Consider the following 72,089-nt stretch of genomic DNA (forward strand, 5'->3'; position numbering starts at 1 on the left):
ACAAGTCCTTTCCAAATTGTCCTAGTAAAGCTGTAACTTGATATGTCCTCCGGAGCCATTTCTACCTGCAACACATGCACAAATGAGTTAGTTGAAAAAATACCTTGTTTATCATGTTTCCACACAACTCTATCCTCTCTCCCATGTGCGAGTTTGACTACTCTCAAAGTATTGTGGAGCTGGTTCACTAAATCCAACTCCCATTGGAATAGTTCTCGCCTCCATTGGAAGTTCCATATCCAAGTCAACCTGTCCCAAAACCCACAATCCCCTATCAGTGATCCTCTTTGGCTTGAAACAGAGAAGAGCCTTGGGAATCGATCTTTCAAAGACCCTCCACTAATCCAGATATCCTCCCAAAATCGAGTGCGTCCCCCATCACCCACCTCCAAAGCCAATCCAGTAATCATCTTATGTCTAACTTCTTGATTCTTAAACTGTAGTTGACAAATGTCCTTCCACGGACCCCCCCGATCAGGTAGCCTCTAAGAGGAAAGGAGCTCATTTGGGTTCAAGTTATTACAAGAGCAGACCACCTTCTTCCACAACAGACATTCTTCCTTGGAGAACCGCCACCACCACTTAAACAGAAGGGCAGTATTGCGTATCACAGCATCTCCAACTCCCAACCCGCCTAACCTCTTAGGAGCCTGCACCACTTCCCACTTCACCAAGGCCATACCAGTCCTCCCACCCTCCTTACTCCATAAAAATCTTCTTTGTAAGGAAATCGGTTTCTCTGCAACATCCTTCGGCATCTTGTATAGGCTCAAATAATAAACCGGTAGACTATTCAACACAGATTTGATAAGTACAAGCTTTCCAGCTTTATTGAGCGCCTTGGCTTTCCATAGGCTAAGCTTCTCCTCCACTTTATCTAGAATTGGCTTTCAAGTCTTGACCAACCTTGGGTTCGCGCCTAATGAGATACCCAGATATTTAACTGGAAGGGAGTCTTGCTTGCATCCTAACACACTACACATGCGTCGTACCCACTGCTCATCACAGTTGATAGGAATTAAACTCGACTTCTCGAAATTAATACTTAATCCTGACATCACCTCAAAGCACCGAAGCAACCTCTTGTAGTTCTTAATGGTCTCATCCTCGGGAGGGTAGAACAAAATAGTATCATCAGCGAACTGTAGATGCGACAACTCAATATGATCTCTTCCAACCAGCAATGGTGATAAGCGACCGTTTCTCACTGCTTCTTCAAGCATTCTATGTAAGACATCCACAACAAGTACAAAAAGGAACAGAGACAGAGGATCACCTTGTCGCAGGCCCCTTTTCATCTTGAACAGCTTAGAAGGCGAGCCGTTTATCAACACTGACATAGAGCACGAAGTCACACACTCCATAATCTACGCCCTCCATCTCTGTCCAAACTCAATCTTCTGCAGCACGAGGTCAACAAACTTCCACTTTACTCTGTCATATGCTTTTTGGAAATCTAACTTTATTATTGCCACTTCCAACTTCCTCAGTTCGATCCACGGAACCATTTCACATGCAATAAGCGCCCCATCATGAATCTTGCGACCCTTCACAAAAGCGCTCTGCGTCTCACCCACTAGTCCAGGCATAATAGCTCTCATCCTCCTTACTAACAACTTCGAGATAACCTTGTACACACACCCCACCATGCTGATTGGGCGCAAATCTTTGATTTCCTTAGCACCAGTATACTTCGGGGCCAGTGCCACCCATGTTACGTTAGCAACTGATGGCAGTCTTGACGATTGGAAGAAGCCCAGTACAGCTGTCGTGAATTCAGAGCCGATTTTTCCCCAACACTTCTTTATAAAATTCATGTTGTAGCCGTCACTTTCCGGAGCCTTGAATGATTCACAATCCCATACTGCCTCTCTAATCTCCTCACTAGTTGGTAATATCTCTAGTACCATAGCATCCTCCTCATTGATCCTCTCCACTAGTCCGTCTCTGAACCCCACCATCGGAGACTCCTCTTGACGATATAACTCCTTGTAGAAATCCCTTATGGCAATCTTAATCCTAGCTTGGTTCCTTATCAATCTCCCATTTATGACCAGAGCATCAATTCTATTATTCCTCCTTCTTGCTGAAGCTAAGTTATGGAAGTATCTCGTGTTCTTGTCCATTTGCCTCGCATACCTAGAACTCGACATCTGCTTTCAGTGTATTTCTTTTCGTACATACCACTTCTCACAGCAAGTAACTAAGGCCCTCCTTCTAGCTTCCACTGTTCCATCATAAGACCCATTTCCAACCATGTCATCAATTTTCTTTATTTCTTCCTCAAATTTCGTAATTCTCTTGTCCATGTCACCAAACTTGTCTCTGTGCCATCTTCTCAACGGACCCGTCAAAGCCTTCAATTTGTCAGTGAATTGCATAGCTCTCAACCCTCTCTATTCCTCCTTGACCATCCTTAGAAATCCTTCATGAGTAAACTACGAATCAAGGCTACAGAACGGTCTCGGACCATCCCTAATTCTCTGATCTTCCACTATAATAGGACAATGGTCTGACAAACCCCGTGGGCCACCCCCCAATTGGGTTCCTGGAAACACCTCAAGCCATTCCAGGTTAACCAGGGCTCTGTCAATGCGGCTACATGAACCTCCTCGAAACCAAGTAAACTTCCGATCAGTAATCGGCAAGTCCACCAGTCCCATATCATTTATCCAACCCTTAAACTCTTGCGCTGACAAAGACAAGCTATCAGTGCCACGCCTTTTCTCCACCTGTGTAATTTCATTAAAATCTCCCAAAAAACAAAAGGCCCCTGACATAACCCTGCCACATAGCATAACTCCTCCCACACAACCAGTTTCTCATCTCTAGCATGTGCACCATATACCAAGAAGAAAGCACAGTTAATAGAATTGTCTGACAGAACGCCTTCAACACACAGCCATCTCTCTCCTTTATAGCTATTTGTTATTTCAAAAAAACCCTCATCCCACATTAACAACAGCCCCCCAGAAGCACCATCTGATCCTATATACTCCCACCCCGCACAATCCTTACCCCAAATTTTCATAACATCAAATCTCGTCACTACCTGTCTTTTGGTTTCTATCAGTCCTAACATATTCAATCTATATTTGTTCTTAATATCTTTCATCATTCTCAACTTTCCGTCTCCTCTTAGCCCTCTAACATTCCAAGAACAGACAATCATTTTAAATTAACATTACACACCTTATTATGGTATTTAGGTCTGCTCCGCCTTGCTTTAGCTTTTTGTTTTGCCAGCTTTCTTTTCCGAGCAATTTCTTCATTATGTTCTTGGAGGATAGGCATTATGTCGTCCTCTTCGTTGCATAGCATTGCTTCTGACTCCTTTGCTAACTCCCAAGTCTTTTGGTTTTCCACCATTTGCTCATCCAAGCTTGCACACTCATTTCCCTCGCCCTCATCATCATTGTCCTGCCCTTCGTTTTTCATATGGTCTTCTGTGTCACCATAACCCTCTCCCTTATTCTGCCCCGTCAAGTTATTATCATCAAGCAAAGAAAGTCCTGGGCCTTCGTTGGCTTCCACCACGGTAGTAATTACCTCCTCTGGTAAAAGCCTTCTATTTGCAGCTTCCCCTGGTCGATCCCCTTCAAAAACCGTCCCTGCCTCTTCATCCTTCTTATCATTATTAGCACTACGAATCTCTTCAGAATTTTTCTTCGCTTGAGTTCCAATGAGTCCTTCAACTCCTTTTTCAATTTCACTAGCTTTCAACATGGTACACCTAGCTCCTCCTTGCTTTGTCCTCAATGCATGTATAGCCTCTTCTTCCAACCAGTAATCCCCGCCCATCACCCCATTAGCCCCTCTGACCGTCTTCATCGCACAACCGACAACGTTCATCTCCCGTCCACCACCAGCAATCCTACGGGAGGCTTCAACTTGGAGCAGCAGCCCCTTCAAATTTCCTCCGTCGCATACTCCATCTCGCACCCTAGCCTCTTGACTAGCACAGCCGCATTGCACCGTACCAATCCCCTCCTCTCGGCACAACCGACGCCGCAGACTCCCGTGTTCAAAGGGTTCATCGCCGTTGCCTTCATGGTTTCTGGCGTGCCCCCCGTATCCACTACCTCGCGCTATGTTCGCTGGAGCAGCGCTAGACCCAGAGCTAGTCACCGGACTAGTTACAGCCCGCCCCATGTGTCCTTGACCCAGCCCAGCTAAGTCCTTCTCTTCACAGCCCAAACCATGCGAAAATGATATAGGTTCCACTTGGCCCATGACTCTCTTGCTGAGATGATGATTATTGCTGGCCCAATAGTTGTCCCTCATGCCATTATGATTTTTTAAACCCCTTTCAAGCCCATTAAGCTCACCGTTATACATCCACGAAATAGTGAGCTCTGAGTCTGCTTCGTAGCTCTCCTCATATCCCCCATGTTCAGCCAGGCGTTCAGTATCCCCATTAATGGGTTGATACGTTATTAAATTAGATTGATTGGGTCTTAAATTGTCATAACTCTATTCGTTCAAAATTGATTCAGAAATTACCATTCTGCCCTCATCTTCAACCCCCATCGTTCGCATCTCCGTTGCCACTATCGCTGCTTGGTCTCCAGGATCTACCAGCTCAGATGATCTAGACAACCTCATAGCCACATCATCCGACGTCTTTGTTATTTCGTTATTTTGGAGACCGCTACCGTTACCTGCTTGCATCTTAATTTCCGGAGTACATTGCAAACTGTATACTTCTTGTCCCACCTCCTTTACCAGAACGTCAAAACCACTGGTACCTAATGTGATATGGATCCATTCGTTGATCACATCCATAACACAAGTATCAATTAGTACACGTCCAACACTAAAGGAGGACCAGGATTCCGTCACTTTATCGCATCTAACCACCTTTCCCCATTGACCTCCTATCATCTTCAACGTGTCCACAGACCAAGCATGCAATGGAACTCCGAAGTACTCTAGCCAAACTCTTCGAGATTCACTTCTCTCCGATTCGTCCCACCTCCAAACAGTATGGAAGATCTGAAGTAGGCTATTCATTTTGAATGTGTACGTCTCTTCAGCATTCAACAAGCTATCAAAAGTCAATAAAGCTTTATATGCTCCCATTTCGCAGACTTTGACAACTTGTGGGAAGTTCTTCGCCACCATATCCTTCAATGAGTCAAAGTCAATAGCCTTCGTCGTTCCACCTATCAGACTTTTCTGCAACCAGTCCAAGTTTTCTTTCGCTACAGCAACTTCCAACTTTTTCGTCCACCCATTCTCCTGTGAATCTTGGATCTCTTTATCCCTTCTATCATCCTTGGATCCACTAGCAGTGGGTAAAAGTGCATTTTGACATTCTCGAATCAGCTGGCGAACAATTCTGTTTTGCATGTCACCTTCAACCTGTACCCTTCGTGAGTCCTTTGCATCCGGTGCTCTTCTGTATTTTGCTTCACCAACAAACACGACCTTGCCTTTCAATCTCATGCGATTCATTTCAGTTATAGCCTTCAATGCCCCTCCCTTAGTAGTGTACCGTATGAACGCAAATATATATATTCTATCGCTCTTTTGCTTCCGTGATAGATAGATGTCATTTATGCGCCCAGTCCACTGAAAAAGTTGAAATAGTTCTCTCTTCGAAATGTCCTCCGGAAGATTATCTAAGAAGATCGAAAACGACTCATTCTCCAATCGGCGATACTCTTCTCGGTTCCAAACTTTGGGATCCTTGACTTGATTCCTAAAACTACCCCTCTCAGTATTTCCTACCCTCTCTCTCACCTCTCTCTCATAGTGGATTACTTTAGAAATATCTAAGTGTAACGCGTTCCTTGTCTTTAATTAATTCTTTGTATATCCACACACATTATCATAAAGTATATATTTTAATATAGAGTATATACTTAAATAGTTCTTTAACAAATTTTGTATAGTACATTTTTGTTTTTAAAAAAATTTATTATATTGAGATTTTTAAATTTTTACAAAAATAAGATATATAAGTTTTTACCTTAGTTAGATTTATTGTTTTCATTTGAACAAATAGATCTTCAAAAGTGACGTAAAGACCTATATATCTTATTTTTAAAAAATTTAAAAATATCGACGTAATAAAATTTTTTTAGAGACGAAAATATCCGATACAAAATTTTTCAGGAACCTATTTAAATGTATACTCTTTAATATATTTGAGGTGACTCCAACTTAATTTGTCCCCTCACAAACCAATTATATGTCACGTTTTCACTATGCATGTGCTTTTTCACTAATGAACCTTATCTTTCTTAAACCAATGGCCATTTTCTCTTCTCTTCCAACAATGGATTCTCCACTCCCTGCTATTAGCTTTACATCAATGATTATCTCCCTTCTCCTTTTCATGATCATGGCATACAAAATAATGATGAAAAACCCTAACAATAAATCTCTCAAGTTACCACCAGGGCCAAACAAGCTACCAATAATTGGGAACATACACAACCTTTTTGGCTCACCACTTCCCCACCATACATTGAGAGATTTATCCACAAAATATGGACCCTTGATGCATCTTAAGCTAGGTGAAGTTTCAACTATAGTGGTGTCTTCACCTGAATATGCCAAGGAGTTCTTGAAAACCCATGATCTAAATTTTTCATCAAGAACTCCTATTCTAGCTTCAAAGATAATGTCCTATGGTTCTAAGGGTTTATCTTTTTCACCATATGGTGATTATTATAGACACTTAAGAAAGATTTGTGTGTTGGAGCTTTTAAGCTCTAAACGTGTCCAATCTTTCCAACCAATCAGAGTTGAAGAGCTCAACAATCTCATCAAATTGATTGCTTCAAAAGAAGGGTCGCCTATCAATCTTTCCAAAGAAGTGTTCTCAACAATATCTACTATTGCTTCAAGGTCTGCTTATGGCACCAAGTGCAGGTACTGTTGAAATTTCAAGTGTGAGTTGTAAGTTATATATCCGTTAAATTTAGATTAATAAAGAATATATATTTGAGAAAATTCATAAAGATTTTGGGTTAAACAATAATGTCAAATTTGCTGTATTGTTTTTCATTTAACAGATTTAATTTAAAAAGATTTTTTTGTTTTTAATTCAAAAAATAAAAAGTAAATATCTAAATTGATTCCAAATAAATTTCAAATCAGACACTTAGTTTTTTTAAAAATTTGTTTTTTTAGAAATTCCTAAGAATTATTTTTGATAATAACTAGTCCTTTTGTGACTAATTTAATTTGTCTTATATTTAAGATCTAATTATCTTAAACTTAAATTTGTTAAAAACTTGTTTATCCAGTATATATATTAAGAATTTGATTGAAAGGGACGAAAAAATCAATCTATTTATAGCAGGAGTATAATTGAATTTTAGAATAATAAAAATTTATTAAAAATTGAAGTGTTTTTGTGGCGGACAGGTACCACAAGGAATTCATATCAGTTGTTAGAGAAGCTACATTGATTTCAGGAGGTTTTGAGATTGGAGATTTGTACCCTTCTATTACATGGCTTCAATATGTCTCTGGGTTGAAGCCCAAGCTTGAGAAATTGCACCGAGAAGCTGATCACATAATGCAAAACATTTTCAGTGACCATAGAGAGATGAAAGCATCAAGGAACACACAAGAACAGAGTGATGATGTAGAAGCAAATGAGTACCTCTTGGATGTGCTCTTCAAATTCCAGGATAGTAGTAATCAGCAAGAGTTTCAATTAACAGATGATAGTATCAAGGCTGTGATACTGGTAAGCAAGTCTATCCCACTTCAGCAATTAAAGTTTTCATCTTCTCCTTTATAAATTAGACTTACTTTGGGGTTTCTGTTTATGTTTTCGACTAGAAAAGATATAATCTATAAAATCAATAATGAAACTTTTGACAGACACAAGATGATATATTGTGATAGATAAACTTTAAAAGAATTGATTCTGAAAAGTTATGGCCAATGATTGCGACACATCAGCAATAGGGTTAACTAACTCCTAATTCCTCATCAGCTCACAACTTGCACTAATGACCCCTCTGATAACAGATTCTATATATGAATTGGATTTCTGTCGTATTTTGACATGTATGTTGAGTTGTGCCTGGGCCTTGATTGAGGATGTTTTATTTTCTAAAACATACAAAGGATACTAAGTCAAACAGATATCATTGATTTTAATATCTATAGTGTACTTGGTACGTACATAAAACATTTCAATGTAGTATTTATATCTTAGTATGTATGTAACTTGTGTGCCAAAGAATATAAATAGTTCACAAAGTTATGTTTATGCACAAGTTACATACATACAAAGAATATAAATAGTAAATCATTGTCAAAGAATATTAAATTCTAATAATTCTATAGGATTGCTTTGTTATTGTCTTTTGTGTCAGGTGCTTTGATATTTTATTTCTCCTTATGAATGAGGACCACAGTAGTGCCTAGTCCCAACTACTAAATTTTGTGATAAATTTGGACCACTGCCCCCAAAATGATGGAAGGGACCTCAACACAGCATTGAATATTTGATTCCAATTATAAGATAGATCGATCTAATATCTTTGCTTGTTTCTTTCAGCCAGGCTATGTCATTTTTATTTGGTGCTATGCAACATCAACTATATATTAAAATATAAATTAAATTTTTAATTATTTTTATTTTTTTAATTATATAAAATATTTAAAATATTTTTATTTTAATAAATATATATTATTTCTAAATTTATTTTAAGAATACATATTAAAAATAAAATTAAATACATGTCCAAACGTGTTTAAAAAAATTAATTTTTTATTAAGACATGCATGTCAAACGGATATCGTGTTTAAAATGTCTCATACATAAACATGACACTTCAGTAAAGTATTCATGAGATAAAAATAACAATGTAATAAATAGTTATAAATTAATTATGAGAAAGTATGGGGAGCCAATAGAATATTTGTACAATGCATACAATAAAGGTTTAGGGAGTATTAGAGATATAACCATTAGTGTTACCTTTTTCTATCAGCTTGACATAGTATTAGAGTTCTAGATTCGAAAGGTGGGGGTAAACCTCAAAATCAGCTTAAACTTTTGAGATAAGTAGTTTTATGATATAAGATGTTAATTATCCCTAGTACTCGGATGGTTATTCTGAATATTATGGGTGATATTTATTTTGTAACTCATATAATCCATTATACACATTGTATAAATAAGCCATTAGCTCCTCATTGAATATTTAGAAGTGACACACTAGTTTAGATAAAAATATTCTCTCTCTCAATTATAATAACATGAACCGAAAATTGTGTAACTCATTAAGAAATACAAGTTGTTAACCAGTGTTTAAAATTAAATTTGCTCTGTTATGAAAGTAGCAATGCTCCCTTGGAATTTTAAGTCAGTTGTAAGCGGTAAATTAGTCAATAATATATTAATATATATCGAGGACTGATTTGATAATTTAAATTTATTGAGGTCTAAAATGTCCGATTAAATTTCTTAGAAACTTAATTAGAATATTACTAATTAGTTTAACTTGATCTATGGTTGTAGGACATTTTTGCAGCCGGAACAGAGACATCAGCTACAACCGTATTGTGGGCAATGGCAGAGATGATTAAGAATCCATTGATAATGAAGAAGGCACAAGCTGAAGTAAGACAAGTACTTGACAAAGAAGGAATAAATGGCATTGAAAAACTAAAATACTTGAAATCAGTTGTGAAAGAGACACTGAGATTGCACCCTCCTGGTGCATTTTTACTTCCCAGAGAATGTGGACAAGATTGCGAGATCAATGGATATCACATACCTTCCAAAAGCAAAGTAATAATCAATGCTTGGGCGATTGGGAGAGACCCAAATCATTGGGTTGAGCCTGAAAGGTTCAACCCTGAAAGGTTCATGAATAGCACTATTGATTACATAGGAAACAACTTGGAATTCATTCCTTTTGGTGCCGGAAGAAGAATGTGCCCAGGAATCACGTTTGGGGTGGCGAGCACTGAGTCTACACTTGCAATGTTGTTGTATCATTTTGATTGGAAGCTTCCCGATGGAATGAAGATTCAGGACTTGGATATGTCGGAAATTTTTGGAGTGGCAGTAATGAGAAAAGAAAATCTATGCCTTGTTCCCATTACTTCTCGTCCTATATGCAACTGAAGGTTTATGACAACAAAAACTATGGCAAAGATAAAATCAAGTTGTTAATTGTAAGATCAAATAAGTGTGCGTTTGTTTGGTTGGTAGAGATGTATGTTCATCTTATTTCCATAACTGGTCTTGTATGTTGAATACATTATTTCTTATCCTATTTTCATTATTTATTTTTATTGAGAACTTTCAAGCAAAGTAAAGTAGTAAGACCATCTCCAGTAGGAACTCATCCTAATTCTTATTTATGTCATAAAAAGTAACTCCACATCAGCTTTTGCATCATAAACAGTAAATAGGAACTCAAAGCATCTCTCTTCTCCATTAGGAGGAACTAACTTTAGTCCCTGTTGTGATCCCACTTAATTAATTAATTAAAATACTTAAAATTAATGTAATTAATTTTTTTGAATAATGTAATTTAAATTTATAAATTTAAAAATAATTCACTATTAAAAGATATTAATATTAAATAAATTCATATGTAACAATAATACACAATATATAATTCGGGATTACACTAACTTGTAAAATTACTTAATACAAAGAAAAACATAATTAAGCTCTATAGTTGACGACAAACATTGTGAAATTGCCATATGTGTTCAATCAAGTCCTCTTTCAATTGTCTATGCTGCTGCCTATTTCGAAGTTGGGCATTTCTTTGGAGAAATTGATGGTATGATGCAAAATCTTCTTCTCCCAGCTGAGGTTGTGATAAGCCATTTTCGACATCATCATACTCTAAGCAAAATTTCCTGCATAAATGTCTCTTTCATCCTCAACAATCATATTATGCAATATAATACAAGCTTTCACTATGTTGGCAAGCTTCTTCTTTTTCCAAAAACGAGCTGGACCACGTATAATTGTAAAGCGTGCTTGCAACACTCCGAATGCTCGCTCCACATCTTTTCTTTGCCCTTTTTGGTATTGTGCAAATAACTTGCGTTTCTCCCCTTGTGGCTTTGAGATTGATTTGACAAATGTGGCCCATTCAGGATAAATACCATCTGCTAAATAGTATCCCATAGTATAATTATTACCATTAATAGTATAATTTACCTCCGGAGCACGGTCATTTAGAATATCATCGAACATTGGAGAACGATCTAACACATTGATATCGTTATTTGAACCAGAAACTCCAAAGAACGCATGCCATATCCAAAGGTCTGAAGATGCTACAGCCTCAAGTACTATGGTTGCAACCCCACGATAACCATTCATGTACATACCTTTCCACGCCTTTGGACAAATTTTCCATTGCCAATGCATGCAGTCAATGCTACCCAACATGCCAGGAAAGCCACGACCCTCCACCATTTGTAGCAGGCGTCGTACGTCATTTGGATTGGGTTTTCGCAAGTATTCATCCTCGAACACTGAAATGACACCTTCAACAAATTTTTCCTAACATTCAATTGTAGTGCTCTCGCCTATGCGCACATAATCATCAACAGCATCAGCTGCTACGCCATATGCTAACATTCGTATCGCAGCGGTACATTTTCGGAGTTGCGACAAGCCTCTTCTTCCAATTGCATCAACCCTCTGTTGGAAATACGGATAGACGTTTGAGAGAGCGTCTACTATCCGAAAGAACACATGTCTTTTCATTCGAAATCTCCGTCGAAAAATGTCAGCATTATACACCGGTTCATCTGTAAAGTAATTTTGGAAAAGGCGATCATGTCCTGCTTCTCGATCTCTGTTGATCCATCTACGAGTAGTTGGGATAGAGCTTCTATCGATATCTTCTTCTTCTGAATCTTCGAGTAAACACTCATCGATCCAATTATCTATGAGTGTGTTATCTTGCCGTCTTCTTTTGCCATACAAAACCTCATTAAAAATATCACCAAAATTTCTAGCCATATCTAGAAATGTAATTTTTAGTTCTCTTTCGAGGTGAGAAACAAGAGTTGAAGTGGAGTTGCGGAGTCATTGATAGTTGATATTTATAAGTGTGTCTGCAATAAGTACCTTAACGGCTAGTTTTGCAACGGCTACTTAACGATTAGTTTTGCAACGGTCACTTTCATGAACAATAAGGACACAATAATATTGACTAATTTAAAAAATTACATCAGAAATAAATAAAACAAACTACATCACATAACAGTAATACGCAATAAAAATAAAAAAAGACAAAAAGAAGAAGATTTAGTTACGATTAAAAAAAAACTTTCTATAGTTTTTCCCATGGATCCTTTATCCAATACTAAAAAAAAAAATTGGACTTTTGATCCAATTTAAAAAACATACTACATAACTCTACGAATACAAGGAACCATTAAGTAAACCACTTGGCGATTATTTTCTCACATGTAATCTCATGAAGAGCTCATCGTTTTTCACTCATTGTAGACGTGTCAGCATTAAGTATTTGCATATCCATTTACTTTTTCCTTTCCTTGGCCATCCTTTCCATTTTCCTTTCTTTTACTTTTATCTCCATTTCTTTAATATACCTCTGAGTTTGTAATTTTTGTTCTTTCATTGCTGCTTGAGCTTGTAATTCTTGTTCTTTCATTGCCGCTTGAATTTGTAGCTCCTTCTCTTTGATTGCCATAATCTTTGCTCTATGTTCCTTCTCCTCTTCTCTTTCCTTTTCCCTATCCATTAGTTCCTTTTCTCTGACATTCTTAATATCTTCCATGAGAGATAACTTTTTAACAACCGATGATTTTTTTTCACTAAAATCTTTAGACATCTATGCTTTTCCCTTACCTTTTCGCTTGCTCTTCTTTGATCCTTGTGGGCGAACGGGAGAGTCCACATCGGGTTCGTCAGCCAACGGTGTTTGTGTTTCTGGGTTTGATGAGGATGAGTATGCTCCAGTTGCACTAACCTTGGTTCTCTTTGAGCCGCCACTCTGTGTAGGTAGTTGGCTTCTCCATTTTTGCTCCAACCGAATCATGTTCTAATGCCTCTCAAAAGTGAATTTTTTACCATAATTTGTGGAATAAAGTTTATAAGCCAACTCCTTTATATCATCAGCGTTCGAACCACTCCTTATGTTTTGACTAGCTTGATCGTAGCAACCAGCAAATTGTGCAACAGCCTTGTTGATCTTATACCATCGTTTCTTACATGCAACTACCCCCTTGTCACGTCGGAGCAAAATTCTACACAGTAGCTATGAATTTGACTCCAAAATGTTTTTCCCTTTTGATCGGTACCAACTACAAGATCAGTTGAAACATTTAACTATGCACTGATTAGCATCTCATCCTCTTTCCAATGTCAGTGTTGAATACTATATTGCCTCCGATCTTCAATATCATCATCATTGAGGTCGATAGCATCTAATCCATGAGGGTTGGTAAAATCTGAATATTGCGAATTTGGACTAGATTGTATAGGAGTCTGAGAGGATGGGTTAGAAGAGCCACCAACACCAGATGAGTTATGTCTTGATGCACTGAATTGAGTTGGAAACGGTAAGGAAGTTGGAGAAACATTTCCGATAGAGAGGTTAAATATGGATGAAAATAGAAAATGTGGTGTTTGTGAATTTTAATTTTGCGGTTGGAATATAGGAAATTGATTATTATAAGGAGCTTGAAAATTGAAATTAGAAATATTTTGTGGATTTGGATTTTGAAATGTATTCAGTAGTGTGAAGTTTTGATTTGGAACTTGAGAGTTTGAGGTTTGAGATTGTTGGGTATTTGGAATTTGAGGAAAGTTTTGTAAGTAATTGAAGAAAGAGTTGAGTTGGTTTGGATCCATTCTTTCGAACAAAAAAATAATATTAGCAGAACTTTGATTTTGTAAACTTGGAAGAAGATGAAAAAGAGTAGTAGAAAGTGTGAGAATAGAAGTGTATCTAAGTGATTATATAGAGTAACAAAATATTAATTTGTTAATAATAACGGTAACATAGTAACGGCTAGTTTCTAACGGCTAATTTTGCAACGGCTAGTTTTACAACAGCTAATTTAATATAATAATATAATTAATATACAATATTAATTTAATTACTTATATTAATTATTATAATTATTAATAATCAAATATAATTTAATTATTTAATATAATTTTTCAAATAACTAAATTAAATACTTAAATCATATTTAATTTATAAATAATCGTAATATTTAATTATATACGTAAAGTTAAATAAGTTGGTATATAATAAGATGAAGACCAACCCTTTATTGATAACATATTATGTAACGTTATTAGTTATTATATTAATACCATATTATTTAATTTTTTTTAATTTAAGTGCCAGATGTTAAAATTTTATTGATTATAATGAAAACAAAGCAAGTCCCTCTGAGTAGGGCCTTCCTTGATTTGAAATATGTGTTGGGAATCATATTTATGTTGCTCCAATAGTTGGTTCAGTAGTTGGCTTAATTGTATAGGCATCTAATTAAAACAAAAGAAATTGGTACAGGGACCCAATGAGAAGGAAAACAAAGTATAGGGACCCAAATTAAAAATTAAATTGGTGCAAGGACTCAATTAAAAGGAAAAAAAAAGTATAGAGACCTAATTCAAAATTTTACGAAACGATAGAAACCAACAAAGTAATTAAACATCTTTTTAAGTATATATAAGTCGGTTTAGGTAAATACTGAATCAAGACCGGAAAGATTTTGCAACTGATAAAATAACACCAGACTGTTTTAATTGACAAAGTAGTCCTTACATGACTTTAAAACTTGAAAAACATATGCCTAGACTTGCCGGAGCATGTTTTCGATGAGAAGAATGCTGAAATGTCCACCCAAAAATGTTAGATGAAATTTGTAATTAATTCATTATCCAGAATATAAGCCCCAAATCCGACGAATCCTACTCCGTTCCCCCTTTAAACGCTAACCCCCTTCCTCAATGCACTCTGTCACCATCTGAACGCACTCTCCCCAAAAGAACAGTAGAGCTAAAGCTTCTCAGTCTGACACGGCTGATGCCACCGATACCGCATGGTCGCCATGTTGTATTAAGTTTGGTTGCGTCTACCAAATACTCTATCATTTTTCTTACAATTTAAATGAAATATTTTCTATAGAACTAAGGAAAATGATAAATAAATGTATTGATGCATCCACGGTTAATTTTGTGCCTCTGGAGCTTATATTTTTTTTTCCAGATTATCGATCTTGTTGTTATGTAGGGTATTTTGTTAATTATTTAACTTTGACCTCACAGCGGGACTACATTGAAGCTAAATGAAACATTTTTGGATTCAAATAGGACACTTTAAACTTTAAGGTTCAAAACAGAATTACACCCAAACGTAGGGGACTAATTTAGTACTTTACCCTACGAATTTTCCATCCCTAATGTCTCCCTGCAGGGAAGGTAGATTCCCCTTGTAACGAAAAACAAAAAATAAAGGGAAAGTATGGAGAGCCAATAGAATATTTGTACGATGCTTACAATGGAGGTTTAGGAAGTATTAGAGATATAACCATTAGTGTTACCTTTTTCCATCAGCGTAAGCTTCTGGGATGAGTGGTATCATGACATGGTATTAGAGTTCTAGATCCAAAAGGTCAAGAATTTGATCCTTGGTGAACCCCAAAATCAGCTTAAGCTTTTAGGATGAGTGGTTTTATGACATGAGATGTTTATTATCCCTAATACCCGGATGGTTATTATGGGTGATATTCATTTTGTAACTCATATAGTCCATTGTACAAATAAGCCATTGGCTCCCTAGCAGGACTCAAAAATAAATCCTTACTTTCCCAACATTAATATATTTTTTGGTTTGGGAAAAAATAAAATAATAAAAAATATTTTCTTTTGCTTAAATATTAAAGGTGAGTTCTATGGTGTCTAAATTGTCTAACTTTCCTTTTAAAGTAAAAAATAAAATATTTAAAATAAAAAGTAAATCATGTAAAATTTATTAAATATTATTTATTTACCTTTTTTAGTAACTTAGGTACAAAGTGATAGGCACCATGACATTTACCAATATTATAACAGAAAAATGAATTTTTTTTAGTCTCACCAAAAAAATGTTGTCTTTTATATAAAATATCACTCTTAGTTATATTATATTGTTATTATTAATTATAATAAAGTATTATTTTAATCTTTAATATTTGAATCAAGTCTTAATTCTTTTAAACATTCTATTTTAATCATAAAAAATTTTAAACGTTTTATTTTAACCGAAAATTTTTTTAAATGAGTTCAATGTTGTCCCACTGTTAAATTTGACACAAATAATTAGCATATTTAAAAATAATAACGTTTGATTTCAGTACATAAATAACATAAAATTTTAAGTGTTGATACTTGATTGATAGAATTTAGGAATTTTTTTTACAAGAAGATTGAGAAGACAAAGTGTTACGAGAAGGTTTTAATTATATTCTTCTAATACAATGAAAAAGATATGACCTACTTTTTTTTGGTGACTAAACAAGGAAAGAAACAAAGCAAAAACTATTCTAAATCCGAGCGGATGATTCGTTGGAGATCAACACTAGGCTCAGACCAAATAACATGATTAGAGTTACTCTTGGCACCATATTTAGCCATCCAATCCACAGCTCTATTTGCTTCTCGGGACACCCATTCAACGTAAACAAGCCAAGGACGAGATAAAAGCTCCTGAATCTTGTGAACCAAGTCTGTTACTTCAGAAGATATGACCTACTAATAATATTGTTAACGTCCACATTATTTATTCTGTTAACTATTCATATAAATTTAACAGTAAGACAACATTAAACCTATTTAAAACTTTTGAAACAGAAATAAAATGTTTAAAACGTTAATGGCTAAATTATAATTTAATCCAAAAGTTATGACTAAAATAATACTCTACTCTACTAATTATTAATATAAACTTGGTTTTAATAGTTCTAATATATTATTGTAATATAGATTCATATTTAAACATTATTTATTAGATAAATAATTTAAACCAAATATATAAAATTATAATTTTTGTAATATTTATAAAATACAATAAAAAAATAAATAAATAACAATATTTATATTTTATTTTATAACAAAAATAAATTTATTATTTTATACATTAATTTTTTTTCCATCCAAACAATAAAAAAAATTTTCCATTTATTTTCAATTTTTTTCATTTTCTTTCTTTCTATTTTCTTTACTCTTGTTTCCTCTTATTATCCAAACAAAACTAAATGTCCACATATACTTCAGTACCATAATCTGACATATCTAACCAAAAGCTATTCTTCCTTTCCAATCATGGAGTTTGTTCTCCACTATCTTTCTTCAAATTCCACCTTGTCCTTCTTTCTTTTCTTGTTCACGGTGGTGTTTATCATATTTTCAAGATCAAAACCGAAGCCACAAAACTCAAAATTGCCACCAGGACCATCTAAACTACCCTTCATAGGAAACATACACCAACTTAGTTCTATGCCTCACCGTGGCCTAACAAAATTAGCACAAGAATATGGCCCTCTTATGCACATAAAACTAGGCTCACTCTCAACCATAGTTGTTTCTTCACCTGAAATGGCCAAAGAAGTTATGAGAACACATGACATAATATTTGCAAATAGGCCTCACAATCTAGCTATTGATGTTATAACATATGGTTCTAAGGGAATGAGTTTTTCACCTTATGGAAGCTATTGGAGGCAGATGAGGAAGATTTGTACTTTTGAGCTATTAACACCGAAGCGAGTTGAATCGTTTCGATCAATCAGGGAACAAGAAGCATCGAATCTTGTTAAGGATTTAAGTTCCAATCATGGGTCTATCATTAATTTCAGCAACGTTATATATTCTGTGTCATATGGATTAACATCAAGAGTGGCCTTTGGGGAAAAGTCAACGGATCAAGAAGCGTTCATACAAGTTATGAAGGATGTGTTGAAAGTTGTTTCTGGTTTCTCTTTGGCTGATTTGTATCCTTCAATTGGAATGCTTAGTGTTGTGACAGGGTTAAGATCAAAAGCAGAGAGGATTCATCAAGAAGTGGATAGGATCCTTGAGAAGATTGTGAGAAATCACAAGGAAAGAAAGGAAATGAATGAAAAGTCAACGGAGGATATTGTTGATGTCTTATTAAAGCTTCAGAAGCATAGCAACCTTGAGCACCCTCTATCTGACAATGTTATCAAAGCAACAATTTTGGTTAGTATTTTGAGATAAGAATTTACATTATATTTATGTTTTAATTTTTTTTTATTAAAGATATTAATTTTTAAGAGTTAAAAAGAGTTGACACATCTGGTAAAGACTCGAAAATATCCTAAAAAGATCTAGATTTTAGTTAATTTTGGTCCTATAAAAGCTTCTCTTGATGTTTTAAATCTAAAGATAAAACTTTAGTGGATTGACTAACGTTAAATCCATCTAAAATTTTAAAATTAAGAATGGTTCTTACTTGCTAGAGAGTATTTATTAGAGGAATATTTGTGGAACTTCAGTGATCATGTTAGTTGAGTTAGTTAGAAAAGTTGTGCAATGAAAAAGTTGAATTTCTTTTTTTTTTTTTTTTTCTTTTTCCAGGACATCTTTGCTGCCGGAAGCGGCACCTCAGCGAAAACATTAGAGTGGTCGATGTCAGAACTTATCAAGAACCCAAGCGTGATGGAAAGAGCACAAGCTGAGGTAAGAAGAGTCTTTGATTCAAGAGGGTGTGTCGACGAAGCCAACCTCCATGAACTCCACTACTTAAAATCAGTAATCAAAGAAACACTACGCCTCCATGCTCCTGTTCCTTTATTACTGCCAAGAGAATGCAGCGAGAGATGCGAAATCAATGGTTATGAAATCCCGGCTAAGAGCAGGGTCGTTGTTAATGCTTGGGGAATTGGGAGGGACCCAAGATACTGGAAGGAAGCTGAGAAGTTTGATCCAGAAAGGTTCATTGATGGTTCTGTTGATTTCAAAGGTGCAGATTTTGAGTTCATTCCATTTGGTGCTGGGAGAAGGATTTGTCCTGGAATCACATTTGGGGTTGCTAGTGTTGAACTCATACTTGCAAATTTGCTTTTTCATTTTGATTGGAAGCTTCCAAATGGCGAGAAGCATGAAGATCTTGACATGTCTGAATCATTTGGATTGTCCATCAGAAGAAAACATGATTTGTACCTGATTCCTTCTGTGTATCATTACTCTTCTGCTAATTAGGATCACAATGCAATGAAATCATATTCTTATGATTTATGTTAGTCACATCTTATAACATGGCTGGTCATATATGTACAGAGGCTTAGTATGTGTCTAATTTTATTTAAAAAGAATATATGAAAATTTTTAGTTCCTCACGTTCACTTTGATAGTCTTGCAAAACACAGAAATAGTCATTATATTGGATTGGATTGGATGAAATTTAACTTAAGTTTAGTCTTTGATAAAATTTAGATCTTCTAAAACGAAGAAGTTGGTAAAGTGGTAAAATAAGAGATTAATCACCATTAATTTTATAATTTTTATAAAATATGTGCTCTATTATTTTAATTTAAGAGTGATTAATTCATTATTTTATTATTTTACTAATTTTTTCATTTTAGAAATCTTGATCTACTATGATAAATAATATTAAAAATAAAGAGATGGAAAAATATTAAATATAAATACTAGTAAATATATTTGAAAATCAATTATAGCATCAAATTAAGGTAAGTGATATTGAAAATAACGAAATAGAAAAATGTTAAATAGGATTACTCGGAAAGATACTTAAAAATTAATTTATATTTGATTTTACTTGCATAAAAATTTTGTTTATTAAGAGTTGTTTATTAATACATTTCTTTATATTTTTCTTAATTTTAAGTTCCTTCATAGTTTATGTTCAACAAATTGAAAGATATAAGTAGATAGTGTATATCATTATATCAATTATAATTTTAATTTATAAAAGAATAAAAATGTATTCTATTTTTTTTTATTCATTAACTATACGTTGTTTAATATACTGACTCTTCGGAATAAGGCTAAAAAGTTTAGATATGGAAGTAGGATGAGTCATATACTTTAATATTGTAGTTTTTTATATTTTTTAAAATTATGGGAGATACATAAATCGGACCTCCGATTTGTGTTTAAAAAATTAAAAAAATTTAGGGTACACAAATCGGACCCTCCAATTTGTGTTTAAAAAATAAAAAAAAATTGGAGTACACAAATCGGATTGTCCGATTTGTGTACTCCAAATTTTTTTAAGTTAGTGTGCAGAGAGGAGCCCTAGACTGAGTGTGAGAGAGGCACTAAGGCAGAGGCACGTTCTGGATCTGGATTCGATTCTAGAGTCTGGACGATGGAGTTTGGGTAGGGCTAGTTAGTGTGTAGCATAATGAAACGACAGCGTTTTGTTCCTTATAAAAAAATCAGCCGGTTCACGGTTCGATTCGACCGACCAGTTTCCGGCCAATTCGACGGTTCAATTGCGGTTTTTAAAATTGGTGGTGTTTTTTGCAGCGGTTTACGGTTTAACCGGTTCGATCGGCCGGTCCGAACCAGTTTTCAGAACGTTGATTAAAATAACTCTTTGTTTTTTTGAAGGAATAATAATTTTTTGCCTAACAAGATGCCCCCAAGATTTCTCACTTGAAGATATGCAATGATTGAAAGTGAGAAAACTTAGTTGTTTAGTGACATTTATCTTATTTTTGACACCGAGAATCAATTGACACTTTAGACACATATCTGCTTGACAAATTGAATGTCCATTAGTAATAAACTTAACAGAATTTTTAAGCCTATAAAGCTTTTACATTAATAATTAAACTGTCAATAGAGTTTATTCTTCTGTATAAAGTTTTTAAGTGTGTCAAATGGTATCTGTTCTAATTTCAGCATATTAAATGCGTGTCAATTGACCTTTGTCTTAACCTTTGACATTTTACTTGAGAGCTTTTGACACATACTCTTTCATTATTCCAATTGACATTATTAATTGACACAATTTTTCTAACTTCAGAAGTAACAGAATCTTAACTCCATGAAGTCATTTCTTTAATATGTTAAGTTCTAGGTGTCAATTAAATTTGATAAAATTTCTAATCCTATAAAATCTTTTCACTGACATTCTAATAGTTTTGACTCTAAGCGCTAATAAACTCAATAGAATTTCTATCAATTAGGCTTTGTACTTATTATATACCCAAATGTCAATGAGAGATTTTTTTTGTTCCATACTTTTAAACTTGATTTTTTTTTAATAAAACCATAACAAGATAAATAAAATAGTTAGAGCTAAAAGACAAGAAAGACATAGGAATTTAAAAGATAAGAAAAATGAGAAAGAAAAGACACAGAAGATTAGGATGAATAAGAAAGAGAAAAAATATAGAGAAACAGAGAAGGAAGAGAAAAAAGAGAAAAGAAAAAATAAAGATAAGAATGAGAAAAAAATGAAAGATGATAGAAAAACAAAGAAGATGAGATCATTCTTGTCATATATTTTTTTTTTTTTATCAAAATTACCTCTTATTTGCAGAGAAGTCATATATCTTATACTTTAGAAATTTCGTTTCGATCATCCTCTATATGGCTTATTTAATGAGAGTTCTTTTATCATCTCTTTATACTTTGTTTCTTTCTCAACTTTTAACTGTTCAATTTGTCTAACATTTTCAGTAAGTTGAGTTAAGTCATGATAGTGTTGATTTATAAACTTTTTTCTAATTCCAAATTCTAATCCATTTATGGCCATTTTGATAACTTCAGAGTCTGGAACTGGAGTAAAACATCTATTTCTCATGTTTTTGAATCTAGCCAAATATTTATCAATTGATTCTCTTACATTGCGTTTGATGGAGAATAAATCACTTAAACTAATTCTTAATTCACTACGAAAAAATTATTTATGAAACTCTTTTTCTAATTGCATCCAAGAGTGAATTAAATTTGGCTTTAGGTTAGAAAATCATATAAATGTATTTTTTGCTAAAGAAGAAGAAAAATATCTCATCTTGAGATATTCATTAGAAACTGCTTCCCTAATTTTAACAGTATATCGAGCAATATGCTCTACTATTTCTTCTCCAGAAAATTTTATAAGGGATTTTAGAATTTTCCAACCCCTTGAAAGCTCTGCTTGTTGGACACATTCAGGAAAAGTGGACACGAAATATGGCCTATTTAAATAACCAACATTAAATTCCAAACGGTTTAAAACTTGTTCAACGTTCCTAGCTAGATGAAAATGCCTCCTAAGTTGTTTTGTCTAAGTCTTTCTAACATATCATCAGCATTTTGACCATGTCTAGGCATATGAACGTCGTAATTAAGAATTGCTCCACCATTTTGGTTGACATTATCAAGTCTTAAACCATGGTTATCATTTTCTTCTAAATTTACTACAGTAGCAATTCTATTAACTTGCCTATTTAATTGTTCAATTCTAGTGTTTGTATTTTTTAAAAGAGAATTTAAAATGGTCACCATTATTTGATGAATTAACATGTTTACTAAATCATGGTGGCTTTCATCCATCTGTTGCCTAATATATACTAAAAATTCAACGGTTTGACTAGGTTGATTAACAGGCATTGCTCTTGACATGTCAGGAAACACAGACCTAAAATTTTCTATCCTAGTAACAGTGGGTGTAGTAGAATTAGATGCACTGTTATTTTCTGTGTTAACAGCGTGTGAAAAATTTTGTTGTGATATATGTGAACCTGACACCTCATAAATAGGTACATTTGACATGTCATATGGATTCTGATAAAGAGGATTTTGAAAAGTTGAGTAGAGAGGCACATGCAATCCTTGTGTCACCATGGGGGGACATACCCCAGTGGCAAGCCTTAAGGCGGCCACCCCATGTTATTTATGTGAGTTGCATTTAACTTTGGATGGGCATGGCCAACGCCATCATGTCTCACTGACAGCAAGGTAGGCTCTACGTTTGAAATCACGGGAGAATTCTCGGACTCATTTCCTCTAGTCTCATCGCTAGAAGTAGAAGAAGATATTACAGATGTATTTGACATGTCAACTGACGCTGATTTCTTAGTATCTGGAAACACAATCTTCTCATTACGTAACCACATGCAAATTCAAAACTCCTGATTTTTTCTTTTGACAAATTACAATCTATTGACAATGTCCCACCGAGCGTTCCAATTTATTTTACTCAAATTTTGTTAATGTTTAAAATAAAACGTGGGTATCTCAGTGTCGCAATTGTATCGTGAATAAGAATAAAAAAGGATTAAAAGTAACAAATAAACGAAAAAAATGTGAGATGCCGGAGGCAAAGTAAATTACAAAAATTAAAACAAACAAAAAATTAAAGAGAAGATGAAGAGAGAAACATAAACGTAAAAGAGAGGAAGAAGTAAAAATATAGAAATTTTATTAATAAAAACTGGAAAGAAACAAATTACAAGTGTTTGAGTTCAGAAGAATTACTTAAGATTCCCAATTTTACTCTATGATGCCAAGGGGTTGAGAACGTTTTGAGTTTTCTAAATATTTTCTAAAAGAACTGAACTCCCTACAATGTTTGCTCAAAACTCTATTTATAGACAAATCTAATGTCAACTGACAGTTATTCCTATAATGATCTGCGTCAGTTTTTAAATTTGAATAATCATCCGCACTTGTTTCCTTGACGACCGTTTTGCACCCTACTTTGACGCTTTTTGTTGATAACTGTTTCTGCACATAGCACATCCTATAATTCAGGCTTAATTCAAATTTTAAATAAAAACTACTCCTTTGCTAGTGAATTAGAAGCCTCCCCTAATATACCAAATTTGGCTTAATAATAATATTATATTATATTTATTTATTTAAAATAGTTCTCTTTTTTTAAGGGATAATAATTTTTTAAGAGAAGAAGGTGACAGACGGCAATGAGAGAGGAGGAAGGTGACAGACGACAATGAAAAAGGAAGAAGGTGATAGACGGTAGTGAGAGAAAAGGTTGAGACATATTTTTCAGTTTAGTAAAAAATTAGGAATTTTTCATTTTTAAATTAATTATAAAGGACAATTTAATAATTACCTAAAGAGATATGTCATATCAATAAAATTTGATGGTCCTTCTCGTGAAGATATGCTTCAGTGAATTTGAGGGCGCGTTTGTTAAACTTTAAAATTATTCAAGAACTATTTTATTAATAACAAAAATTAAGTATTATTTTATCAGTGTCAGATTCTTTTCCACACTGAATTTATATTTACCTCTTATTAATTTATTTGAATATTTTTTAAAAAGTGAAGGAGAAGGTTTAATTTATTTTAAAATCATTCTTAATTTTAAGTTTTTTTAATAGTCGTTAATTACTGTGAAATAAATGGTTAATCAGCCGTTGTAAATTGGACTCAAAGCACAATATCCCTCCATCAAGAAAAGTTTCTACTCTGGTATAAGTATTATATTTTAAAAAATTATAATTGAATTTTTATAAGAGATTAAAATTTTTAATTAAATATTTTTAATTATTTTTTTAAAAATATAAATTTTTAAAAAATATTCGTTTATATATTTAATATAAGATAAATTATAAAATATTTTTAAAGTAAATAGTTTAAAATTAATGTATTTTATAAAAAAACTAATAACAATTTAATTATAAAATACATAATTGTTAGGTACCAGACAAATGACACAGCAAAATATAGAGATAAAAAATTAGAAATTTGTATAAAATATGAAAACAATTGAATAACTTTCTTTGAGAATTATAACTTCTTTCTATCACAAGGAGATTACAATAACACTGTCTCTTGATAAAAGAAGAACACACTTCTCTCTATATATAGGAGAAAACTACTCAAAGAAATATTATGTTATTCTATTTAAATGACTTGATTGAAATGAATTAAAGAAAAACTCAATTTATAGGTGAGTCTCTTCAACATGAACCATCTGTCAATTAGAGGTATATAATTCTTCTCTTTTTCAACCATTAAAATTCTAAGGTTATAAACTAAGATTGTTTATTATCTTTCATTTTATTTAGCTATTATTTATTTATTTATTTATTTTCTAAAATTAGCTTTACTAATTTTCACAATCTCCCACTTAAAGCTAATTTTAATAAATTTTCAAAATTCATGTTGCTCATGTATTCTATAGGCTGTTTGAGGATCTACACCATTCAAACTTTTCTGTGTTGATTGGTTTTGTCATGGCATCTGCTAGGTTATCTTTAGTGTGAATCTTCTGCATATCAACACTTCCTTCTTCTACTACTTTCCGAACAAAGTGATATTGTACTCCAATGTGTTTCGTTCTTGAATGAAAGGCAAGATTCTTTGCAATGTGCAAAGCACTCTGACTGTCACAATACACAGAAATCTTCCGTTGTTTGTGCCCGAGTTCTTCTATCAACCTTTGGATCCAAATAGCTTCCTTACATGCTTGTGTAGCTGCCATATATTCAGCTTTTGTAGTAGATAAAGCTACAATAGTCTGTGATTTAGATAGCCAGCTCACAGCTCCTCCTGCAAGTGTAAACACATAGCCTGTAGTAGATTTTCGTTTATCAAGATCACCTGCAAAGTTTGAGTCGACATATCCATTGACAATGAATTCCGATCCTCCAAAACATAATGCAACATTCGAGGTCCCTTTGATGTATCTCAAGATCCTCTTAATAACATTCCAATGCTCTTTACCTGGATCTGCTATAAATCGACTTACCACCGCAACAGATCATGGCATACATAAGGTTTCCCACTGCTGATGCATATGGCACTCGAGACATTTCCATCCTCTCTGCTTCACTACTAGGGCACATACTTGAGGATAATTTAAAATTCATAGGAAGTGGGGTTGAAATTGGCTTACATTCTTGCATGTTGAAGCGTTGCAAGATCTTCTTCAAATAATTCTTTTGCGATAGCCAAATCTTTCTATCCTTTTTGTCTCGGTAAATTTGCATCCCTAAAATCTTGTTTGCTGGTCCCAAGTCTTTCATATCAAACTGCCTAGCCAACCGTGCCTTCAATTCTTGGATTTGATCTTTGTTGGGACCTACCACCAACATGTCATCCACATACAACAGCAGAATGATGAAATCATTATCACCAGACCTCTTGTAATAGGTACAATGATATGAACTAAGTCTGTTATATCCAAGGTTAATAATGAAAGAATCAAATCTCTTGTACTAACACCTTGGCTCCTGCTTTAGACCGTACAGAGATTTAGTTAACCTGCAAACTAAGTTTTCTTTTCCTTGTTCTTCAAAACCTTCTGGTTGGAGCATATATATCTCTTCTTCAAGTTCTCCATGAAGAAAAGCAGTCTTTATATCTAATTTCTCTAGATGTAAATCAAATACAGCACACATAGCCAAAACTACTCTAATAGTAGTTAGTCTCACCACTGGAGAAAATATTTCATTGAAGTCAACACCTTCTTTCTGAGCATATCCCTTGACAACCAATCTTGCACGATATTGTTCCACCTGATGATTACTATCTTGTTTGATCTTGTAAACCCATTTGTTACTAATGGCTTTCCGACCTGCTGGAAGTTCAACAAGTTTCCAAGCATGATTTCTATGTAATGCCTCAATTTCTTCTTGCATTGCTATCATCCACATAGAAGCGTCTGGATTGCGAATAGCCTCCATAAAATTTGTTGGCTCTCCATCTTCTGTCAAAAGACAATATGCATCATGGTTTGTCAAAACATAATTTGAGTGCCATGATGGTGTTTTTCTTTGTCGAGTGGATCGACGAACTTTTATGTCATTGGCCTCTGCTTCTTGTTCTTTGTGCTGTGGTTCTGCTTCAGAAAGATCATCTTCTCTACATTTTTCATCTATTTGAACAGTGGTTATCTCTTTAACAGTGTTGTCATTTTCTTGTTCTTTTTACAATTCATCTTCTGCAAATATCACATCTCTACTGACAACTACCTTGCGGGCAGTGGGATCCCACAAGCGATACCCCTTAACTCTATCAGCATAACCCAAGAATATACATTTTCTAGATTTTGGGTCCAACTTTGTTCTTTCCTGGAAATTGTACACCACGTACATAGGACAACCAAATATATGTAAAGAAGAATAATTAGGTGGCTTACGTTGCTACATCTCCATTGGTGTCTTCAACCTAATTGCTGTTTATGGTGACCGATTTATCACATAACAGACGGTTTTAACAGCTTCTGCCCAAAAAGACTTGGCTAAACCTGCAGTTTGCAACATAGCTCGTGATCTTTCTAGGAGAGTCCTATTCATTCGCTCTGATACACCATTTTGCTGAGGCGTATATGCAACTGTGAATTGCCGTTGAATACCTGATTGCTTGCAAAATGTTAGAAAATCACCATCGACATATTCTCCTCCATTATCGGTCCTTAAACACTTGATCTTCTTTCCAGATTCAAGTTCTAACTTTGCTTTGAACATCGCAAACACGTCTGAATTCTTCTTGATCGGTACACCCATAGCCTCCTAGAGTAATCATCAATAAATGATACAAGATATTTTGCTCTTCCTAGGGACATCTTCGATGATTCCCACACATCAGAATGAATCAACTCCAATATGTGTTTACTCCGAGCAGTTGATCTACCAAACTTCAATCTATATTGCTTGCTTGTAACGCAGTGCTTACAAAACGGTAAGTTTACCAATTTGAACCCGGGAATAAGATTACGTTCTACAAGAATCTTCAAGTCTCGTTCTGACATGTGGCCTAGTTTGCAATGCCATATCATCGTCATTTCTTCTTGGTTTGATGAAGCAACTGATGCCTCTGCCTCTTGTAAAGTATCTCCCACAAGCATGTATAGATTTGCTTCAATCTATTCTGCTTTTATTACCACAAGAGCTCCTTTAACAACTTTTAAGATCCCACCTTTAATATGGGTCTTGCAACCAAGTTCATCCAATTGTCCAATCGACAACAAATTTTTCTTCAAGCCTTTTACGTATCTTACCCCTTGAAGTGAACGAATAGAACCATCAAACATTTTTATTTTGATAGTACCCATTCCAACAATTTCTAAGGCATGATCGTTTCCCATAAATACCGATCCTTTTAAGACAGGTTCATATGTACAAAACCAATCACGATGAGGAGTCATGTGCCATGTTGCTCCTGAATCAACAATCCAAACATCAGTGAGTTGTTTGCTGCCTTTAGAACCAATTGTTGCTTCGTCATACAGGATTTCTCCATCATCAGAGATGCTCGCAACACATCCTTGAGAACTTGATCCTTCTGGAATCTTCTCTATACTCTTATTATTCCAACAATCTTTCTTGAAGTGTCCTCTCTTACCACAATTGTAACATTTGACCTGCTTATTACTTCGTGACTTTTGTCTACTTTGACTCCCACTGGAACTGTTCATACCCTGGGTCGAGCTGTCCGACCCGGGATGTTTAGCGACATGACAACCGACCTCTTCAGGTCTGACTATCCGATCTCTTCTTAAAGAGATCGGCCAAATCAACAGGAAAGCCCAATAAAGGGCCCAAATAGAGGAACACGACCCAAATCCAAAGGCAATCCAAGCTTATAGAGATAAAGACGGTTCCCTCGAAGATAAAGCTGACTCAAAATAAGATAAGATAAGACCTGATAACTAACTTATCTTATCAGAAAGGTCAGCCCACACCACTATAAATACACTGGAGTACCCAGGTATAACTCATACTCTAATTCTACAAAAAACCTGCTTAATACCCATGCTAACTTAAGCATCGGAGTCTCTTGCAGGTACCTCCCACCCTTCGGTGACGAAGGAATCAGCAGTGCAGCCAGCCAACTAGTCGGACACCATCGCTCCGGCCGCCCCCCGCCGGCCGGACACGTCGGCACCGACCAGTACAGAAGATCTCGACCGAGATCGACCTCCAGTTTCAGGTAACCCTCGAAGCATTGGCGCCGTTGCCGGGGACCTGGAAGTCATCCCAACACCATGGCGGACGGCCATGACAATGACCACGACTCAGATCTGGAAAACAGAACACCGCACAAGAATGTGGACACTACATTGAAGGATACTCCGGAATCCAACGGAGACAAAAACTCACTAAATCTGGGAGCAATAGAAGCGCTTCAAGATCACTTAAAACAACTTGAGAAAGAAACCCAACAACAACGGGAGATCGGAAAGGATCTGCAAAGAGAGGTACGGCGACGTCGAGAATTGGAAGAAAAACTACAGCAATTAGAAGCTGATCTCAAATCGAAAGCTCCTCGGACCACTCCTGAGGAAAATTCATGCAAAGAACAAGATCCATTCACCAGGGAAATCATGAAAACCAAAATTCCAAAAGACTTCAAGCTCCCAGATATGATTTTGTATGATGGCACCACAGATCCCAACCATCATCTCAGCAATTTCAGAAGCAGAATGTACCTTACCGACGCCTCAGATGCCGTTCGCTGCAAAGCTTTTCCGACAACTCCCACGAAGACAGCAATCAGATGGTTCGACGACTTACCTCCAAAGTCCATCTCAAACTTTGACGACCTGGCCAAAAAGTTCCTGGCCAGATTCTCCAGCCAGAAAGATAAGGCCAAGCACGCCCCCAGTTTACTAGGGATCAAGCAAGGAGAATGAGAGAGCCTCCGCAACTACATGGAGAGATTCAACAAAACATGCATGGACATTCAAAGCTTACCAACAGAGGCCGCCATCATGGGACTCATCAACGGCCTACGGGAGGGACCTTTTAGCCAACCTATATCAAAGAAGTACCCTACCTCCTTAGACGAAGTACAGGAGCGAGCAGAAAAATACATCAACATGGAAGAAAATGCTCAATTGGGAGAAATCTCCAAATCTGGGGTCCCCTACTGAGATAAAGACAAGTAATCCAAAAGGAAAGAAGATCGGCAAGGGGAGAAAATAAAAAAATACCACAACTACACCCCTCTCAAGGTATCCCTAGTTGATGTATACAAAGAAGTCTGCCACACGGAGAAAATACCCCCAGCTCGGCCACTCAAAGGCAAAAGAGGGGGAGGAAATCGGAGTGAGTATTGTGAATACCATCGAGTACGAGGTCACTCCACCAATGAGTGCTTCGATTTAAAGAACATCATAGAAAAGTTGGTGAGAGAAGGAAAACTAGATCGGTTTCTAGCAACCCGAGATGATGATCAAAGAAAGAGACGAAGGGACGAAGATATCGGACGAACCGCGCTATCACCTCGTACACCAGAAAGACACGTCCACATGATACATGGCGGATTTGCAGGGGGAGGAATCTCCAAATCATCTCGTAAAAGATATCTCAAAGAAGTATATCATGTTGAAGGAAAGGAGGAAGCACCCGACATCCCTGCAATCACGTTCACTAAAAAGGACGCATCTGGAATCATCTCGGGACATAACGACCCCATGGTCATTACCATCATACTGGCAAACGCCAATCTCCATCGCACACTAATAGATCAAGGAAGCTCCGCCGACATCTTATTCAAAACAGCTTTCGACAAACTCGGTTTAGAAGACAAGGAGCTTAAGGCATACCCGAACAGTCTGTTCGGACTGGGAGATACTCAGGTACAACCATTAGGATACATATCACTATATACAACCTTCGGAAAAGGGAACCAATTCAGGACCCTCAAAATAGACTACATTGTGGTCGACGTAAGTTCAGCCTACAATGCCCTAATAGGACGGACAACACTCAATCAACTCGGCGCAATAGTCTCGACCCCACATCTATGCATAAAATTCCCAACTACAGAAGGGATAGCTACAATAAAAGCAGATCAAAAGATGGCGCGCCGCTGTTATAACGAAAGTCTAAACCTCAGAGGCAGAGGAGAATAGTTTCATACAATTGAGCTTGCAAGAGTGCAGCGACGAGAGGAACTCCGTCTGCAACCAGAAGGTGAGATAGAGAAGGTTCAGATCGGAGACACCTCGGACAAAACAACTAATATCGGAACAATCCTAAGAGGAGACTCAAAAGAATTACTGATACAATTCTTACGTGATAATGTCGATCTATTCGCATGGAAAGCCGCAGACATGTCAGGCATAGACCCCAAGCTAATATGCCACAAGTTGGCGGTCTATCCAGGATCTCGGCCGGTGCAGCAGAGACGAAGAAAACTTGGACCAGAGCGATCCCAAGCTGTGGAAGAACAGGTACAGGCACTACTGGAGGCAGGATTCATAAGAGAAGTCAAGTATCCACCATGGTTAGCCAACGTCGTCTTGGTGAAAAAATCAAATGGGAAGTGGCGAATGTGTACTGATTACACCGATCTCAACAAAGCCTGCCTAAAAGATCCTTACCCACTCCCAGGTATCGACACTCTGGTAGATGCCTCCTCCGGATATAGATACCTCTCGTTTATGGACGCATACTCAGGATGCAACCAAATCCCCATGTATCCACCAGATCAAGAAAAGACCTCGTTTTTAACACCGAAAGCAAATTACTGCTACATCATGATGCCCTTCGGTCTCAAGAACGCAGGTGCTACTTACCAAAGGCTGATGAACAAAGTCTTCTCAGACCACATCGGAAAAATCATGGAAGTCTATGTAGACGACATGTTGATAAAGACACAACGCGAAGACACATTACTGTCCGACCTGACTCAAGTGTTCGACACTATAAGGAAGCACGACATGCGACTCAATCCTGCAAAATGCACATTTGCGGTAGAAGCAGGCAAATTCTTAGGTTTCATGCTCACACAAAGAGGAATTGAAGCAAAGTCGGATAAATGCCAAGCCATACTCAACATGAAGAGCCCCACCTGTGTCAAAGAAGTGCAGCAACTCAACGGGAGATTGGCTGCCCTATCCAGATTCTTAGCAGGGGCATCAATAAGATCTCTCCCCTTCTATGCCACTTTAAGGAAAGGAAAGCAGTTCGAATGGACAACAGAATGTGAACAAGCCTTCCAAGACTTCAAGGAGTTCTTAGGACGGCCGCCTATCATATCTCGACTACGAGAAGGAGAACCGCTCATATTATATCTCGCAATAGGAAGCCAGGCAGTAGCCTCAGCACTAGTCAGAGAAGACGAAAGTGGGCAACAACCCGTCTACTTCATTAGCAAAGCACTACAGGGATCCGAATTGAACTACCAGAAGATAGAAAAGTTTGCCTATGCTCTCATTCTAACATCTCGATGACTTCGCCCGTACTTCCAAGCTCACACCATTAAGGTTCGAACCAACCAGCCCATAAAAGGAATACTGCAAAAAACAAATTGAGCAGGCAGAATTTTATAATGGGCAGTCGAGTTGTCAGAATTCGACCTCCAGTATGAAGCTCGGACGACCATTAAATCACAGTATCTGGCCGACTTTATCGCAGAATTCACATATGCCTTGGAAACCCCCCCCACAGAATGGAATCTCTACGTAGACGGTTCTTCAAATAAGACCGGAAGCGGTGCAGGCGTGATAATAGAAAGCAACCAAGGAACCCAAGTTGAGCTCTCCCTCAAGTTCGGGTTCCCAGCCTCAAACAACCAAGCGAAATATGAAGCGTTATTAGCCGGTTTGAAGCTGGCTACAGAGGTTGGAGCTCAAAAACTCAACATTTACAGCGATTCACAAGTAGTCACCTCGCAGATAACAGGGAGCTATCAAGCCAAAGATCCCACCATGAAAAAGTATTTGGATAAAACCAAGGAACAGCTCGGACAACTCGAGGAATATAAGATCTGCCACATACCCCGCGAACAAAACGTCCGAGCAGACGCACTCTCAAAACTAGCCAGCACCAAACCAGGGGGAAACAATAGAAGCCTCATCCAGGAAATGCTACAGAACCCGTCAATCTCGGAAGAGAAAAAAATCCTAGCCATAAAAAGTCAGGACCAAGGATGGATGACCCCCATAATTAACTACCTCAAAGCAGAGACACTCTCTACGGAGGAAAAAGAGGCGAAAAGATTAAAAAGGGAGGCACAGTACTACACTATTATAAACAACATCCTGTACAAAAGAGGGATCTCAATACCACTATTAAAATGTGTGCCGACCAACAACACAAAGGAAGTGCTAGAAGAAGTACACGGCGGCATGTGCGGCAACCATCTCGGAGCACGAGCTCTTGCCAAAAGAGTACTCCGAGCGGGATTTTATTGGCCAACCCTACAGAAAGAAGCTATAGAATTTGTAAAGACATGTCCACCATGTCAGAAACATGCCAACTTCCACATCGCCCCGCCAGAAGAGCTCATCAGTGTAACCTCCCCCTGGCCATTTGCAAAATGGGGACTTGATCTTCTCGGACCCTTCCCCCAGGGATCAGGACAAGTAAAATTCCTCATAGTCGGAGTAGACTATTTTACAAAATGGATTGAGGCAGAGCCCCTAGCCAACGCCACCGCTCAAAGAAGCCGGAAATTCCTATACAGGAACATTGTCATGAGGTTCGGGTTTCCATACTCCATCACCACAGACAATGGCACTCAATTTACAGACGCAGGCTTTAGGAAACTAGTAGCCGACTTGAATATAAAGCACCGGTTCACCTCTGTCGAACACCCTCAAGCCAATGGACAGGTCGAAGCGGCCAACAAAGTCATATTGGCTGGGTTAAAATGGAGACTGCAAGATGCAAAGGGGGCTTGGGCCGAAGAACTTCCGCAAGTCCTATGGGCATATCGAACAACGCCACACTCCACGATAAATGAATCACCCTTTCGACTAGCATACGGAGTGGAGGCAATGATCACAGTAGAGATCGAGGAAGGGTCACCCAGAGTAGTCCACTACAATGAAGAGGCCAACTCTCAACTTCAGAAGGAAGAGCTCGACCTACTACCTGAAATCCAGGAAAGAGCTCGGATCAGAGAAGAAGCACTAAAACGTCGAATGGCTTCCAGATATAATCAAAAGGTAGTGCCAAGAAGTTTCACGGAAAACGATCTCATCCTAATCCGAAATGATATTGGAACAACTCGACCAGGAGAAGGAAAGTTTGCAGCAAACTGGAAAGGACCCTACCGAGTTGTAAACGTACTCGGAAAGGGCTACTACAGACTGTCCGAACTCGATGGACGAGAGCTTCCCAGATCATGGCACGCCTGCAACCTAAGAAGGTACTACAGCTAGAAAAGTAAAAGATCTCACCATTAGATGCACTCTATTTCCTGAAAAGGTTTTTTAATGGTGCACCAAGTTGAGACTCAAACACTATTCGACATAAAGGGATGAAAAACTCCCACATGTATATATTTGCACTTTCCTTTGAATAAAATATATATTTTAGATATTTTACAAAGATTTCAAGACGCATTAATCTGAAGCATTCATCGTCCGATTATAAAGCAACAGATCGGCAGAAAGTGAAAAACAACTTCACTGCACGATCACGATAAAGATAACCATCCGATAAAGGTGAAAACGCGATTCACCCAAAAGACGATCTAGAGATGACAACCACCTTCTACAAATCGGCAAAGATGAACACAGAATAATGTAAGAAGTTATCGAAAGCGATCTAAAAAAGAACCTGACGAGGTCTTACGGATTGCTAAAATAATAACTTAAAGACTGGCCGACGTTAAGAAGTTAGACCAAATCAACCCAAGTTATAAGTAAACCCTGGAAAGAGGTCTGGCCAACCCTATTAAAGAGGATTACTTTAACTTAGAAGGGCCCGACATAACAAAGTCAGCCCAAAATGAAAAAGTTATACAAGTAGTCCCTGAAAGAGACCTGACAAAGGTCCAAAAAAGAGGACTACAAAAATAACTTAAAGGAGACCGACATAACGAAGTCGGACTCCTACTACTAAGAAGTTATAAAAGTAATCTCTGAAAGAGATCTGACAAAGATCCAAGAAAGAGGATTACAAAAATAACTTAAAGGAGACCGACATAACGAAGTCGGACTCCTACTACTAAAAAGTTATAAAAGTAATCCCTGAAAGAGACCTGACGAAGGTCCAAAAAAGAGGACTACAAAAATAACTTAAAGGAGACCGACATGACGAAGTCGGACTCCTACTACTAAAAAGTTATAGAAGTAATCCCTGAAAGAGACCTGACGAAGGTCCAAAAAAGAGGACTACAAAAATAACTTAAAGGAGACCGACATGACGAAGTCGGACTCCTACTACTAAAAAGTTATAGAAGTAATCCCTGAAAGAGACCTGACGAAAGTCCAAAAAGAGGACTACAAAAATAACTTAAAGGAGACCGACATAACGAAGTCGGACTCCTACTACTAAGAAGTTATAAAAGTAATCCCTGAAAGAGATCTGACAAAGATCCAAGAAAGAGGATTACAAAAATAACTTAAAGGAGACCGACATAACGAAGTCGGACTCCTAAAAAATTATAAAAGTAAATCCTGAAAGAGATCGGACGAAGATCCAGGAAAGAGGATTACAAAACGACTTGGAGGACCAACTTGAAGAAATCGGTTATAAATCGTCAGAAATACGAGCAAGAGCGAGAAAACCAAAAAACAAGTCGGACCCACATAGCCATAACCTCAAAAGACCCAAGTTACAAACAATAAAGTAAATCCGAAGAGGACGAGCAGCAGGGTTCCAACATCCTCAGAAAACAAAAAGATACCAAGTTAAGTGCAAAAGCATGATATAATCTACAAAGTTATAAAGCTTCAGAGGCCACCAAAATCTACCTCAAAAGCTGAAAAGTTACTTTTGTTGGTTAAAACAAAAAGTTGCTAGGCAAGCAACAAGAAAGTACCAGCAGTTAACAAAACATAAAGAGTTTAAAAAAGCCCACAAGCCGGGCCAACTACGTAAATATCCAGAATAAATGGGCTAAGGGTCAGAAGACTTTCTAGCAGCATCAGTCCGAGGAGACGGAGGACGAGTCTGGAGAGGAACAGCATCTACAGTACCATCATCCCGGTTTAAGATCTGACAGTCAGGATCGGAAGCGGGAGGGTCGACCGCGGCAGGAACAGCAGGAATTGACACCTTGGCAGAGGACACAGGGGGAGGTTCAACATCATCATCATCCTCTTCATCAGGGACAATCTTGCCATCCCTGATGACGTTATCTAGGCTAAAGAGGGTTAGGTCGGCCTCGGGAGCAATAACCCGAACTTGTTCCTTCAGGTTCTCATAGGCAACAGTTATACTACCAACAAGATGACCTTGGAGTTCGGAGTAATTAGCTCGGGCATTCTCCAACTCCTCCCTCAGGCGCAACACCTCCCGGTAAGATGTCACATAACTATCCTTATGTCTCATAGCCGTGTCCTCGGCCAGCCTCACAGAAGCCGCCAAAGAGATGGAACTCGCCTTCTCATTCTCCAAATCTTTTTCCAACTTGGCCACCTTCACCTCAAGCTCCTCCTTCAAGCTTTTCATCCGATCAAACTCCTGTTTGGCCTCCTCCATAAAAGCTTTAGTGGCATGGAGAGGAAGACTTTGAACAGTTCGATATAAGGCCGCTCCCATGTGGGCCATCTTGATACTACTCCGAGTTATATAATCAAAATGATGAAGAAGCGACACGTCGTCCATAGGGAGGACACCATAAGGGCCGATTTGTTGATCTACAAACTCGACCGCATCAAAGTTAGGAGCATCAATGTTGAAAGGCTCAATTATTTTTTGCTTTTTACTAGGAGGAGCACCAGAGGCTGCAGCAGAAGATTGTGGAGGATCGACCAGACGAACCCGAGGAATAGGAATTGCTTTCCTCGGTCCGGGAGAACTCAGCACAGGAGGTATCACTGGAACCTGAGAAGATCCCTCTCCAGCCGCCTTGGCCAAAATGTTTAGAGTAGCAGTTGCCTTCTTTTTGGAGGAACCTCCGGGAATGGCCGAGACGAAAAGATAAAGGAAAAGAGTTTTAGAAGGTGCTATGCCTAACTCTTGGCAAAGTAGTTGAAATATTTTGATAAAACCCCAAGAATTCGGGTGAAGCTGGGACGGAGCAATGTTACATGACCACAACAGGTCGGTTTCAAAAGCAGTAAAAGGAAAAGTAACATTTAATTGGCTAAAAAAGTATTTATAAGCATAGAAGAAGGGACGCTCCCCCTCGATGGAAGTCGGAAAACAAACTCTCTCATCAGAATTAGGGGCAACAAGCTCATAATCCCCCTCACGAGCACTGTTACCACAAATCCTATGGCGCTTCCTCAGCTCTGTGCAAAATTCAGCATCCACAACAGAAATACACAACAAGACAAGGGAGTCCAGCCAATCGGACATCCCCTCGGAAACTCTGGAAGACATCTCTACAATGTTATTGCGAGAAGACATGAGGCCAACTAATCCTACAAGTAAGAAAAGAAGATGGGATTACTAAAAACATCTCGGACAAGGGAGAAAACAAACTCAATACGATAGAGGCGAACACACAGAAAAGGAAAACCCCAAGACTCAAACCAAAGTCCTGGGGCATCCTTTGGAGGCAATAATAAAGCAAGGTTTCTAATAAAAATCTACTTCTCGCACCCCAGCATCTCTCAAAACAAGAAAAGAAGGCTTCAAACAGCAAGCATTTTCCATCAGAATAAAACACAAAAGTCTTCAAAAATATTGCCTTACAGAACCATCCCCAAACATCAAGTACACCAAGAAGAAACCATCAAAAATACAAACTTTTTTGAAATCAGGCAAAGCAACCGTCAGATAAAGCAAGAAACAGAAAGATCCAAACTTTTCTCTAAAGGAAAATCAAAATCAAAACCTCATCACAGAGACAAAAGCAAAGCACGAAACGGGACTAACCTGGAGGCGAAAGAAGCTTCGAGGAGAAAAACGGAGGTGCAGAAACGGAAGCTGCCCAGAAAACCGCCGAGCGACGCCGCAACGCAAGAAAAGCAGAAATATGGGCGAAAAGCAGAGAGCGAGAGAACAAAGGAAGAAATTACGGAGAAGTTATGAAAAGAGTGAAGGAGAGAAACCGTTTCTGGGTTTTCAAAAATCCAAATAAAGAGCCAAAGGGAAAACGGGGCAATTAATGTTAAAATTAATGAAAACATTAAATCCTCGCACGTTCCCAAAGCGCCGATATAAAAGCGCGCGCTTTTAGAGGAAAAACGTTCTACATTCAAAAAGCTCTACAAAAAAAAGGAATCGACAAAAGTGCTCGAGTTCGGCTTCGCAGTAAGGAGTTCGAAGTCAAAAAACTCGACCTCAAAGCAGAAGACCGAGCTCAAGCAAGGGCACTGTTCATACACTGGGTCAAGCTGTCCGACCCGGGATGTTTAGCGACATGACAACCGACCTCTTCAGGTCCGACTATCCGATCTCTTCTTAAAGAGATCGGCCAAATCAATAGGAAAGCCCAATAAAGGGCCCAAATAGAGGAACACAACCCAAATCCAAAGGCAATCCAAGCCTATAGAGATAAAGGCGGTTCCCTCGAAGATAAAGCTGACTTCACTCAAAATAAGATAAGATAAGACCTGATAACTAACTTATCTTATCAGAAAGGTCAGCCCACACCACTATAAATACACTGGAGCACCCAAGTATAACTCATACTCTGATTCTACAAAAAATCTGCTTAATACCCATGCTAACTTAAGCATCGGAGTCTCTTGCAGGTACCCCCACCCTCTGGTGACGAAAGAATCAGCAGTGCAGCCAGCCAACTAGTCGGACACCATCGCTCCGGCCGCCCCCGCCGGCCGGACACGTCGGCACCGACCAGTACAGAAGATCTCGACCGAGATCGACCTCCAGATTCAGGTAACCCTCAGAATAGGAACCACGCTCCATTGATTTTCCTCTTGTCATCAACAAAGCCTCTGCTTGTTTTGAGTTCTCTAATCTATCTTCTTTATTCTTGCGCCTAGATTCTTCTTTAAGAACCGCAGCAGCCATGTCATCAAAAGAAAGATAATCAGTCAAAACATTATTAGTTAAGTTAATGATAAGCTGATCATATGAATCTGGTAGACTTTGAAGTAAGAGCTCTGCACATTCGTTTTCTGCTATGGTATATTCCAACGATGAGAGTTGAGAAAATAACGTATTTAGATTGTTGATGTGATCCGTTGCCGAAGTGGACTCACTCATTCGAAGAGTATAAAGTCTTCTTTTCAAGAATATCTTGTTGTGAAGTGACTTGACTTCATATAATTTGGTGAGAGCATCCCAAATTTTTTTTGCTGTCTTTTTCTCTGCTACACTTGATAAAACTGAGTCAGCTAGTGCCAAGTGTAAGTTTGCAACAGCATTGTTGTCCATCTCCTTCCATTTTTCATTTGTAATTTCAGTGGGTCTACCTTCAATTGCTGTATCGCAATTGTCTTTTCTCATAATGGCTTTTATCTTCAATTTCCATACGGAAAAATTACTCCCACTTAATTTTGGAATTTCATACTTTGCTGCCATTTTTTTAGACGGTAACTCGGAGCAAAAAAAAATATTAATCAGCAACCTTTGGCTCTGATACCACTGTTAGGTACCAGACAAATGACACAGCAAAATATAGAGATAAAAAATTAGAAATTTGTATAAAATATGGAAACAATTGAATAATTTTTTTTGAAAATTACAACTTCTCTCTATCACAAGGAGATTACAATAACACTCTCTCTTGACAAAATGAGAACACACTTCTCTCCATATATAAGAGAAAACTACTCAAAGAAATATTATGTTATTCTATTTGAATGACTTGATTGAAATGAATTAAAGAAAAACTCAATTTATAGGTGAGTCTCTTCAACATAAATTATCCGATAATTAGATGTATATAATTCTTCTCTTTTTTAACCATTAAAATTCTAAAATTATAAACTAAGATTGTTTATTACCTTTTATTTTATTTAGTTATTATTTATTTATTTATTTTCTAAAATTAGCTTTACTAATTTTCAAAATAATTACTTGAAAAGCATAATTCGTGCTCCCAGCGAATTATAGCGAGTGTCTTCAGGGCATCCCAAGTAATTCGCTGCAACTTCCACCAGACCATGAAAAGCATAATTTGTGCTCCTAGCGAATTATAGCGAGTGTCTTCAGGGCATCCCAAATAATTCGCTGCAACTTCCACCAGACCAGATTATCAACTCCATAGTTGATAATTTACTTTAGTCTAGCAAATTACGAAGAAATTCTACATTTTAATAATCCGTTTCAATTAAGATCGAAATGTAACATTTATTCAAAATCTACATTTAGTAATATTCGTTACAAATAATTTTATTTATGTAATTTTTTCTAATTATAACATTTTAAATTATAAAAAATTAATTAAGAATTTGATAAAATTATATTAACGATTTTGTTAGATAAATAATAACTTTTTTTAAACAATGTGAATAATAGGCTCTAGAATTGATCCAATAAACTCCATCTCCAAATTACTTCCTAAACCTTAACATTAGATAACCATCCGCACACCTAAGGAATTGAATATCCAACCATTGTTAACTATACATGAATAAATCGAATAAAAAAAATAACCATAGTTGTCAGAACCGAATCGGTGATCGAACCGATAAAATTATTAGGTTACTGAATTACTGGTTCAACCGGTAGATCACTGATCAAACCGGTTAATCCGGTATAATTAAATAATTATATAAAATTTAATTATTTTTTCTTTATTATAAGTACATTTATTTTGTTTTTATAAATAATTATCATTTCAAATTTTAATACTTTATTAATTAATTTATATTTATTGTATTATTATATTATTATAAATAAAAACTTACATACAGTTAATTTTCATGTGAAGTTGATATTTAAAAATAGTTAGATGATTTGACACGTTTAACTAAATATTATCTAACGATTTTCAACTATCAACTTCATATGAAGACAACTGCATGTGAGTCTTTACCTATTATTATATACTACAAGTATTTATTGAAAAAATAATATTAATAGATATCATATAATCATAAAAAGAAAAAATAAATTATGATTAATAATTAATAATTTTTTTGTTTATCTTTTTAATATATATATATATATATATATATATATATATTCGTTCCGGTTCTCTACCTTGAACCGTCTTAATCTTGGACCGGACCGGTATAGAGTTCGATTTATTGGTTTTTTGGTCGAACCGGTCAGTCCAATCCGGTTTTAATAACTATAAAAATAACCATAGTTGTTAGAACCGAATCGGTGATCGAACCGGTCAAGTTACTGGGTCACTGGATCACTGATTCAACCGGTGGATTATTGAACCAGCCAGTCCGATCTGGTTTTAATAACTATAAAAATAACCATAGTTGTTAGAACCGAACTGGTGATCGAACTGGTCAAGTTACTGGGTCACTGGGTCATTGGGTCACTGATTCAACCGGTGGATCATTGGTTGAACCGGTTGACTCGGTACTATGTAAATAAAAAATAAAAATAATAAAAAATTTAAAAATATAATTTAAAATACATATTTTTACTAATATTTTAAAAATATCAAACTATTCTAAAATAATATGGACCAGAAACAATAAGTATTTTATTATTTTTACTCTACCATAAATATTTTTATTTTGTTTTTATATTAAAATAAATATTATTTTTAAATTTTAATAATTTATTAATTAGTTTATATCTATTATATTATTATATATTACAAGTATTTATTAAAAAATAATACTAATAGATATTATATAATTAATATAATAATATAATAAATATAAACTAATTAATAAATTTAAAATATATATATATATATATATATATATATATATATATATATAAATTATTATTTACATGAGTGTTAACAAAATCATTAGAGCCTGATGGTTGTGAATAGTCATAATTTTCCAAGAAGGAAGGGGTTAGAACTTCATATCAAATATTTTGTTAAAAATTTAACTCTTAACCGGTTCGGTTGGATAGATCCGATCTGATTTTAATAACACTGAAAATAATTATCTGTATATCTAAATTGAACATCTAATATATCTATTATGTTTAATATTTTATTGTCTCCCTGTATTTTTCTTTATATTAAACCTCCTTAATATTAGTAAAAACAAAAAGGTGAGAACTTTATCCCCAACGTAACTGCGTCGTTTAGCATGCAATTAGCAAATAGCAATCAGCAATTCACCTTCCCACTATTTCCGATTTCCCAGTCGCGGAGTCGCCTCTTCCCAGTGCCACTTCCCTTTCAGAAGCGTCTCTTTGAGCGCCATCAAATACAATTGAAAACAACATGTCCCTCCGACCCCAAACTCCCAAAACCGTTTTGGTAGGAACTTCGGCTGCCCACACCAACCAAAACGACACTCACACCCAGCAAAACGACACCAGCATCCCCAGCCTCGTGTCCGAGTTGCGAGCCACCACTCGCGATTTTGACCGAGTTGAACGCGCCTTGCTCGAAAGGGAATCACGCCTCATCGCGGCGATTCAAGAGAAGGATAACGAAATCGCGTCCCTCAAAGTGAAAGACAGTATCCATAGCTTGGATAAGTTGAACCTCGAATCGCAGCTCAAGGAGTTCAGAAATGGAGGATCAAAGGTCTTCGTTGAGGTTAAGAAGGAGGAGAATGTTGATTCTGATTCGACCGATGCTGGAAAGTGCATGCATTGTTTGGAGATGAAGAACGAATTGGAAAAAGAGAAGGATTTGAGTGAGTCTCTTAGGGATAGGAACATGCAGTTGGAGTTTGAAAAGTCCAAGCTCTTGGAAGAGAAGAAGAAATGGGATGATCAGAGAGGTGTTATTGAGGATCTTGTGAAGAAGAGCATTGAATTGGAAGCTGAGAAGTGTGGGTTGAAAAAGAAATGTGATGCTGCCAAGAGAGGGATTGATGGATCGAGGAAAGGGGACAGCCGTGGGGCCGATGAGGCGTCGTTTGAGTGTAGGAAGAGGAAGTTCATTGAATTTAGTGAGAGGGTTTCGAGGTTGGAGAGAGAGACTGCCAAGAATGATAAACTGATATCTTTGGATGACAATGAAGGTGGTGGTGGTGGTGGCAGTGGTGGTGATGGTGATGATGACGGTGATGGCAGCAACACTGAGGAGAATAAAAAGATTCAGATTGATGATAGTGTTGAGAAAGATGCTGTGCAAAGGAATGAAAATGTTGGTCATTCTTCAAGAGATTCAACTATACTGATCATACCAAGCAAAGATGGTGTTGGTGTAACTGCTGCTTCAGGTAATTGGATATATATACGCCTTGATTTTAGTTGCAAATTTACTCAATTGGTTGGAATGAATGTAATTTGCAAAAGCTTTGTGGATAGTAGATGCCATAATTTATAGGAAGAGTCTATCTGTATCTCCTCTTTTTGGTTCATTTTTTTTCTCTTAAAAAAGAGGTTACAAAATTCTGCGTAAAAGCTAAAACTCGATTTTGTACAGTAGTGCTGCTAAAACGTGAGTGAAAATTCAAAAACCATTTTATTGAACCAGGTTGCTAAAACAAGGCAATTTTTTAATTTTGTTTTCACGCTCAACCCCTGCGAAAACGGCACGAAAAGATTTCTATATAAATGCTCCCCATTTCTGCGAAAATGCGTTCAATTCCAATCTAATTTCCTCTTGTAAAATTTCTTTTTCCCCTCCTCCTCAAGTACCAGAGATTTCTCCTCCTCCTCCTGCACCAGAATTCCAAGCAGGGTCGAGTCAACCTCAAGCTCAAGAGGTTGACGTGCAACAATTCTATAAAAAGTTCTAACAGTTTCAGTTAGACACCCAACAATGTCACGAGAAAATAATGTTTAAGCTGAACTATCTCTGCATGATAGCTCGAGCTAGAGCGGAACAATATGACAGGAAGAAGAAGCTAGAAAAAAAGAGACAGGAAGAGCTTCAAAGACAACAAGTGTGGCGTGTCCGAACAGAGGAGGTGACAGTTGAAACTGAGGATGAGGAAAGCAGTGAGAATGAGTAAGTGGTTTTTCATATAGTCCATTGTACACATTGTACAAATATTTCATTGGCTCCCTATCAGGATTCTTTGGTGAATTATCTTTTTTGGCGGTTTTTTTTTGTTCGTTTTCGTTTTTTGTCTTTCTTTGTTTTCCTTTTCTTTTGTTACATGCATAATATAGTCTGTTTACTTTTTCTTTGTATGCTTGTACTTTCAGTGATTCCTTTGTATCAGAGGATATCTTAATAAAAATCATTAAAAAATAAATTTAAAACAAATGTGGTAGTGCTTAAGAATATGTGGTTACATTTAATGAATTTAAGATATTTGAATCTTGAGGAAACGGAAGGATAATCTTCAAAAACAAATATTTGAAGAAGTATTATGAAAATTTAAATCAACCCCTTCCTCTTCTTCCCTTTCTCCCATTTCCCTTTCTTCTTTCTCTTTGTCCCATTTCCTTTCCCCTTTCTTGTACCATTTTTGCGTCAATGTAGTTTCACCGCCAGCGACCACCATTTTTGGGTGTATTTTGTTTATGAAGTTGGGTGTATGTTGTTTATTAAGTTGGGTGTATTTTGTTTGTTGTGTTAGGTGTATATTGTCCATTTAGTTGGTTATATCTTGTGTATTCATTTGGGTGTATTTTATATCTTTAGTATGTTCTAAATAATGATTGTTTGCCTTCTAGAATGGACTCCAAAAAAAGAAAGAAGAGTCAAGAGGATTCTAATTCAGAATCTGAATCAACTGATGAGTAATGTTCTGAAATTATTACTCCTTTCTTTTGGCTTAATTATCAAGATCTCATGTATTAACTGAAGTGTCTCTTATTAACTTATAGAAGCGAAGAATCATCACCGGTGAAGAAGCAAAAAAAAAAAAAAAGACACAAAGAACACCAAAAAAGTAAGCACTTCTTTAGATAATATTCTGTGATAAAATTAATTTTTTATTTCTGATTCATACTTGTTTTTTTCACCCAGAACACAATTCAAAAATAAAAAGGTTGTTGTTGAGCATTCATCTCCTGAAAAAGATTAATCATATGATAGGTACAGTACTTCATAAGCTATATTACCGTCTATCATCATAATTATTTTTGTAAACATCTTCTTTTATGAATGTAGTGACAGATATGAAATAGGAAGTGAAGATCTAGATGAATTGTTAAAGGAAAACAATGAAAAATCTGCTGCAGAGGGGTATGTCTTGTTGGGGTGTATATTTCAGATTTTAGTGTGTTTTCTTTGCTAATAATTGTTTTTTGTTTCGCAGGGAGAAGGAAGTTGACCTGCGATCGACAGAAGGTCGCTATGTCTCCTCTGAAACGTAAGAAGCATTATTTAATAAAATCTTGTTATCATGATTTACCTGTATCATATTTTGTCTGAATAACATGAAATCTGTTTAGAATACCGGACGTGAACTTGGGAAGTGATGATCCTTCCTCTCAAGGACACACAGAACAAAGTAGTGTAAACAGGCCGGCAGAGAGCATGTAATTTCTCTTTCAAATAACCGTTACTTTTGTTCTTTTATTACCTTCTACTTCTAATTCTGTATATATTTTTTTTAGAAAAAAAAAGTCCTTTATTATTTTATTCGAGAAAAAAAAGGTAGGAAAAAAAAGCAAAAGCTGCTAATATGTAAGTTCTCAAAAAACAAAGCCTGTCTTTCTTTTGACTTGTTCGGGTGTATTTTTTGACTTTCTTTGGGTGTATTTTAGGTTGAGTCTGGTTCAAGAGTCAGCCAGTGAGCCGGCTGATTCGAATATAACGGTTGTGAGGGAAGAGACACTGTCGGAAGGGCTTGCAATGTGAGTTTTTCAAGAATATTTCAACCTTATAACCTTATTATTTTCAAAGGTGTTGTTAACCTTTCATTTTTCTTCTTGTTTAGAGTTTCGATTCAAGTTTTTGTGCCAGTGTCCCAAACAACCACTGTGCCGGAATTTGAAGAAAACACCTGAGACAGATTTTGAACCAACCCCTCTGCTACAAATTGAAGAAACTACAAAAACGTAAGAAATAGTATTAGGTGTATATTTGTTTAGAGTTTGGGTGTATATTAGGTTACAGTTCGGGTGTATATTTGGTTACAGTTTGGGTGTATATTGTTCCTGAATAGTTTTTTTTACACCATGATTAATTTTGTGTAACTGTGCAGCACTCCTGAACCCCCCTAACAACTTGAAGAAAGCACACCCACGCTTCTCCCAGCTCCATCTAAAATGTAAGTTCATCAGAGTAAAATCAATCTTTGCTTATCATCCGTATATTATTACTCTTATAATACGTTATACATGATCACGCAGTTATCCAGCCGCAGAAGACGCTGTTGCGCTAATGATGATGGCACAGACAGCATCATATGTTCCTAAAACAGATCCAATGCCATCATTTAGCCTTGGCTTGACTGATTCAAGCCAAGAAGAAGCAGCAACGCAGGAGGGAGCGTCAATGCAGGAGGCAGACAGGGCAAAAACTCCAAAAACTGCAAATTTGCTAGAACAATTAGAGGAAAGTAAAAGTCCACAAATTCAAAAGGAGACTGGCGGAGAAAGTTCTGGGAAGTTTAAAACTTCTGCGGGAATAAATCAAAATACGGGTGATATGAAAGAGAAGTGCTACATCTGGGCGATGCGAGTGAAGACATACGCAGATGGCAAAACTAACGAGTTTGACAATGTGTGCACTTTGATTGCCCAAGATAAATACATATTGTCTAGAAATGCACCTTGCATCGCTCGAGGCAGGAAGTTATATAGAAGCTGAGGTAATATTAGAATAACATTAATGTTTTTACACCAAAGTTAACTGCATTGTTTATTAATGTAAATTGATTTCGGCATATATTTTTAGATTGTATCTGCCATGTGCCTCATCCTCAACCAGAAAAATGATAAAAGATTTCGAGAACAAGTATACTGTCTCCCCCCTGATATTGTGGTAAGTGTTACTTCTACGATTTTTTGGTGTATTTTCTGTATTTCTTAGGGTGTATATTCTCTGATCAACTGGGTTTGTTTTTGTATTCATTTGGGTGTATTTTTTACGTTCAATTGGGTGTAAGTTGTGTAGTCATTTGGGTTTATTTAAAGTATTCACTTGGATGTATTTTCAGTATTTTATTTATTGCTTCACAATTGTTGCAGAACATGGCCATTTCGAAGCACCCAAACGGGAAATTCATATCACCCAAAACCAATAAAGAATTCAGGGTGGAAGACTACCCAATGTTTATTCCCTTCATAGATGCAAAAAAATTAACTTCGCATCGATATATAAGTTTTCATTTGTAAAATTTGTTAGTACCGTTATTTACTTATATGCCAAATAAAATAATACACTGTTGAAATGTGGTAATCCTTCAGATTTTTGTGCCTGTTTGCTATTCAGGCCATTGGTGGTTATGGGTGATTGATACAACAAAGCGGAGATTTTATATACTTGACCCGCTACACAAGAAAGCTCCAACCAATGAGAGAAAGCAGCTTAATAAATTTACTGTAAGTTGGCTCTGTGTTCTTTATTTTAATAGATAGGTGTATTTTAATTCAATATAAGGTATATGTATGTTTTGCTTTGGGTGTAAGTATGTTCTCCTTTGGGTGTATTTCATTCGGGTGTATTACTGATTTGTTTTATTTTTTAAGGGATATGTAATTTCAAGAATTAAAGCATATGTCGGCGGGGCACCTCTGAAGAAAAAGGAGAATGAGTTGGAAATTAAAGCAACATACGTTAATATCTCAGGCCAAAAATCAAGGTATAAATTTGTGACTCTGAACATTAAACTTTCCTAAATGAGATTTGTAATTTATTTTCTTCGTTTTCAGCTATGACTGTGCTATTTACGTTATGAAGTGGTTTGAGTTAATTGAGCCCGAAAATATTAAAAGGGCGAAGTATGAATGAGATAATTGGCCACAGGTAACTGTCTTTAAAACTATATAACTCTGTATTACTTTACTGAATTAATATTGTTGTTTAAACAGAATATACTTTTTAATTGTAGGACGAGGTGGACCACTATAGAGTAGAATATGCTTCGCGGATACTATTCAGTGAAATGAATAAAGAGAGAAATCAAGCAATTAGAGCGAGTAATGCAATAAGACTGTCCAAGCCATCCTCAGTATTATTGAGTCCATTTTGTCAGATAAATTCTACTGATATAGAAACTGAGTAACTTAACTGCTAGCTAGTTTGTAAATTGAACAAATGCTGTAAAAATTTGCCATTTATAAACAACTTCTATTCAATGAAATTTTTTTCCATAATTAAACTGTCTGTGCTGTTAAACTGTCTGTGCTGTATTCAAAAGCTCTGTATTACAGGTGGTAAAATATGAAGAAAAATATCAAGGCAAATCTAGACACAAGTTATAATAAACTTTTACACCGAACGGAAGTTTAATATACACCCAAGATTGCTTAAATATACACCCAAACTGTCTGTGCTGTATTCAAAATGTATGAATTACAGGTACTATAATATGAAGAAAAACATCAAATCAAATATACACCCATAACCTGCAATTTTTTACACCCAAAGAAAGTTGAATATACACCCTGAGATCTACCCCCTAATGCTTTGAGCCTAAAACCCTGAACCCTAAACACTTAAAACCTAAACCCTTACCCCTAACCTGTAAACCCTAAAAACCTAAACCCTAAATATATGTATTTATATATAAAATGTGAATCACAAGAAAATTCACAAAAATACACCCAAAAGAATAGTGCTTTTACACCCATATTCTGTAACTATACACCCAAAGAGTTATCCCCTGCTGCTGGTACCCTGAACTGATAATTCATAACATGTCCTTGATATTGGCTGGAATTTGAATGCACCACTGATGCAGCATCAAACAAGTTTATCTGAATATAACAAACTCACATATTAGCTAAACTATTAATGAGAAAAATAAACTCAATCACCACAAATTTAAAGAACATTACTTTTACCTCGCTTAAAACTTGTTTTCTTCTTCTTTGTGGCATTTGCAATCTGTTTGTCCAACTTTGAACCTAGCCTATTTTTTGGACGTCCTCTTGTTCGAATCCTTGGCGGGCTTTGAAGCTCGTTAACGGATTCCAAGTTGGCGTCTTCGTGGGATAAAGAACATGTCCCCTTCCTTTTGGCTTTTAATGATTCCATCTCAGCCATGATGTTATTGTACGCACGGTGCAGAATTGCAGTCAGCTCCTCCGATTCGGATGCAAATTCGCAAACTTGGCTCCAACAGTGGCTCGTCGTGGCTGCTCTTGATGTGTGTGTGTGTCGTCTCTTTACCTTCCTGCTCCATCATTCCAGTATATATCTAGGTGACACTTGGCTTACTCGTTCAAAGCTTAACATGCTTAGTGCGTGACGGCATAGTATCCCTCTTGACTCGAATAATAAGCATTGGCATTTTACCTCGGCTGCTACTGAGTCGTAAGTAACCACAAACTTGTTGAATATTGAGCTTGAAACTTATTCTCCGACTTTGTATACTGAATAGCCTAGAGCGGAATTCGTTAATCTGGTGATGTAATTCGCCTTTCCTCTGAATTGCGCTTGGACTTCCCTAAACTTTTGATGAGTGTAGACATCTTGAAACTGAGTTTCAATGGAGGATTTGGTTGCACACGGTATGACCGTATGAAAATCTGCAGCATCTGATTCTCTCTCTGCTTGCTCCCTGCTTCCGAGGCAATTATCGTATTGTTTGACGAACTGAATAAGCGAGCTGTTTCGGATGATAAACTTGTTAAAAAATGAATGCATGCTCTCGCTCCTTTGTGTGCTTCTCATCCCTGCCCAGAAGTGGTGATCCAGATAGATAGGAACCCATATATGATGGTCTTCATACAGATCTGCAGAATACACCCAAACACAGACTATAAATACACCCGAAAAAATATAAAATTTACACTTCTGCTGCAGATTTTTAACAAACATTACCTGAAAGCCACTTGTTGTCCACAAGACCAAAATTCAGCAGAAAATCATTCCAATTCCTATCGAATGAGTCTTTGCTATGAGAGTTCCAAACAACTTGGCTCATTTCTTGTTCAATATCTGCATGTCCCTTGTACCCGTTTAATTTGCTTGGTATCTTCTTCATGATGTGCCAAATACACCAACGGTGAATTGTTGTTGGCATACAGGCCTGTAAAGCCCTTTTCATTGATGCGCATTGATCGGTGAGAAACCCTTTCGGAGCGTTTCCTCCCATGCAACGAAGCCAACATTGAAATAACCATTTGAATGATTCAATTTCTTCGTTTTTCATCAAAGAGCATCCGAGAAGTGTTGACTGATTGTGGTGATTCACCTCGACAAAAGAACCACAAACCAAATTATACCTGAAACAAATTACCATAGTGCAGAATGCAAAATCATTAGGTACACCCAACAAATGCTTCGTATACACCCAAAAAAACAGCCAATATACACCTCTGCTGCGGATTCATAAAAATACATTAATTTAGCATCATAAACAGGGGCAATTTGTTACCTGTTTGTATTGTAGGTGGTGTCAAATGAAATAACGTCTCCGAAATACTCAAAGGCAGCTCTACTTCTTGCATCGGCCCAAAAAGCCAGCTTAATCGATTGATCCTCCTCGAGTTCAAGCACAAAAAAGAAATTCTGATTCTTCTCTTTCATTCTTAACAAATATTTCCCGAATTCCTTTGCATCTTCTTGTTCGGAAACATCTGCACTTCCCTGGTAATGTAATTCCTCACATCTTTTTCGATAAAATTTAACTCGCGGTGACCCCCGGTAACCGCAACAAATGATTGGTAGGTTTTGCTTGGTCTGATACCGGCCTCCTCGTTATTCTCTATTGTACGACGAATGGACATGCTTAGTTCCCTGTGTTGTTTAAGCATCTCTGCTTTACTTTGACAGCAGGGGTGTGAATGATCCAGCACAACCTTTGAAATGATCCAAGCACCGACATCCTTCAATGTGTGTATATAAATTCTTGTCTGATATAATACACCCGAACCGCAACAACTCAACTAAAATGACAATAAAAGCCATAAACTGTAAATACACAGGTTGCAGAATACACCATGTCAAAAACTAAAAACACACCCAATCATGTCTGATATAATACACCCGAACAACAACAACTCAGTTAAAATAACAGAAAAAGCAGTAAACTATAAATACACCCACACTTCCCGCAAAAATATACCCAAAAAAGTTCTGATCTACACCTGATCGTCTGCTATAAATTCTAGATAATTAATCAAAACTAATACATTACATTCAATCCACAGATTTATCTTCATGCATTATTTTGACAGTCAATGTTCATGAATTATTCACCTACACAATGCTATACAAATTGCTGCAACAAAATTCATAGTAATCCTATGTAAATCAAACCTCAGGAACTTCGTTAGATTCAAATTCATAATCCACTTCGCCTGGATTCAGCTGACAATCTGAGGTTGAATCATCCATTATCTTCAAAACGAGTTCAAACTTTGATTTCAGAAAATAAAAAATCAAATAGAAAATAAAGCTGGAGTTACAGAGAGAGGAACTAACGTAAATGACGAAGAAGAAACGAGTGAGAAAGGAGGGGAAAAGAACGATCGAAGAAACCAGGGGAAGCTTCGCGAGAAGAAGAACGAGCAAATCTACAAATAACAAAAATGAAGAAGGAAACAAATCTTTTAAATTTGGTAGTTAGATATACGCGGGATCTCTATATAGCGCGTGTATACAATGTAACCCTTGGAGCGCGTTTTGGGATTTTATTTGTTAATGAACTTGTAAACCATACAAGTCATTAGGGCTTGTATGCAGAGCTTTTCTGTATTATATAACTTGATGATAATTTAAAATAGAACTGACTTTTATGTAAAAAAAATATTAAATTATCAATTAATGATCTTCTTTTAATGACTAAGGATCTTTTGCATTTAGTGAGAGGTCTTTGGTTCAACATCTACTTAAAACATATTTTTATATAAGTATATAACATATACATATATAGGGTGTGGGTTGGTCAGGTAGGGTTGAGGCACAACCCGCACCCTACCCGACCCGCACGAGAACCCTACCCGCACCCTACCCTACCCGCTGCAGATCGGGTTGGCAACCCTACTCGACTGGGTGGGGTCGGGTTGGGTACATGTTGCCACCCCTAGATGAACATAGTATGTAGAGGATTTTAGGTCTGGTTATTCTGCTGCTGTGAAATGTGTTTGGTTTGGAATTGTTTTGAATTTGCTTATTGAGTGATTGATGGTTTCATTATTTTTAGTTGTTATGCTGAATCTGTACTTTACTCAATTGTGCATTATTGTTTGAATTGCCATGAATTGAGTATAGGATTGCTGAATTTATTTCAAAAATAGTTGATTGAGTAAAGTGTCATATTTTTGCTGAAATTATGCTGCCTGAATTGTTTGATTGTTTGACTCGTGTTTCTTGATAATTGTTGTTGATGGAGATGAGTTCTCTAATGAACTTGTTGGGCATTATTGCCAACTATGTTATCACACTTTGTACAGCTCCATTAACCAATGGTCCGGTTGCATGATGTCTTGTTTACTGTCGTATGCTGCTTAAGTTTTTGTTTGAAGCTGTGTTGTATAAACCGGTGATACAAGGTTCTTTTTGACGGTTTTTTGTGTCAATAAGACCTTGTGCACCAATTGGTTCTTGAATTACGTCAATAACTTCTTTGGAAGGTTTTTGGTTAAAGATTTTACTTCAATGATTATTTTAAATTCATTTTACAATTTACATAAGTACATTGAAGTGAATGCTTTTAAGTTTTCAAATGGCCAAAACTTGTGAATTTTGCTTATTTGAGGTTCTTTTGACTATACTTGCAGAATTGGTGCATTTTGACCTATGTAACTGTTCATTTACTCTATTGGCTCTTAAATGATTCTTGTGTTACATTAGGCATCAATCTTACTCATTTTCACATCAATTTTGCAATTTAATGCTGATGTATGATTATGCCTCGTTTTTCATTTTTTTCTTACTTGTTTCATCATCAATAACTTGTGCATATGCTTTAATGACATGTGAACTTTAATTGCTTGATTATGTGCACTACACATAACTTGAATTAGTCATTCCTAGCATATTACTTTGCTTGTGAAGTTGAAAGCGAGCTTGTCTGTTTTAACCTTTTTGAACCTCTCAGAGTTAAGGATCATGTTTGCTATGCACCTAACCTTTAATTTTTCTTCTTCAATTAACAATTTTTCTTTTTCAACTGATTAATTTCTTTTTCTTAGTGCATAGCAACATTGTCCCTTACTTTCTTCTTGTTAAACACGTAAGCTAAGTTACTTTAGTTGATTCTGATTGATTGGAATTTCTGCTTGATTTTGCTTTATAATCTTACTCCAACTTCCAATCAATTATGTTTTCTCACTTCATATGCACTTGATTATTAGCCTCAGTTTTTATTATGCTGCTTGCTTATATTTCTGCTTTGTGTGCCTCAGATCGCATTTCATATCCCCGTTTCCTTTGATCCTTTTCAGGATAACTGAGAGGAAAGGAAAGGGTAAGGCCACTGACCCGAGTAAAAGGAAGCGAATGTCACAGACCGCTGAAACAGCGGAAGAGCCACCATCAGAGAGGCAGATCAGTGAAAGGGACAAAGCTAATCAGAATACACCCTCCACTGATCCGTGGATTCATTTCACAGCTAGGCCTTTGCCGTGGACTCATTACACAGCTAGGTCTTGGGACGCGACGATAGAGGAGCCGGATACCCCCTCCGAGGACAGTGAAGAGGAGGAGCACGACTCACCAGCTGAGGGTGGAGATGACGATGACGACTCCTTCCATTCCGCCTGATTGTATGAGCACCGAGGACGGTGCTAGATCTTAAGTGTAGGGAGGTCGTCCGACCATCGGCGATGCAATTTTGGGTGACAATTCTTCCATTCCAAACACTTTAGCTTTAGTTTTTATTATGCCTTTTAGATATTTTGTATATATTTTGTTATTTTGAACACCCTTTTTAGTTTATTGCACTTTCTAGCTTTGTTTGTATATAATCTAGATTTCTATTTTAGTTTTGCATACGTTTACCCTTTCTTTTATTTTGGCGTGTATATATGCTTTTTAGGTTTTAGTACTTAGTTGTGATTGGATAATGTGCTAATTGGGCCTAATTTAATTTCCTATATACATGATGATTTGGTTTGAGTGAAATTAGGAAAGGAATTTAAGATTTTGATGATTTTCATCCAATCACATTTTATATATATATATATATATATATATATATATATATATATATATATATATATATATATATATATATATATATAAAAGCTTAGTCAAATAATAAAATTTTTAAGAAAAATTCTTTTTATATAGGCCAGTGACATCTCGATTGATTTGAGTTGATATTTACTATTGAAATTTGCTTGAAATATATTGAGGAACATATTTAGAGTTAAGAACACACTACCATGTGAGATTTGAGTCTCAATGTGTGAGTGATCATATTAACGATTATTTTTATTCTTGTGTGTTATTCTCTTTCTATGATTGTAATCTTCGTCTTGTTTGATTCTTTATGTCTATTTTTAATGTATATATACATTTATATGATTGAGGTCTTCATTTCATTTAGCTCACTTACCCAAATAGCCTACCTTTCATATATCTTTGTTAACTAATTTTAAGCCTATTTTAACCCTCTTCTGTTTTTAATTTTAGCACATCACTAATTATAAGCGAAAAAAAATAAATATCCTTAATTTGGATCTTTGATTAGCTTAGACAAGTGAGAGAGTGTATCATCTAAGTGTGGGGAAGTTGGAAAATGTTGGTGGATAAAAGTGTGCGTTGTATTTTTATTGAAAATCTTGGAAATTGGGTATATACTCATATATTATATGATCGAAATCATATGCATTAACATTTTGTATATATTATGTTATTGTTGCAAAATAAAAAAATGAAAAAAAAAAATAAATAAATAAATAAAAGAAAGGAAAAGAAAAGAAAAGAATAAAAAGGAGACAAAATGCTCCAAAGTAAAGTAATAATAACAATGTATATGTATTGTAATTAAAAAGGAATGCATGAGTATGTAAAAAAAGTGAAATAATTGGTAGCTAGGTTTTGTATTAAATAGGTTGTTATATATGTTTGGTGAGAGCTTATGTTGATCAAAAGTTCAAATTCTAACTCACTTAGTCATATATATCCCTACCTTTACCTTAGTCCTATTACAATCTTGAAAAAAGTTCTCATGATAAAAGTATGCATACATTGAATATTTGTTGATTGTTAGTTGAAAAACAAGTCTTAGAAAGCAAAATTAGAAGAGAATTGAGTGGATTAACCTTAAACACTTGAGCAATTAGAGCGTATACATATCCGGTGAGAGTTTGATTGCTCAATTTTATATTTTCACCTGTGATTATCTCTTATCTTGCAAGTTTGTAATTCTTTTCTATGACTTAATTCAATTGTGGATTTGACTTGGTTGTTAATGCTTTTAGTCATTGGTTGTTTATATTTGTATTTTTGAAAATTGATTTATTTTGACCAAATAGACACATATAGATGATTAGATAGTATTAGGTAGAGTAGTGCATGCATTTAGATAGATTGCATATAGATAAATTGTATTTAAATAGGTTGCATATAGGTAGTTTACTTTCAATAAATGTTGATACCCCTTTCTTATATCTTTCTTGATGTTTAGCATGAGGACATGTTATTGATTAAGTGTAGGGAGTTTGTAAACCGCAATTTTATGGTTTATTTGGATTGAATTGAGTGAATTTTATCAACTTATCTTGCATTTATTCGCTGAAATAGCATGATTTTGTGATTTATTCCTAAATTGTACTTAAGAGTAAAAACATATTTTTTAGGTTCTTAAATTACTAAATTTAATTCACTTTAATTTCATTCGATACCTTGATGTGTTTGTTGGGTGATTTTCAAGATTAGAAGGCAAATATTGGATTGAAGAAGTGAAGAAAAAGCATGCAAAGTGGAAAATTCATGAAGAAATGGAGTTTTGGAGCATTTCATGGTCATGCGTACGCATGCCTCATGTGTACGCATGACTGCCAGCACATGATTTCACTTAAGTGAACACATGAGTCACGATTTCAGGCCCTTTCAAGTCCAATCCAACTTATTTATGAAATATTTCAAGCCAAACTCAAGGAGAAACAAGAGGAGAGCAATTAGGATAGCTTTTAGCATATTTTAGATTAGATTTCTAGAGAGAGAAGCTCTCTTTTCTCTCTAGAATTCAGAATTTTAGGTTTAGTTATCTCCTTAGTTTAAAGTTTAATTCTTGTTTTAATTTAGTTTCATTTATAATTTCTTGTTCTAACATCTTAATTCTCTTAGTTTACTTGTTAATTTCCTCTATTTTGTTGCTTATGTTCATGAATTCTTGTTAATTTTGATTCTATTTAATGTAATTTGATGTTTTATGTTTTCTTGATGCTTGTTTGAGTTATTGTTATTATTTTCTTGTAATTAGTAGTTATAAATTTTATTATTCATGCAATTTATCATGCTTTTTCTTTTATGCATGTCAAGTATTTTTGATAAAATACCTCTTTTAGTTTTAGTGTAGTTTTTCACACTCTTGACTTGTGATTGAGGACTTAGGTGACCTTGAATCAATGATGTCCAATATTAAGTGGTAATTTAGGGTTATTAGTTGATTTGGTTTCTACTAACGCTAGTCTTTCACTAAGGTAATTAGTAAGTTAATTAGGATTTGTGAATTGAGATCAATTATGCATATTTGACTTATCCTCGATGTTAGGATTGACTAAATGGGATTAATTCTTCACAATTACCATATTTGTGATTAATGACAAAGATAGTGATCCTTAACCATCAACCCTTACCAAGATCTTTCTTAGTTAATTTCTTTAATTGCCTTAGTTTAATTAATTTTGATATTTAGTTATTATTTGCTTCATTAATTTCTTGCTATTTACATTTCTTGTTATTGCTATCAACCTCCGATTTTTCTCATAGCCAATAATTGAGCACTTGATTGCAATTTCTAGGGAGAACGACCCAAGATTCTACTCCTGATTATTTTAGTTTCTATTCTGACAATCTTTTAAACTTTGATTGAGGATCATTTATCAGTTTAGACTATGCTTGCAATGAAATTATATTGAGAAATTCTAGACCAACATTAATCATTTCATCAGTGCTAAGGTCCATCATTTGTGTGTTGTGTTTCAATGTTTGTCTGCTATTCTCTGCTTTTAAGTTGCTGTGAACAATCATTTTTCTAATCTCATATTTTGAATATTTGTAGGAAGAGAAATGCACCTATTAAGAAAGATAACTCTAATATTATGTAAGAATATGAATGTGATCTAACATTCAACTTCAACTAGACAATATGATCTAACATTATTACATGAATTTTTGCAAAGAACTCGTGACATCCGATGTTTTTCATAATATGTTGCGGAGATTTTCAAAGCAATGTCTGATGATAAAAAAGATATTGTGGGTTTAGGGCTTTAAGCAACATTTTACCATTGAACCTGAGTCACACTCTTCAAATGGAGCTTGTTAGATGTTATGATCTTGATAGGTATTGCTTAAGAACTCCATATACTCCGATCTCAATCATATCAGTAAAGATTGGATAAATTTTAGGTCTAACTTCAATAAGTATTTTTTGATGATGTTTTTCAACATTTTTACGCTTTGTCTTTAAATTAGTGTGTTGTTTTTATTGTTTATTTTTTTAAATATTTATTTTTAGGTAAAATTATACTTTCAAAGATTAAAGAATCTGAAATGACAAAAGATATTAAAAATATAATAAGCCCATTCTATAACAAGTCCCTATCAGATTTGAGGGATATGGTTCTTCAAATCACTATTGATATTGATGAAAACAGAACAAAATTTAAAAGAGCATTTGTTTTGTTTATTCAAAAAAACTTTCTATGCCCAACAGCAGCCCCAAAATTATCTCCAATTCACTGTCTTGTAATTCTAGATATAGAAAACATAACGAAAAAGAATTAGACTAGACATGTTCACAAATTTCTCATGGAAGGCATTAAAACCTTCAGAAAAAGGAACAAAAAATCCGTGAATGGGTGCATATATATGCTCTGGTCATCGTATACTTACACAGAAAAATGTGGGGGGTTGAGTTAGAACCTACTGCTCTTCAAGGACCATGGTTGTCGTACTGGAATAGGGAAGAATTAGTAAAGAGAATTGAGAACGAATCCAGAGATGGAGTAAGTTTGTATGCTGAGTCTTTTATTTATGTGTTATGATATATAATTTGTGTTGTGGTCTATCATTTGTGTGTTGTCCATTTTTATTTAGTTTGCTAAAAATGTCTTAAATAATCATTTGTTTCATGGCCTCATAAAACAAGGAGAAAATAAGCTCGTATGAAAGCCAAAAAGACTGAAAAAATAATAGAGACTCTTACTTTCACATCTAATTCAGAAAAAATAGAAATCGAAACTAAATTTGGGTAAAATTCATACTGTTTCTCAATAAATTCCTTTCTATTATAAAATTAGATTTCTTTTATTCAACATTTTTAAATGTATTCTTAGAACTGAAAAACAAAAGCAAAAACAACAAAAGGTAGAGAATAAAGCCTAAAGAAGCTCAAACAACAACAAACTAAGTAAGTATATGTATTATAAAACTTTAATGGGGATGCTCCCATAAAGATGCATAAAATGTCTTTTTATAAAGACGCTTACGTATTGTCATATTATTGGACGAACTGATTTTTTTTTTAATTTTTTAACTAACCAGAATAAAACAATTTTTTATAACAATAATAATAAATTTAATTGTTATCAGATCCGGTTGAACCAACTAATTTACATGACTCGGACTGGACCATGATTTTTTTTCACTTCCACAAAACGCGGTCGTTTTGCAATCCTAAATTCTCAAACTCCTCCTTCGACCTCACTATACTGAACCTCGAGCTCACATCCCTGTAACTGCTGTCGTACCCAAACTCCCAACCTCTCTCAGCTCCGGTGTCTCTCACTGTCTCTGGTGTCGCCATCAAGCTCTGCGTCGCTCTCTCGGATTGGGTCTCTCTCACGGTCTCGCGCGGCTTTCCTGCCCTCGTCATCGCTGGCGGCAGACGCAGCAGATATCGGGATTGGTCTTCGTCGCTCCTTGTTTCATCACCGTGTCGCAGTCAGTCCCACGCCTTCGTTCCACTCGCAGTCGTCTAGGCCCCCTTTGGCCACAATTCCTCTTGGTATGTTGCAGTTCCTCTCCCTAAGTTGATTTTAATTTTTCAATTTTTGCTTTAAGGTGCTTGGTGTGGTTATTTCTAGAGATCCTTCAATTGGAGCTTGTCGTTTTATTTTGGGGATTAGGGATAGATTCTGATTCAAAGCAACTCCACCATTTTAATGAAGCTGCAGTGTATATTTCAAAAATTGATGCCGTCCTCATTCTAATACCTTAGTCCTTGAAATGTATTGAATAATTCAAAGTTTTTTATTTCAAAATTCTTAAGAACACTAATTAGCAAAACATTTATAATAAGAGTAAAACCCCTCCCTGGTCCCTAACCATTTATGAAATTGAGAGGGTCCTTTTAGTCACACGGAGAGAATGGATGAGGGCTGCGTTGTTAAATTCTAATGGTGAGGGGGCGCCAGATCCTTTTCTAGATGGTTAGGAACCGGGGAGAGATTTTACTTAAAATTCAACTACATATCTGTAAATAATAAATGTTAAAGTCCAAAGCTGAGATTTTTATTATTGGACCACATCAAAATAATTATGTCATTATAGACCACAAAAATTTTATACTACTAACAATAAAAAGTCATAAACGAATTGGAAAAAAAAATAAAAAAACATTGTTTTAAGTTTTGCATCTAATGCATTCTGCCATATTTTACATGTGAACGGAGAGCAAACAACGTTGAGTTTAATAGATAGCACGAGATCATTAACAACGAGACTTAACACAAAAGTGATAATTATTTGAGTTGATTAAGCATTATTATGTCTTGGATTCAGGGTTTTAAGAACGACATATATGTTCTATATTGTTGAACCTAAAAAAAAAAGTTAGTTCAAGATTATTATTCTATACACCTTTTTCTACTTTTGGAAGTTAATTGGAACTCGATCGGAATTAAAGAAGAAAAATTAAACTTCTTTTCTTATTAGTGGAATTAAATTCATCAACCATAATTTTAATAGTAGGGTTACACGTAGAGACTAAATATTTTTTTTAGATTTTTAGAAGTGATATTTGCTTCATCCAAATGTTCGTGATATGACGAATTAATTTTAATTTAATTATGTATTTTAATTTTGTTTATTTAGTTACTAATTTGAATTTTATGTCAGGGGATTTAGAGTTTTTTTTTATTTAACCTAAGTTGAGTGAGTTTCTTCGATTTAATTTCCAAACCAGTGAACAAATTAGATTGATGTATTTCTTTCTTGTTGCATCAAGAAATTGAATAAAAAATCAACTGATTCTCTTTGTATTCAATTTTAAGTAAAATCCCTCTTCGGTACCTAACCATCTAGAAAAGGACCTGGCTCCCCCTCACCATTAGAAAATAACAACACGGTCCTTATCCATTCTCTCCGTGTGACCGAAAGGACCCTCTTGTCGGTTTTCAGGTAAAAAGTAACCGAAAGTACCGGTAAGAGGGTCCTTTTGGTCACACGGAGAGAATGGATGAGGGCCGCGTTGTTAATTTCTAATGGTGAGGGGGTGTCAGGTCAATTTCATAAATGGCTAGGGACCGGAGAGGGGTTTTACTCTTATAATAATTTAACACTTAAATTTTAGAGTAAAGCCCCTCTCTGGTCCCTAACCATTTATGAAATTGACCTGGCGCCCCCTCATCATTAGAAATTAATGACGCGGTCCTTAACCATTCTGTCCGTGTTACCAAAAGGACCCTCTTACCCGGAAGTACCGGTAAGAGGGTCCTTTCGGTCACACGGAAAGAATGGTTAAGGACCATGTTATTATTTTCTAATGGTGAGGAGGCGCCAGATCCTTTTTTAGATGGTTAGGGACCGGAAAGGGGTTTTGTTCTATTATATATTAGGCCATTTTTGTTCACCAAAAAGAAAAAACATTGTACTACAGTAGGCCATCTATTGATCTCTTTACATTCAGGAAGAATGAAATACATATTATATCAAAGTCTCAACAAGGAATTCGAAATACCTTAAAATCTGATATGTTCAATTGTGCAATCGAACAAAAATGTAGTATAGCTTTAACGATAAAATTTTCTCCTGTATATTCAGAGTTAAGTACCACATTCAATTTTTCCTTTCAATTGTCAAACAATTAATAATAACAATAATGGTCAATGGCGTCCATAACCATCACCATCATTATTATCTTCAATGAGTGGTATTTATAGAAATCGCAATGGAAAATGTTATTGCAAGCTTCAAACAGAAATACAGTAGAACAAGCTTCAAAATAGAAAAATTTTTCAACAAGAAATCAAGGAATTAGTTTGGAGTTGTGGATAAACTAAGGCACTAGCATTTGGCAGATTCAACATGTTTTTGTATTAACAATACTTGGACAATCATTGGTGATGGAATATTTTAGAACAGGGTACTTGCTAAGAAGCCTTAACATGACTTGGGCAACATTGGCAATAAAAGTTGATGTTCCAATGAAGATGAGAAAATTTAGACCTATAAACATGATTGGGCGAGTATGCAAGTCATCTCGAAAATCCTAGTGTGCAGAACCAAAATGGTGATGAAAAGGTTAGTGGGAGAAGTCCAAACAATATTTATTCAAGATAGATAAATTCTTGATGGTGTCCTTATTGCGTATGAAACCATAGCATGGATAAAAAGAAGAAAAAGAAGAGGATTATTCTGAAATTGGAATTTAAAACAACATATAACAACACGGCCCTCATCGATTCTCTCTGTGTGACCAAAAGGACCCTCTTACCAGTACTTCCGGTTACTTTTTACCTGAAAACCGACAAGAGGGTCCTTTTGGTCACACAGAGAAAATGGATGAGGGCCGCGTTGTTAATTTCTAATGGTGAGGGAGTGCCAGGTCAATTTCGTAAATGGTTAGGGACTGGGGAGGGGTTTTATTCTAAATTTTATGAAAATACTAGAGTTAAAATATTTATATAGACCACTAGACGAATAAATAGATGTTGTGGTTCTATCGATATAGAATCTGTTGTGGTTTGATTGGGGATCTGAGACGTCATTAAAGAAAAAACTGGATGAGGATACTCTAATGGTATTGTCTCTATTAAGGTATGCTTTCTTTACCTATCCTTGAATAGCATTACTAGTTCTATCACTATCATCCATCCTCATGTTGAATGGTTGGTTTGTCATTTGTTCTTAGGGCATAAAACTAGGTATTCTGACTTCTGCGAGTAACAATTTTCATTGAATCTTGAAAAGGAAAACTAAAAAAAATGCTTTGCTTTCATTGGTTTAGATGTCTCTGATTTTTCCCCATTGAGTATAAGAACTCAGCTGACCCCTCTGGCTTTGTTGTTGTTGTTGAGTATAAGAACTCACTTTAAGATAAAATAAAAAAAAAATAAAAAACCCCTGGTATCATATCAGAGTGGCCTGTCACGGCCTTGGACACACTCCAACGCTACCGTGTCGGCACTCGGACTTACTCAACCTCTTGAGTTAAGACCAAGTCAGCCTAACCCTCAATACTTAGCAAGAAAGCTAAGAATACAAGAGAACACAAGAGAAAGGAAGCTTTGCTGGAAGAACACTTTATTGCTCAAGTGTGGTTACAAATGATTCACACACACCCAAACTCTAACTCTCACCCCTATTTATAGCCATCCACCTCCTCAATGGATGGTTAGGATTAAATCTAATCAACGGTCCAGATTAATCATCCAGAACCTTTTTTACAAATATCTATCCTATCACAACTCTCTAAATGTTTCTAGATTATTCCATACCGCTCTTTATACTTCTATATACATCTACACTCTTCTAGAATACTCTATGACCTTCCAGAGTCTTCTAGAACCTTCTAGGGTATTCCGGGACCTTCTAGGACATTCTAGAACGTTCCGGAATCATCTAGAGTATTCTCAAACACTTCAGAAAACTATACAAACACTGTTAAATCTAACCTTCTAAAATTTACCGTGACATTCTCCCCCACCTAATGCGCAGACGTCCTCGTCGCGTTCTGTTCATGATAGCGCTCTAGGTGTTCTTGAAATTGCCACAGCTTCGCGAGTTTCCCAGCTAGCTTCGGTTATCGGGAGCCCCTTCCACTTGATAAAGTATTGGATACTTGGTGGCACCCCTCTTCGTCGCACGATGCGATTAGCTAAGATCTCTTCGATTTCTTTATCAAAGGATCTAATTACCACAGGCGGAGCACGACTTGAGTCACCTCTACTTGGTTCGTCTTGGTCTCCATGATATGGTTTAAGCATACTCACATGGAAGACCGGGTGGATCTTCATAGAGGGAGGGAGTTGTACTTTGTAAGCAACCTCCCCAACACGTCCAATGATCTCAAATGGCCCTTCGTATTTGCGGATTAAGCCCTTATGAACCTTGTGAAAGGCTTTGAATTGTTGTGGAAGAAGTTTGATCATTACCTTGTCTCCCACTTGATAGCTTGCATGCCTCCTCTTCTTATTTGCTCATTTCTTCATCCTCTTGGCAGCTTTGTCGAGGTAAGAACGAGTGACATCTGCTTGTTCTTCCCATGACTTAATCATATGATAAGCTCCAGGGCTCTTCCCTGAGTAAGAGGAAGAAAGAGAGTAAGGTGTAAGCGGCTGTTGTCCTGTCACAATCTCGAATGGGCTCTTCCCTGTAGACTCACTCCTTTGCAGATTGTATGAGAATTGAGAAATGTCTAGGAGTTTTGTCCAATCCTTCTGATTAGCACTTACAAAATACCTCAAGTAACACTCAAGTAAGGCATTCACTCTCTCAGTCTGCCCATCGGTTTGAGGATGGAAGCTTGTTGAGAAATGAAGCTCCGACCCAAGGAGTTTGAACAGCTCTGTCCATAGTCGTCCTGTGAAGCGTGGATCTCGATCACTAATGATGATCTTAGGCAATCTCTAGTACTTCACCACATTCTTGAAGAATAGTCGTGCTGCTTCCTCTGCAATGCAGTCAGTAGGGGCAGGTATAAAGGTAGCATACTTCGAAAATCGATCCACTACCACGAGAATAGATCCAAACCCCTCGAACTTCGGTAAGGCAGAGATGAAATCTAGAGAGACACTTTCCCACGGTCGCTCTGATGGAGGCAGAGGTTCCAACAACCCGCTTGGTGTCTTGTTTTCAATCTTATCTTGTTGGCACACAAGACAAGTCTTCACATAGCTCTCTACTTCATCTCTCATTTGAGGCCAATAATAAGAAGATTCAATGAGTGCCAAGGTCCTTCGTTGACCTTGGTGACCAGCCCACTTGGTGTCGTGGCATTCCCTCACTAATTTTCTTCTTAGATTTTCTCATTTAGGGACGTATAGTCTTCTCCCTTTAGTGTAGAGAAGGTCATTTTCTAACCAAAATCTTTTGGTCTTACCTTCTCTAGCCAACTCCACCAACTTCTTGGCTAATGGATCGTGATGCAACCCTTCCTTGATGATATGCATAATATCTCCTTCAACCATAGAAATGGCCGCTAACTCAGCCTTGCGACTCAGCGCATCTGCTACCACATTAGTCTTGCCTGACTTGTATTCGAATTCGAAATCAAACTCAGCCAAGAAGTCTTGCCACCTAACTTCTTTGGGGCTTAACTTCTTTTGAGTTTGGAAGTAGCTTGTAGTCACATTGTCTGTCTTGACGATGAAGTGTGAACCAATCAAGTAGTGACGCCAAGTTCTCAGACAATGCACCACCGCGGTCATCTCCTTCTCTTGGACAGTGTATCGCTTCTCTGTATCATTCAACTTGCGACTCTCAAAGACAATAGGATGTCCTTCTTGCATCAGAACTCCTCCAATAGCATAGTCAGAAGTATCAGTGTGGACTTCAAACACCTTTGAGTAGTCGGATAGTGCTAGTACTGGTCCTTCTATGATAGCAGCCTTCAACTCATCAAAAGCCTTTTGACACTCCTTTGACCATTTCCAAGAGTGGTTCTTCTTGAGAAGATCAGTTAATGGTGCAGCCTTGGCGGAGTATCCCTTGATAAACCTCCGATAGTAATTAGTCAACCCAAGGAATGACCTCAATTCAGATACCTTGTTTGGAGGTTCCCACTCTTTGATAGCCTTCACTTTTCCTTGATCCATGCAGAGAGTTCCATCTTTAATGATGTGTCCCAAGAAGTGGACTTCGTCCCTTGCAAAGGAACACTTTTCCTTTTTCACATATAGGTTATTCTCTCGCAAGATCTTGAACACGGTTCGTAAGTGTTCTACATGTTCCTCTAAAGTATTGCTATAGACAACAATGTCATCCAAGTAGACCACTACAAACCGATCAAGGTAAGGTCGAAAAATCTCGTTCATCAAGGTACAGAAGGTCGCAGGAGCATTGGTCAAGCCAAAAGGCATCACCAACCACTCATACGATCCATACCTCGTGACACACGTGGTCTTAGGTTCATCACCATCGGCAATTCTCACTTGGTGATATCCTGACCTCAAATCTAGCTTTGAGAACCACTTAGCTCTACCAAGTTGATCAAACAAATCGGCTATCAAAGGAATGGGGTATTTGTTCTTGATGGTTACCTTGTTAAGTGCTCGATAGTCGATGCATAGTCTCAATGAACCATCATGCTTCTTTTAGAACAAGACTGGTGTGCCATAAGGTGCCTTCGATGGACGGATGAACCCAGCATCTAGCAAATCCTTGAGTTGCTTCTTCAACTTATCGAGTTCTGGCGGTGCCATCCTATAAGGTGTTGAGGCGGGCGGCTTTGCTCCTAACTCCAATTCAATCTTGTGGTTCACCTTCCTCCTAGGTGGTAGTTGTTTTGGCAACTCGGGAGGCATCACATCCTTATTTTCTTCAAGGACTTCCTTGATTTTGGGAGGAACGTCTTCTTGATAAACCCCATTTTTAGGGTTTATCTTGTATTGAATTTAGAGTATTTTGATGACCTTTTCTCGCATTTAACCTATGAATTAGCATGGTTTTGTTATCTCTCCCGTATTTGTGCTTAGGTGTAAAAACATGCTTTTTAGGCCTTATTTTGAAAAATTTTGATTTCTCCTTGATTCCATAAGAGGCCTTGATGTGTTTGCTAGTAATTCCAGGATTGAGATAGGCTAGGCATGGATCAAAGGAAGCAAGAAAGGAAGCATGCAAGTGGAGAGAAGCACAAAAAACCAAAGAATTGATCACGGCCAAGCACGCGCACGCGCACAAGGCGCTTGCGCGCACATTGCGGAATCAGCCAGGGACGCACACGCGTCGATGTCTGCACATGGCTTCATTAAGGCAACACGTGCCTGGCGATTTTGAGGGGTTTCTGAATCCATTTTGGCGCCAATTGCTGATAGAAAGGAATAAAAGGATCAAGGCCTAAAGGGGGGAACATAACAATTAGATTGGAAGTTAGTGATAGCTTTAGTTTAAAGTAATTTTAGAGAGAGAAGCTCTCACTTCTCTCTAGGATTAGGATTAGGTTTAGGTTAATATCTCTTCTTAGATCTAGGGTTAATTCATGCCTTAATTCAATTCTCCTTTGCCAATTCTTAATCTTCTCCTCTTCCTCTCCCTAGTTATGTACTTTAATTCTTGTAATTCTTCACTTTGTTTGGGATAGATTGTTGTTTCTTTTATTCCCTTTTAATAATGCAATTTGAGGTAATTCATGATAATTGTGATTTCCTTGATTGTTGTTGTTGATTCTTTACATTCAATTGTAGTTAGAATTCACTTTTGTTGTGATTGACTATACTTTTCTTTTGTGCCTTCCAAGTGTTTGATTAAATGCTTGGTTGGATTTTTGTATAGATTTTGTTCCTCTTGGCCTAGGTAGAGTGATTAGTGACTCTTGAGTTATCTAATTCCTTTGTTGATTGATAATTAGAGATTGCTAATTGATTTGAATGCCTCTAAAGCTAGTCTCTCCTTTAGGAGTTAATTAGGACTTGAGGAATCAAATTGATTCATCCACTTGAATTTCCTCCATGGTTAGAGGTTAACTAAGTGGGAGCAATGAACAATTCTCATCACAATTGAGAAGGATAACTAGGATAGGATTTCTAGTTCTCATATCTTGCCAAGAGCTTTTATAGTAGTTAGTTTATTTTCATTGCCATTTACTTTTCATGCTTCTTATCCAAAACCCCCAAAATAACTCACAACCAATAACAAGACACTTTATTGTAATTCCTAGGGAGAACGACCCGAGGTCCAATACTTCGGTTTATAAATTTTAGGGGTTTGTACTAGTGACAACCAAATTTTTGCATGAAAGGATTATTGTTGGTTTAGAGACTATACTTTACAACGAGCTTTCATTTGTGAAATTCTAAACCGTCAAGAATCCAATCATCAAAATGGCGTCGTTGTCGTGGATTTGCAATGGTGTTATGTTATTGGTTATTATACATATGTGAATACTGTAAATAGTTTGTCTTTTGCTTGTTTACTAGATTTTGTTAGTTTTTTTTTTTTTTCCATAATGAATTCTCACTTTGGCTATGAGTTTGGCTCTAATTGTGTTGTAGGGAATGTGAACTTCAATGCCAACATGTACCAAGGATGGAACACTCCAAGATGGGAGGAGCCTCAAGGAATTGATCACTCCTATTGGCAACAACCTCCGGATACTTATAGGTATAATTTCCATCCTAATGCATGTCAACTCAATGGCTATGGTGACCCCTTTTGTGATAATCAACCACCATATGCCTATGAACCTTATCCTCAACATAATGCTCAACCATACTCACAAGCCTCTCCATACCAAGCACCTTCCTATGATCCATATCTACCACATGACCAATCACCCATATCACATCCTTGTGATCATTATGAGCAAGAACCTTTAGAACCACCACAACCCTATCAAGATTACTACCATGAACCACCTCAATACTCACCATCTCCATACCCTTACCAAGAAGAACCACCTTCCTACCATGAACCCTCTCTCCAAAACGATGAACCTTCCTACCCACCCCAAGCCCCAATAGACGATCCTCTCACTTTGTTACTTCAAGGACAAGAAGCTATGAAGCAGGATACACTTGAGTTTGTGACCAATTTGACCAAGGTGGTGCACACTTTAGCCCACCAATGTTTGAATACTCAAGGTGCTTTCATAGCCACATGTGGAACCGCAAAAGAAGAGCAAAGCATGAAGGAGAGATTGGAAACTCCGGTGGGGGGTGAGAAATGCCATTTTGTATTGGAGCAACTAGAGGAAGCTATAATCATTGAAGAAAAGGAAGAAGTGGTTGAAGATTTAGGGGATGTTGAAAGTCCAAGGGAATGTAGTCTCATGGAGCACTCTTCCAAGGAGCTTGATATTGAAGTTGAAAAGGGTGCGCAACCTCTAAGGCATACCGTCGTTGGAGACTTGGAAGAGGTTTATCAAGAGATGGATTCAATCATGGATGAATTCCTCTCTACAATGGAATCCTCTCCCATTGGACATGGAGTTGAAATTATAGAAGAGTGTGCACAACCTCCCATACCCTTGATGAGCAATGAGAAAGAGAGTGAATCGAAAGAGAGCTACCAAGAGGAAAACGTTGGCATGGTGTATATCGAAATTAAAGAATATGAAGAGGTTGACCAAGAAATGGATTTATTCATCAATGAATTTCTATCCAAAATTGAACCACCTCCCATTAGGCAAGAAATCAAAGTTCTTGAAGACAACACCAAGCTATGTGATAAAAGGGGAAAGGTTGAAATCAAGGAAGCTCGCAAAAAGGTGGAAATACACAAAGAAGAGCACAAGGAGGTAGACCTTGCATTGTCTAAGTGTGGGGAGGTCTCCCTTCCTGAGTCACCATCCAACACAACATTCAAGTGGGTAAAATTCTTATCCATAAGCTTTACTTTCTCGCTTGAATATGGTTTGATTGAAACGGATGGACAACTTAGAGCTCTTTGTGAAATTAAAAGCAAGAATGAGTTGTGTAGTGGTTGCGAGTTAGGAATTAGGCTCATTAAGGTCAAAGCTTCAAGGTATAGGAACGATGATTGGAAGAATACCACTTTGCATGGGTCTCGACGGAAGGTTAGGTGTGCTAAAGAGAATTCTATATGTCAACCACCCGGAAGGAAAAAGTATGAAGATCAAATTGAAGACGGGTGCGAAGATAAGATATGGGATCCCAGTTCGCTATGTGAAGACCAACTATGGGGACTCATATCTCGGGTAGAACTGTGCCCAAGCTTGATGAAAATGGTTGGAAATTCTGTCAACCAATTGAGAAGCAAAGATCCTTGGAGATTCAAGGACGAGTACAAACACAAGCCACCATGACAATAGGCTTCTCAAAATGTCCAACTTAAGGACTTAAACTAAAAGTGCTAGGTGGGAGACACCCCATCATGGTAAACTCTTTCCATTCTTTTTTAAAATTTGCCTAATAAGTGATGTGAGTTGCCACTATAGGTAGATGTTTCACATAATTTGTTTGTACAACTCAATTGTTAGCTTAGTCACATGTATGTTGTGTTTCGTAGTAGATGAATAATATCAAATTGCATTTTTGTGAATTGTATGATGGTTGATTGAATAAAGAGTTGTGAGCAGTCTAGGGAGCTCCTGGGCATAATTTTTCTCCTTGAAAAAAAAAAGAGAGAGAAGAAGGGTGGGAAGGACGCGTGCGCACCCCATACGCGCACGCGCCCCTGAGCGGACGCCTCATCACCCATTTTCCAGAGAGTTGGGCCTCTCTTAGGCCAGCCTTGTGCCTCGAGCCCAATTCCTTCCACGATGACGCGTACTACGTGCGTGCGCGTCCATACAGCAATAAGGAAACTCACGCGTACGCACACCTGCCGCGTACGCGTCGATCCGCTGCTAGAACTTCTGGGCCAATATCCAGAGAGTTGCGCTGGATCTGGGCCAACTTTAAGCCCCCAGCTCAACTCAACTCACGCGAATGCACGCTATACGCGTCCGCACCCATCTCTGTTTTGCTGTCCACGCGTTGGCGTACTTCACGCCTCCACACCCATCCAATAAGATCAAGTAGCTCACGCGAACGCGCACAGTGCGCGTGCGCGTCGATGCGTATTAGCATCACCTAGGCCAAAGGACCCGAGAGTTGTGCCAACTCTGGGCCTCTTTTAAGCCTCCAGCCCAGCACATCCGCGCCGATGCACACCTTGCGCGTCCGCGCCCATCCCGATTCCTTCACATACGCGCATGCGCGTATGGCGCTCCCGCGCCGTTCTTCCATTCCCTCCACCCACGCGAACGCGCACAGTGCACGCGCGCGTGGACTCGAATTTTCACTTACCCCAGAAACGCGAGCCCTAGCGCATTCGTTCATTTCCCTTCTCTCCCTCCAACGTTCCATTTCCCTTCTCCCACCACTCAACCTTCAAACTTCTCCCAGCAACCGCCTCACCTCCGGCGAGCGCTCCGTCATCGTCGCTGCCGCCGCCTTCAGTGCCTCGCCCTTCTCCCTTCATCGCCCCCTCTCTTCCACTCACCCTTCCTCTCTGTCTCCACCCATCTGCCTCTCAGCGTCCCGGTGCCGCCCAGCGCCACTCACCGCCCATCACCGCCGGCGACAATCACCGGCAACCCCTCCCTCTTTCTCCATCAACACTTTCCTCTTTACTCTCTCCATTTCTCAGCTCCCCTGCCCTACCTTCACTCTGCCCTCTACCCCGCCAACCATCTGCTATTCACCGCCGTAACCGCCACCAACCACGGCGGCGCTCTGCCCAGTTCAATCCCTCTGCTTTTGTACCTCCCCGCCCTAATTCCACTTCCCATTTTCACTCTGCTCCCAGGTTCCTGCTTCAACTTCTGTTAAAATTTTGATTACTGTTCGCTTAATGTTAGTTAGTTAGAATTTGAATTTTTGTATGTTAGGTTAGATAGAAATAATTGTTGTTAGGTAGCTAGGTCTGGATAGAGGATTCTAAGCCTGATAAGTGCTCCGTTTGTGCATGATTCGTTGTTTGTTTACTTGGGTGTTGTATGCTGATTTTGGATTGCTGCGTATGCCATTTGTGTTGCTGGGTTGTATTTCACTGCTGCTGTGCTTAGTTGATGTTGTCTTCTTGCTGCTTATGCTATGTTGCTATCTGGGAATGTCCAGTTTTAAGCCGGGATGCTGCCCAATTTTCAAGAAATCTGTTTTCCTCTTAATCTCTATTGTAATTTGGGCTAATTTCCGTTTCCTATTTGACTTCCGGGATTTGCATCAATCATGGTGAACATGATTTCTATGTCTAGCCACAACTCCTCTTTCATTGAGCCTAAATATCATCATACCACTAATCCACTTTTCTAACTCACTAATTTCTTTAACCATTTAACTTCTACTCACATTTAACCCTCTTTAACTATTCTTTCAAAAGTATGATGATTTTATTGCTTAATGAGTAAGAGTTGTTGACTTTAGTGAACATTGCATTCTTGGTTTACTTGTTCACTTATGCTTACTTGTTTACCAATTTTTTTCTTTCTTTTCAAGAGCAGTTCACGTCATGATTGTTTATTAGCCAATTGATATCCTGAACATGCTTTCCTTGTTTCATGCTAAGTGCTTCACTGCTTATATTCTATCATACTTTTCAGGATGTCGGATAAAGGAAAGGCTATAGCCACTGCTTCCAAAAAAAGGAAGCGTTCCAAGACCTCTACACCCCCACCATCTGCTAACTATGCGAGGAATCTGCTGAATGAGGAGGAGAAAGAAAATCAGTTTCTCCCGTCCACTGATCCAACCAAATTTCCAAATCTCTACTGCGAGCTACGCCTTTCCCGTTATGCAAAGAAAAATCTGAATATTGAGAAGAAGCTGAATCTTCCCAATGATGTGAGGCGTGCCATAAACGCCCGTATTTCTGAGCTGGGCTTGGATTTCGTCGATAGGGACTTGGGACGGATTAACATCTCGTGGGTCAAGGAATTTTACTGCAATTTCTTTCGACCGAGCTTGGATTCAGTATACTTGAGGGGTAGAGAGATTATGATCACTGAGGATGCCTTGAGGGATGCACTACTCTGCAGAGTTGGTACTCCTGAGACTTGTGCCTACCAGCAGGCAGAGGTAGCTCTCCTCTCCATGACTTTCGACTATGAGGCGCTTAGGCGCGTGATTGCTACACCAGATGCTTCTTGGGTAATGGATTCGAACAACACAAAGCCCAAGGGCATGCTATTTGCATATCTGACTAGGTAGGC

General features: G+C 36.9%; 4 protein-coding genes and 1 long non-coding RNA gene across 9 annotated transcripts in view; 4 read left to right on the forward strand and 1 right to left on the reverse strand.

Annotated features, from left to right (window-relative positions):
* The window catches only part of LOC107645655 (uncharacterized), a 1,593-nt gene extending 229 nt beyond the window's left edge, over positions 1-1,364 (reverse strand). The window contains exons 1-3 of the mRNA XM_016349732.1: positions 907-1,364; positions 534-789; positions 250-485 (exon numbers count right to left, since the gene is read on the reverse strand). Coding sequence (XP_016205218.1) covers positions 250-485; positions 534-789; positions 907-1,364 — 950 coding nt within the window. The remainder of the gene's footprint in view (positions 1-249; positions 486-533; positions 790-906) is intronic.
* A 4,817-nt stretch (positions 1,365-6,181) lies between these two features.
* On the forward strand, positions 6,182-10,297 carry LOC107618623 (cytochrome P450 71D9). The gene is made up of 3 exons (XM_016320768.3): positions 6,182-6,882; positions 7,381-7,708; positions 9,497-10,297. The coding sequence occupies exons 1-3, from the start codon at positions 6,197-6,199 to the stop codon at positions 10,106-10,108; spliced, it is 1,626 nt and encodes a 541-aa protein (XP_016176254.1). The 5' UTR covers positions 6,182-6,196; the 3' UTR covers positions 10,109-10,297.
* A 6,948-nt stretch (positions 10,298-17,245) lies between these two features.
* On the forward strand, positions 17,246-19,344 carry LOC107618706 (cytochrome P450 71D10). Its single transcript, XM_016320869.3, has 2 exons — positions 17,246-18,199; positions 18,578-19,344. Exons 1-2 carry the CDS (start codon positions 17,303-17,305, stop codon positions 19,199-19,201), a joined length of 1,521 nt encoding a protein of 506 aa, XP_016176355.1. The 5' UTR covers positions 17,246-17,302; the 3' UTR covers positions 19,202-19,344.
* A 22,583-nt stretch (positions 19,345-41,927) lies between these two features.
* Positions 41,928-45,177, forward strand: LOC107616417 (uncharacterized). 5 transcript variants are annotated; one of them, XM_088502383.1, is made up of 8 exons: positions 41,928-43,022; positions 43,615-43,756; positions 44,431-44,496; positions 44,584-44,648; positions 44,726-44,794; positions 44,870-44,944; positions 45,018-45,071; positions 45,154-45,177. In XM_088502383.1, exons 1-6 carry the CDS (start codon positions 42,071-42,073, stop codon positions 44,884-44,886), a joined length of 1,311 nt encoding a protein of 436 aa, XP_088358509.1. In that variant the 5' UTR covers positions 41,928-42,070; the 3' UTR covers positions 44,887-44,944; positions 45,018-45,071; positions 45,154-45,177. The 5 variants fall into 5 exon arrangements, with proteins under 5 accessions (XP_088358509.1, XP_088358508.1, XP_088358507.1 ...); XM_088502382.1 differs by lacking the exons at positions 43,615-43,756; positions 45,018-45,071; positions 45,154-45,177 and having other exon boundaries at positions 44,876-44,944; XM_088502381.1 differs by lacking the exons at positions 43,615-43,756; positions 45,018-45,071; positions 45,154-45,177 and having other exon boundaries at positions 44,870-44,938.
* A 731-nt stretch (positions 45,178-45,908) lies between these two features.
* Positions 45,909-48,011, forward strand: LOC107616432 (uncharacterized). The gene is made up of 7 exons (XR_001614517.3): positions 45,909-45,974; positions 46,057-46,517; positions 46,604-46,690; positions 46,897-47,250; positions 47,398-47,510; positions 47,581-47,674; positions 47,760-48,011. It is a non-coding gene; the product is annotated as an uncharacterized LOC107616432 (long non-coding RNA).
* Positions 48,012-72,089: the final 24,078 nt, after the last annotated feature.

Source organism: Arachis ipaensis, chromosome B1 (assembly GCF_059453495.1).
Source record: "Arachis ipaensis isolate K30076 ecotype BB chromosome B1, ASM5945349v1, whole genome shotgun sequence".
NCBI lineage: Eukaryota > Viridiplantae > Streptophyta > Magnoliopsida > Fabales > Fabaceae > Arachis > Arachis ipaensis.

Coding starts and splice junctions, on each gene's coding strand:
- LOC107618623 (XM_016320768.3), top strand. CDS start 6,197: ATGTCACGTTTTCACTATGCATGTGCTTTTTCACTAATGAACCTTATC. Junction 6,883..7,380: donor GCTTATGGCACCAAGTGCAG/GTACTGTTGAAA, acceptor TGTGGCGGACAG/GTACCACAAGGAATTCATAT. Junction 7,709..9,496: donor GTATCAAGGCTGTGATACTG/GTAAGCAAGTCT, acceptor CTATGGTTGTAG/GACATTTTTGCAGCCGGAAC.
- LOC107618706 (XM_016320869.3), top strand. CDS start 17,303: ATGGAGTTTGTTCTCCACTATCTTTCTTCAAATTCCACCTTGTCCTTC. Junction 18,200..18,577: donor TTATCAAAGCAACAATTTTG/GTTAGTATTTTG, acceptor TTCTTTTTCCAG/GACATCTTTGCTGCCGGAAG.
- LOC107616417 (XM_088502383.1), top strand. CDS start 42,071: ATGTCCCTCCGACCCCAAACTCCCAAAACCGTTTTGGTAGGAACTTCG. Junction 43,023..43,614: donor TGGTGTAACTGCTGCTTCAG/GTAATTGGATAT, acceptor TCTGCATGATAG/CTCGAGCTAGAGCGGAACAA. Junction 44,497..44,583: donor GAATCTGAATCAACTGATGA/GTAATGTTCTGA, acceptor ATTAACTTATAG/AAGCGAAGAATCATCACCGG.